This window comes from Dama dama, chromosome 1 (assembly GCF_033118175.1).
Source record: "Dama dama isolate Ldn47 chromosome 1, ASM3311817v1, whole genome shotgun sequence".
NCBI classification, from domain to species: domain Eukaryota; kingdom Metazoa; phylum Chordata; class Mammalia; order Artiodactyla; family Cervidae; genus Dama; species Dama dama.
In genome coordinates, this window is record NC_083681.1 from 85,097,758 (window position 1) to 85,169,846 (window position 72,089).

Consider the following 72,089-nt stretch of genomic DNA (forward strand, 5'->3'; position numbering starts at 1 on the left):
TGTCTCCACACCCCGGGACCCCTGTTCCATCACAATCCTGGTCACTGTGTCACAGGCCCTTCACCCTCCCGTTTGCGCTGGCCTGAGACGGTGCTGGCTTCACTGTGAAGGGAGGGCGAATGTCCCATCCCCCGTGGACACCACGCCTGCACTTGCAGGACACTTTCCCGTCTCCCAGGCACACACGTGTGGTCACCTACCCGCTCTCCCTCGGCTGCGAGCTCCAGCTGTGTGGTTCCCAAGTGCAGATTGGGGAGCGCTCGGCAGTAGGGCCACCCAGCCTCGAGGCCTCGGACAGCAGCCCAGGGAGCAAGCGGGGTGCACCTGCACGCCCCGAAGGCCTCTGCTCCGCGGGGCACTTTCTCGTCCGCGTCTGCCGTGCCCTCTGCGTCCTCGGGCCACTCAGGTGAGCGTGTGGGGAGCCTGCCGGCGAGGGCAGGTTCCGCCCCCGCGGGCCCCGGGGACACACGGGGGAGGCCCCGTGTGATCGCACGCACGTCTGCGGGTGGGCACACAGACAGCCCGGATATAGTTCTCAGGTGAATGAACGGATGGAGCAATGCAGGGCCGGCGAACCCAGCACACAGCCGTTCCTGTCATCCTGCTCACCCAGCCCCCTGAGTGGTCAGCAGGCTTCACAAGCGCCAGGCTCCTAGACCTTTGCTCAGGCCGGCAAACTCACCAGCCCCCTGAAAGGCTCACCGGGTCCCCTGGATACTCACCAGCCCCCTGAAAGGCTCACTGGGTTCCTCAGATACTCACCAGCCCCCTGAAAGGCTCACTGGATCCCCACTCACCAGCCCCCTGAAAGGCTCACCAGGTCCCTCAGATACTCGCTGGCCCCTTGAAATGCTCACTGGGTCCCCCAAACTCGCTGGCCCCCTGAGACACTCACTGAATCCCCAAACTCACCAGCCCCCTGAAATGCTCACTGGGTCCCTCAGATTCTCACCGGCCCCCTGAAAGGCTCACTGGGTACCCCAAACTCGCTGGCCCCCTGAGACACTCACTGAATCCCCAAACTCACCAGCCCCCTGAAAAGCTCACCGGGTCTGCCAGACACTCGCCAGCCCCCTGAAACATTCACTGGGTCCCCTAAAATCACCAGCCCCCTGAAAGGCTCACGGGGTCTGCCAGACACTCGCTGGCCCCCTGAAACATTCACTGGGTCCCCTAAAATCACCAGCTCCCTGAAAGGCTCACCGGGTCTGCCAGACACTCGCCAGCCCCCTGAAACATTCACTGGGTCCCCTAAAATCACCAGCCCCATGAAAGGCTCACCGGGTCCGCCAGACACTCGCCGGCCCCCTGAAACATTCACTGGGTCCCCTAAAATCACCAGCCCCCTGAAAGGCTCATGGGGTCCGCCAGACACTCGCTGGCCCCCTGAAACATTCACTGGGTCCCCTAAAATCACCAGCTCCCTGAAAGGCTCACTGCATCCCCCAAACTCGCCAGCCCCCTGAAACCTTCACTGGGTCCAGCAAGCACTTCTGGGCTCCCAACGTGCTCATCCACTCCGACCGGTCCGTGGCCCTCTCCGCTCAAGGTCAGGACAGGAGACCTGGGCCATCAGCTGTCCTCGCCCAGTGGCCCCGGCCCGCACAGCGTCAGCGCCGGCTCAGGACTCGTGATGGGCTTGTCACCGCGCCCCGCGAGCCGCAGTCCGGGGGCTCCGTCGGGCTCCGTCGGGCTCCGCGCTCCCGCCCGGAGGGACTCTCCTTCCTCGTGGAGACCCCGGGTGGACGCCTCCCTTCCCCCGGGAGTTCCCGGCCCTCCAGCCCCTGCCGCAGCGCAGTCCACTGCCCAGGGCCCGGGGCCCGAGCGCGCAGACCTGCCGGGACCCCCGCCTCACCTCGGGAGTCTGCCCGTGTGTCTCCCCGGGGGACGCCGCGTGCGCGCTGCACTCCCTGACCGCGGAGTCCAGCGGGGACTCCCGGCTGCTCGCTCGCTGAGCTCGTTCTGCCCGCGGGAGCTGCAGGCGTTTCCTCAAAGGCCGGCTGGATGCCGGGAACACCCAGTCCCCGAGGGGGAGGGGACCGCCTCCCAGACCTGCCCCGCCTCAACCCCTGCATCGCCCGGCTCCAGACCCCTTGCGCGGACAGCGCTGCCTGGCCGGGTTGGGGGGCCCGGGTCCTCCCGATAGACAGTCTGCAGGGCCCAGCCCTGCCCAGGGGCCGTCGCGGGGACATCCCGACTGACCGTGGGTCCAGCCTCCAGGCGGTGGGATGCCAGCGCGGCCCGGGTATGACCACGGGGGCCCCGAAGGCCGTGAGCTGGGCTGGGGCGACCTGACCACCTGGCTGAGCGCTGGCCACGGTCCAGCATGTGGTTGCTGGCGCCCAGGACCGGCGCAAACAGGACTGTCAGCCCAGGGCTCCGTTGCATCATCCAGGCCTCCAAGCCTTTGATCCCTCCGGGTCACGCTGGTCGGCAGGTGGCCAAGTCCTCCACCAAAGTGTCCGGCCCTTGTGCCCCGAATGGCCCTTGACCCAGCCGTGACTCTGGTCTGTGGTCTCCACCGGTGAAGGTGGATCCCCAGGGCATGTCCTCGCTTGCAGACCCGCTGACCTGAGCTGACCAGGGACCCGGGGGTCAGTCCCTCGCCCTCTGCGAGCGCCGTCTGCTCCTCCCAGTGAAGCGCCTTGTCCCCCCCGCCTCCCTTCCCCCCATTGTGGCTGGAGGTCAAGGGATCAGAGCCGGGCCATGAGTTCCAGCTCATTGCCAGGGAACCCTCCTGGTGGCCAGGCTTTGCAGGTAAAGAATCTGCCTGCCATGCCCGAGAGCGGGTTCGAGCCCTGGGTGGGGAAGGTACCCTGGAAGAGGAAATGTCACTCCACTCCAGTGTTCGTGCCTGGAGGGCTACAGTCCGTGGGGTCACAGAGAGACAGCACAGGCTGGCTGAGGGAAACAGCCTCAGGTGGCCCTTCTCCCCTCACTCCTGAGTCCCTGTTGCAGGTGCTGCTTGTTCCCTCTGGCGGCTCGCCTTCCCGCGTTCCTGAGCTCGGTTCCCCGCCGGCTCCCTCCTGGCCCCATCCCTCCCTCCGGGCAGGGCTTCCAGCCGCCCCGACTCCTCTCCCTCCAAGCCAGGTCCCCTCCCCGCCCCGCGGTCACCCTCCTCAGTCACAGCACCTGGATTTCTCCAGATCTCCAGAAGCCCTGCTTTCTGCTGGAAAAGAATTTGCAGACACAGAGCATTTCAGAAGGGAGAGAGTTGATTAAGAACCAGGAGCAGAGATCCTGTGAGCACCGTGAGCGAAGCAGGCTGACTACCTGTCAGAGCAGGGGGAGTCGACAGTCCTCACGGGCCAGCAGCCAGTTTTTATACTCTCTGCGTCCTTAGTCGCTCAGTCGTGTCCAACTGTTTGCGACCCCATGGACCGTAGCCTGCCAGGCTCCTCTGTCCATGGGATTCTCCAGGCAAGAACACTGGAGTGGGTTGCCATGCCCTTCTCCAGGGGATCTTCCCAACCCAGGGATCGAACCCAGGGATCCTGCATTGCAGGCAGATTCTTTGCCATCTTAGCCACCAGGGAAGCCCTCAGAACAGAACATTCCTGCTGGAAGGCTGGCTTTAGGTGATTGGTTGGGGCACTATAGGGGTTTAGTGGAGTGGGCATCTTTGGTAATTTGGGGTCTGGAAGCTTGTTAGCAAAAATCAGGAGGCTTTAGGGAACCGGTAGAAAGGGGCTGGGGCTTCCCAGGTGGCGCTAGTGGTAAAAACCCTCCTGCCAATGCAGGAGATTTAAGAGACCCAGTTTTGATCCCTGGAGGTCAGGAAGATCCCCTGGAGGAGGGCATGGCAACCCACTCCAAGATTCTTGCCTGGAGAATCCCATGGACAGAGGAGCCTGGCAGGCTACAGTCCACGGGGTCGCAAAGAGTCGGACTTAACAGGACGTGACCAAGGGGCTCAGTCAGTTTCAGAGGTGACCTTGGTTCTGGGCTCTGCTTCTGTGGCCTTGGGGCAGGACGGCACACTTCTCTCAGGTTCCAGACGGGGGACATTGCACCCTGGACAGCTGAGCATGAAGCAAGGGGATGTCCCTCCTCAACTTGGTGGGTGGTGAGGGGTCTGAGACAGGAGGAGGGACCAGAGACCCCAAAGGAAGGCGTCCCCTTGGCATCACTGGCTCTGCACACGGACAGAGGGCCCCAGAGGATGCCAGGGCTTCAGGGGCTGGACAGGCAGGGCGCCGACCCCCACTGGAGCCCCCGTGGGGGACTGTCCTGGTTACAGTCACACGTGCGGCCAGTGACCTCTGGACATAACAATAAGCCTGTGCCTTTTTATAGCCAGGCCTTTTCCAGACATTGCTGCAGCAGCTGCTGCTCCCGTGCCTGACCCCACCCCTCACCTTCTTCCTCCAGGTGCAGCTCAGAGGCCTCCTCCTCCTCCTCATAGCCCCCGGCCACCTCTCGTAGCCGCGTGGTCATGTCCGACTCTTTATGACCCCGTGGACCGCAGCACGCCAGGCTTCCCTGTCCATCACCATCTCCCGGAGTCCACCCAAACTCATGTCCATTGAGTCAGTGATGCCATCCAACCATCCCATCCTCTGTCGTCTCCTTCTCCTCCTGCCCTCAGTCTTTCCCAGCATCAGGGTCTTTTCCAGTGAGTCAGCTCTTCGCATCAGGTGGTCAGAGTATTGGAGCTTCAGCTTCAGCATCAGTCCTTCCAATGGATATTCAGGGTTGATTTCCTTTAGGACTGACTGGTTGGATCTCCCTGGTTGGATCTCCTTGGTGCCTCCCAAGGCACCAGTCCTCCGGGCTTCTCTGTGAGATTTCCCAGGCAAGGATATTGGAGTGGGTTGCCATTTCCTCAACTAGGGGAATCTTCCCAACTGAGAGATTGCAATGCAGGCGGATTCTTTACCACTGAGCCACCAGTGACATCCAGTCACCTGGTGTCCCCTACACTTCCTCTGAAAACTGTGGGTTGCTTCTGTCTCCATGGGTGTGCTGCTCTGATGATTCATATGAATGAAATCAAGGACATGTGACCCTGCTGTCTGCTCCTGTGACCTCAGGGTCCATGCACGTGGGGCCAGGTGCCAGGGCTTTATCTTTCTGACTGATGTTCCTTCAGGGAATGGGAGAGCCATTTATAGGCTCAAATAAAAGTGATGGCCTGTGAATTCTGCTTTGACGGAGCAACCCCAGGGAGGATGAGCAAACAGTGGACGCCCTCACCCAGTCCCAGCCCCGCGTGCCCCTCTGGCAGCCCCCAGCCTTCCCCCAGCTGGAGTCCCCTCTTCCTTCACCAGCCTGTGGGGGGAGGGGCGTGTGGTCCCCAGACAGTGGAGCCAAACCCTATAACATCTCACCTGAGTTAAAAGATTGGAGCTTCAGCATCAGTCCTTCCAATGGATATTTAGGGTTGATTTCCTTTAGGATTGACGGGTTTGATCTCCTTGAAGTCCAAGGGGCTCTCAAGAGTCTTCCCCAACACCACAGTTCAAAAGCATTAATTCTTCGGCGCTCAGCTTTCTTTATAGTCCAACTCTCACATCCATACATGACCACTGGAAAAACCATAGCCTTGACTAGACGGACCTTTGTCGGCAAAGTGATGTCTCTGCTTTTTAATATGTTGTCTGGGTTTTTCACAGTTTTTCTTCCAAGGAGCAGTGTCTTTTAATTTCTATATATGAGGAAATGCAAAGATTGGGATCATGAAATCAGTTCCTGAAAATATCTTAACTATCCAAAGACCTGTTCCACCAGTTTCCCTGGGGCACAGAGTGCCTCACTCTGCACCCTGAATTTCCCTCGGGGGTGTTGAAAGTCAGCAGCTTCAGCAGCACAGAGTTAAATCTCCATGGAGGCAGATTGAAGAAGGACTTCATAGGGCCTGGACCCCATCTCAGGCCTGTCCATGTTGACCATGCTCGGCCACCTCTCCAGTGGACTCTGAACTCCGTGTTTAGTGTCTGTGGAAACGACGACAGAAGGATAAGACCCTCTCCGGAGAGGGGAGTCTTGAAGAGAGTATCCAGGTTACTTATCACCTAAGAGAACACAGACACTCATCACCCCTTCCTCCAGACAGGCCATAAATTTTTCTGTACCTGTCGGAGTGTAACCTCGTGCTTATTGATTATTGGCTAATTGTTTAACTGTCTGAGCACATGGCACATGAGTGATGGGGTTATTGGGATTGTATTTACCCTCCCTTAGTTTATGTAAGTCTCAAGGAATTTGCGGTGGTGGGTTCGGACACGTACACATGGGGTATAAAAGATTTTCACAAATGCTGGACAGGGTCCTTGGCTAAGAGGAGACTCTGCCTTGGGCCCGCCAGTGTAATAAACTGCACTCCACTATCTGCATTGCCCTTCTGAGTGAGTTTGTTTCCCCGAAAGCGTGGCTATAACATTTGGTGCATTGGCCAGGAAACTCCTCACTTTGAGGAGACAGGTCTCATTTGAGGCCACCCCGAGGCTTTGTAGCTTGAATCTCCTAGAGGGGGGAAGGCGCCTCGCCCCTCTGGAAGGATTCTGGTTTTCAACGCCCAGACCTTTCACGTCAGCAGGTAGTGGACGGCAGCAGGGGAACTGAGCGCTCAGGTGAGGAGGGACCCACCCGGCAGGGTGGAAGAGGGGCCTGATCGCCCCCCTGGGAGGGACTATAAGGAGCGGGGACCCACAGGAGCCTGGAAGAGGCAGGTGGCGATTGCTTGGTACACAGGTCGGCGAGCGTGCTAGGGTTTAGGAAGGAAATTTGTGATGGTCATTTAGGAGGTGTGTCCATGCCGTCTTGGGGAAAATTATTACCAAGCGATCGCCAGGGGATTTTTAGGATAAGAAACTGGTCCTTGTATGCTCGTATTCTGCCCTCCCCCAGGAGGTGTCCTATCTGCTGTGAAATTCTTGACCCCCTCGGAATTGTTAGGCTAGAAGGAGGGGGATACAGAAGTGAGTATGAATTGGCTTTTCCAGAGATGGCCTGGGACATGGGATATTTAACCCATCTGTGTTTTCATCCACACCTGATCAAGCCCAAAAGGCAGACGGACTTTAAGGGAGAAACAGTCTCGGACCATGTGATGTTCTGGTTCGGCTGTGCTGACCGGCAGGTGAAGACTTGCTGATCCCCCTTCTCCCTCTGGGATCTGGCAGGTAAGGCTCTTCTCACCCCAGTTAGGAAGGAGGCAGAATGGCAATTTAAGTGTCACTGAGTGGAAATATCAGAAGTACATAGGGTACTGAGAACTTCGTAGACAGAACGAAAAGGAAAAGTAGAAGAAGGTCTGAGAAGGTAAGCAAGATGGAGGGAAGTGAATCTAAGGCAACTGTATTGGAGTGCATGATTAAAAATTTAAAGAAGGGATTAGGAGGAGACTATGGGGTGAAGATGAAGCCTAACTGCCTCCACATACTCTGTGAGGTCGAATGGACCCCAATGAGAGCAGGATGGCCACCAGAGAACACCGTGAACTCAAAAATAGTGGAAGCAGTCTATACAGTAGTCACAGGAGAGCCAGGGCACCTGGATCTATATCCATCTATTGACTCATGGCTAGGGTTAGCTTGAGACCCTCCTACTTGGACAAGGTTCTGTATCCAGAAGGGAAAGGGAAAAATATTAAGGGCACAAAAATTGACTGATGATAAAAAAGGAAATTCTACAGGATTTGGACGGGGATGACCTGACCCCACCCCCATGCTGGATAATGACACGCCTGCCTCCCAGTGCTTCACCAGGACCGGAGGCCGCCTTAATGCCTGATCCAGGGCCAGGTGAAGTTTCTGCAACAGCCACTACTCCTCCGCCAGCTTTCCCGGAGTTCGTAGAGCCGCTGTTTGGGCAGGCTCCGATCCAAGTGACAGAAGCCTCTGGCCAACACTTCCAGGATCCGGCTCCAACCTATCTGTCCAAGCTATACCCGCCTCTCCCGGTGAGTACTGACAAGAGGGGGAGGGAGACGTTGGAATTAAGCAGAGACCGCGCTCTGCCAGAGAGCTGGAGGGAACGAAAGAGAACAGACAAGAGACTTACAGTGCAACTCGGGCCCTCCAGAAAACCTCATCTGCCCCAGGGACAGGACAGCCCTTCAGCCAGTCCCAACAGAGGCCCCGGGTCCCGTTACAGCCAAACCAGTGTGCCCCAGCTTTTGGCCACTGGAAGAATGAATGCCCTAAGGCAAGGAAGGAAGAGGAAGCTCCCTCAGTTGTGGGGCTTGCTGACTTGGAAATTAAATAGGGCTGCTCGGGCTCAGAGATATCAGGTCCCCGAGAGCCCATGGTAACCTTAAAAGTGGGGACCAAGACATTGACTTCATGGTGGATACAGGAGCAGAACTGTCGGTAGTAACAAAACCTGTGGCACCTCTGTCCACAAAGACTACCGCTGTAACTGGGGTATCGGGAGAAGAGATGATTAAATCATTTTGCCAGCCCAGAAAATGTCAGATGGGAGGGGGGGGGGGGCATCAAGTGATTCATGAATTCCTCTACATTCCTGAGTGCCCAGGACCCCTGTTGGGAAGAGACTTGCTCTCCAAACTAGGAGCACAAGTGACTTTCTCCCCTGAGGAGAGGCCCACCTTCTGGACGGACTCTAGGACTTATTTGCCCTCTCTCTCATCTCCAAGATGAGTGAAGGTTGCATGAGCCTCCGAAGGAAGAACTGGGTGGGCCGGAAGAACATGAGAGAGAGCTAACTCAATTATTCCCTGAGGTCTGGGCGGAAGACAACCCCTGCTCCCCCCAGACTGGATAATATCAAGCCCCAGTGATAATAGAGCTCCAACCAGGCACCATCCCGGTTACAAAGCACCAGTACCCGCTACCAATAGAGGCCTGGGCCGGCATACTGCCCCACATCAATAGATTTGAAACAAGCAGGCATTCTAGTAGAGTGCCAGTTGGCTTGGAATATGCCAATCCTGCCAGTCAAAAGGGAAGGAGGACAGGACTATAGGCCTGTACAAGATCTCAGGCTAGTCAACCAGGCTACTGTGACTTTACATCCCATTGTTCCAAACCCCTGTACCTTACTTAGCCTCCTCCCACTGAGGACTAAAGTTTACACTGGCCTAGATCTCAAGGGTGCCTTCTTCTGCATACGCCTCGCCCCAGCATCACAGCCCATCTTTGCCTTTGAATGGGAAGATCCAGTTGGGAGCACCGAACAACAGCTCATCCGGACTCCCCCACAAGGGTTTAAGAACGCCCCAGCCATCTTTGGGGAAGCCTTGGCTTCTGACCTGGACTCATTCCATCCAGAAGAGTATGGATGTCGGCTCCTACAATACGGGGATGACCTGCTGCTGGCTGCCTGAGACCAAGGAAAAATGCTGGAAAGGGACAAATGCACTGCTCCAGCTGTTGATGGAAGCAGGGTATCCGGTGTCGAAGAAGAAGGCACAGATCTACAAAGAGGAGGTAAGGTATCTGGGGTTTCTTTTAAAGGAGGGCTCAAGGTTCCAGATCCTAATTTGGTCCTATATACTGATGGCACTAGCCTGATAAAACAAGGACAATGGCTGTCAGGTTAGCCAGAGCGGAAGGGGCCATCAAGACTGAAAAGGGATGGTGGGAATTGCCAAGTGGCAACTTATTGCTACTGGAGGAGCTGGCATACACTCTGGTAAGCCAAACACACCAGGTGGCCCACCTAGGCCATGCTGCCGGCTCACAGGTTAATGCTGCCTCTCCGATATTCAGACAAAAACCTCCAGGTATTCAGCTGAAAGGCATGCTGCCCGTTGAACACCTGGGAGTGGACTTCACTGAAATGAAACCTCACCGACAATACCATTATCTGCTGGTCATGGTATGTACATTCTCGAGATGCATAGAAGCTTTTCCTACCTGGACTGAAAGAGCACCAGAAGTAGCCCGGTGCCTGCTTGGGGAAATAGTTCCCATATTTGGACTTCCTACAAGCATTAGTTCAGGCAATGGCCCGGCTTTTGTAGCTGATTTAGTACAACAAGTAAGCAAAACTTTGGAAACTGCACACTGCATATAGGCCCAGAGTTCTGAGATGGTGGAATGAACCAACCGGACACTTGAAGAGACTCTCCAAGTGGATCATAGAGACTGACTGCTCCTGGGTAGACTTACTTCTGACGGCTCTGCTCAGACTCAGGGTGACCCCACAGTCCCAAGGCTATTCTCCATATGAAATTATGTATGGGAGGCCCCCTCCCATAATAAAACAGGTGTCAAGAAATTTGCCTCAGGTGAGGGGGGATAGGATTTCACAGCAGATGGAACTGGGTAAGGTAATAAATAGGGTAACTAAATTTGTACAAGAAAGTGTGCCGTTCCCCCTTGGGGAACAGATTCATGAGTTTATGCTTGGTAACCAAGTATGGGTCAAAGATTGGAAACATGATTCGCTAGCCCTTTGGTGAAAGGGCCCTTATGTTATTCTAACTACCCCTACTGCAGTTAAAGTTGCAGGTATTGTCCCTTGGATCCATCATACGAGGGTGAAGAGAACATACCACGCAGACCCAGAAAACGCTGAGTGGACTGTACAGAGGGACCCCGCTGACCCTCGAGAGACTAAGACCATCCTTGAGAAGAAGGAAGAGAAGATCCTGGATGAGCCCCTTCAGGATGAAGCCGCACAATCAACTCCTGCTGCTTGGCCTCATCAACGTGATTTTGAACTGAACTTCTGTTTCAACTCAGGACAATGTTTTCATCTCATGGGCACGTTCCTATGCAGACTTCCACAACACCTCCAACTGCTGGGTATGTGGGACTATGCCTCTGTCTGTGATGGATGGACTTCCTTGGTGGGTGTCACCGCTCTGCCAAGGAGATTTTAAACCACTCGGCTCTTTTCTGGGATGACAAAAAGAGACTTTCTTCTCTCTTGTCAATGATAAGCTCTCCTTTCTCTCTTGGTGTAAGACCTACAGTTGAGAGACTCAGGTCATGGGGTTACATTTGATATAAATGCCAGTGTAACAAAAGCCTAACCTACAACAAGCCCCGGTAAATCTACCTTATTTACATGCTAGGTGGACAAGATCTGTGTTTCGATGGTATGAGTATATTGCTGCCTTGTTTGTACCCTCCATAGGGACAACAGATACTATGATTAAAGTAGAGGCCTTGACTAATTTCACAAAACAGGCCCTCCTAGATAGAACAAAAGCCATCCAAGCCTTAAATGAAGAGCACATCCAAATGAGAAAAGTGGTAATTCATAATAGAATGGCTTTGGACATGCTCACAGCTGCTCAAGGAGGGACCTGTGCTATAATTCAGGTTGAATGTTGTGTATACACTCCTGACTTATCTGGCAATGTATCGACTGCTTTAGATGACATGAAAAACCAGGTAAAAGTAATGTCAAATGAAAACATTCCTTTCTGGACTTTGGTCCTATCTTGGGTGAAGGGCGATAAGTGGAAAACTATATTTACCACTGTTATAGTTGCCTTGAGAGTTCTGCTTTGTTGGCCCTGAATTTTACAATGCCTTGTGAATTTTGTAACCCAGAGGTTGATAGCATTCTCTCATGTGGGTGACCGGAGGGCTAGGATACAATATATTGCAGTAAATGATGCTCATTATGGAAACTAGGAGCATCAAGAAGGGGGAATGAAGAAGGAATTCATAGGGCCAGGACTCCATCTCAGGCCTGTCCATGCTGACCATGCTCGGCCACCTCTCCAGTGGACTCTGAACTGTGTTTAGTGTCTATGGAAATGACAACAGAAGGATAAGACCCCCTCCGGACAGGGGCATCTTGAAGATCCTATCCAGGTTACTCATCGCCTAAGAAAACACAGACCCTGATCACCTCTATCTCCGGACAGGCCATAAATTTTTCTGTATCTATTGGAGTGTAACCTCGGGCTTATTGATTATTGGCTAATTGTTTAACTGTCTGAGCACATGGCACATGAGTGATGGGGTTATTGGGATTGTATTTACCCTCCCTCAGTTTATGTGAGTCTCAAGGAATTTGGGGTGGTGGGTTTGGACAAGTACACATCGGGTATAAAAGATTTTCACAAATGCTGGTCGGGGCCCTTGGCTAAGAGGAGACTCTGCCTTGGGCCCGCCGGTGTAATAAACCGCAGTCCGCTATCTGCATTGTCCCTCTGAGTGAGTCTGTTTCCCGGAGAACGTGGCTACAAGATGGCAAATGCCCTTATTGATGTTCATGTGATTAGTCAGTCATGTCCGGCTGTTTGCGACCCCGTGGATTGTATCCCATGCATGTGTGGATGGATGGTGGCTGGAGGGTGGGATGGTGGATGGATGGATGGCTGGATAAACAGCATGGGGTCCATGCACACAGTGGAGTATGACGCAGCCATGAAAAGGCGTGACGCTCTGACACAGGCTACAGCATGGGTGGACCTTGAACACACCAGGCGGACACAGAAGCAGACGCAGACGGACTCACTGTCTTAGTCTGCTTGGGCTGCCGTAGCAAAATAGAAGGCTGGGCGCGTGAGCAACACAAATGCATTTCCTACATTTGTGGAGGCCGGAAGCCTGAGATGAGGGTGTCAGGATGGGCAGGTTCTGGTGAAAATCCGTTCCTGGTGGGGGGCGGGGTCTTCACGGTGTCCTCAGGTGGAGGAAGGGCTGAGGGGGCTCCTTGGGGGTCTCTGTCATAAGAACCGGGATCCTGTTCATGGGGTCTCCACTCATGACCTCATCACTTACCATCCCCCCAACACCCGCGCCGGTCACAGCATCACCTAGACGTCTTGATTTCAACATGTGAATTTCAGGGGACACAAACATCCAGCCCAGAATAACCACAAAGTGTATGATTCCATTTACAGGAAACCTTCGGGCAAACCCAGAGACAGGAAGTGCTGCCAGGCGCTGGGGGAGGGAAGGGCAATGGGAAGCCACAGTTCACAGGCTGGCCCAAAAAGCCTGCACCTTCCCACGCTGCAGAATAAGATAGTTCTGACTCCGAGTTGGAACTGTTTCTTTGCCTTGCTGTCTGACTTCCTTTTGTTATTATAATCACACCTAATGGCCCCCCTCTGAGAATCCCGCCCCTCTGCCAGACTGATAAGCTACAGCGCCTTTGTTCAGAGCCCCGTTCCGCTCTGGACTGCGGAAAGGGAGAAATTAACACATCGGCCTGCCTGAGGCTCACCGTTCCAGGATATTTGGAAGATTAATGGCGGTTTTTTTAGTTGGTTTCCTCTCGTCCCCCATGTCTGATTCCTGAAAGGACCTGGCATCCAGACCCCGACACGATGTTTATTTGGAGACATTCATTGGCCATCTTGTTGGTCTTCTGGCCCTAAGAATACAGCCGTGTACTTGTCTCAACACCTCCTGTCCTGCGGCAAGCACAGGGCGTTTGGATTCCTGCAGGGCCACAACCGAAAGGGCCCGGGCTCTTTGCCCTCAGCTGATCTTAATCTGCAGCCTAATCAGCTGCAAAGAGAGGGAGCTTGTTAACACACCCCTCCCAGGGCATGGGCTCACGTGGGCTGACCCCGCCCAGGGGAGGGGCCCGTCTGGGCGGAGCTCAGCACACAGGGGTCATCGCAGAGCACCCGCAGCCTGTCTCCTGACCGGAGCGGACCCTGAGCCCCTCAGAGCAAGACCTGGACTGACAGACAGCCGCTCCCGGAAGGTCCGTGACCCTGGACTTCGCTCTGTGCTTCCTCCCAACAGCAGGACTTGCAGAGGCTTCTGCTGCTCCGGGCACCGTCTCCACCCACCACCCTTCCTTTCCTGGACTCCTGGGCTCCTCTCACTAGCAGGTCTGTTCGAAACTGCCTCTCACTTGAGGGCCAGATAAAATGATTAGAAAACCAGCCAGAGCTGCAGCCCCACGTCCATCCTGACCCTCAGGACTGCGCTCCCGTTCCTTGCACTTGGCCGGCAAAACAAGGCCCATTTTCTGCCACTGTGAGCCCCTGATGGGTGAGGATTGGCTGACCCAGGGTTAGGATTAGGGAAGGCCAGCCCTTCCCAGGTGTGCCGGGATTGAGGTCTTTATAAACAACCCCTTCCAGGCAGTGGGGCTTCTCCTGTGGCTCAGAGGGTAAGGAGTCTGCCTGCAATGCAGGAGATGGGGGTTCCGTTCTTGGATCGGGAAGATCCCCTGGAGGAGGGCATAGCAACCCACTCCAGTATTCTTGCCTGGAGAATCCCATGGACGGAGGAGCCTGGCGGGCTGCGGTCCGTGCAGTTGCAGAGCCTTAGCGTGGACATGGGTAACAGAGCTTTTGGAGTTGCTGTTACAAAAAGCGGCCACTAGGCCTGAGCATTTCTTCAGGGCCCAGACTTTTTTTCCCCCCTCTCTCTGTGCATTCATTATTTTCTATTGGAGTAGAGTTGGTTTCTGAAACCATATTTATTTCAGATGTACAGGAACTTGATTCGGTGATACTCAGACGTTTATCTCTTCTTTCTTTGGGTTCTTGTTCTATCTAGGTGATGACAGTGTGTATTCCTCGTGAGCTTCAATAAGTCCCTTTTGATCATCACTTTGAGCCACAGGAATGTGTATATTCATATCGTGTATGTGGGCTTCCTGGGTGGTGCTAGCAGTAAAGAGCCTGCCTGCCAATGCAGAAGATGCAAGAGACGCGGCTTCGATCCCTGGGTCAGGAAGATCCTCTGGAGGAGGGGATGACAGCCCACCCCAGTGTTCTTGCCTGGAAAGCCCCCATGGATGGAGGAGGCTGGTGGGCTACAGTCCATGCTGTCTCAGAGTCGGACATGACTGAGCGACTAAGCACGCCCCAATATGTATGTGTTATTAGCAAATGCTTAATTTATCCCTCATCCGTAACATCTTCTCGATAATCTTAAGTTGGTTTTCTAAGTTTGTGAGTGTTTTTAACTTGGTGAGATACTTCATTTGCATTAGGTGGCTCAGATGGTAAAGCGTCTGCCTGCAATGTGGGAGACCCAGCTTCAATCCCTGGTTGGGAAGATCCCCTGGAGAAGGACATGGCAACCACTCCAGTATTCTTGACTGGAAAATCCCATGGATGGAGGAGCCTGGTGGGCTACAGTCTATGGGATCGCAAAGAGTTGGACATGACTGAGTGACTTCACCACTCACTGCACTATAATTCTCAATGATATCTCATGACGTTTGTCTTTCTCTCTCTGACCTGCGCTTAGTATGAAGATGTCTGTCCATTCATGATGCTGTTGGTGGCATTATACCAAAGTGGGCTTCTGATTGCTAAGTGTGTGCTGAGTTGCTTCAGCCGTGTCTGACTCTTTGTGACCCCATGGACTGCAGCCCGCCAGGCTCCTCTGTCCCTGGGGTTCTCCAGATGAGAATACTGAAGCAGGTTGCCATTTCCTCCTCCAGGGGATCGTCCCGCCACAGGGACTTCTGATGCTCCTGTCTCTAATAGAGATGATGAGCATCTTGTTATGTGCCTTGTGGGAATCTCTATGCCTTCTTGGAAGACATATCTGTTTCTATCTTGGGCCCTTTTATTTCTTGGGTTGCTTGTTTTGTTTTTTTGACATTGAGCTGCACAAACTCTTTCTATGTTTTGGACACAAATTCCTTGTGGGTATGTTTGATTGCACATATATATTCTCATTCTGTGAGTTGTCTTTTTCTTTTGTTGAGGGTTTCCTCTTCCATGCAAATGTTTCAGGTAGATTCGGTCCTGTTTTGTTACTTTAGGTTGATGTTTCATCATTCTAAGATCTGGAGCCCAAAAGAATTTCCTGTGATGAATGTCAAAGTGTGTCCTGTGTATATTTTCCTCAAGAATGTCACAGTCTCCATCTTCCCATTTAGATCTTGTATTTTTGTGTATGGTGTTGGGGAATATTCTAATTTCATTCTCGTTTCCATTGTTCGAGGAACCCACGCACTGTTCTTCAGAGGGGCTGTCTCCAACTTCCATTCCCAGCATCAGAGGAGGAGGGTTCCCGTTTCTCCAAGCGTCTACAGCGCTTGATGCTTGTAAAGGGCTTGACAGTGGCCATCCTGACTGGCTTGAGGTGACACCTCGTTGCAGGGTTGACGGGCACTTCCCTAATATTTAGCGATGTTGCCGTCATTGCATGTGATTTTTTTTTTTCCTTTAAGGGTGTGAGTTAAAGGTACCTGTTGAACTTGGCTCTGTGACCGTCTGCTAAGTTTTGAATTCTTGTTTGTTGACCCTCCCTGGGGGTCATCTTCTGGAGGGCAGGTGTTTACTTACAACCCCACGGACCTTGTGAATATTAAGTGCCTGGAAAGACTGAAGGAGGGAGAAGAAGGGGACGACAGAGGATGAGATGGTTGGATGGCATCATTGATTCGATGGAGTTGAGTTTGGGCAAACTCCGGGAGTCGGTGAAGGATGGGGAAGCCTGGCGTGCTCTAGTCTGTGGGGTCACAGAGTCGGACAAGACCTAGGACTGAACTGACCTGAACACAGCTTTTAGAGTTGTTGTTACAAAAAATGACCACGGGATGGCAGCATTGCTTTTGCTTCAAACTTCACTTGTCCGTTTCTGTGCATTCCTTGTTTTATTTCCGAGTAGGGTTGATTTCCACTGTCACGGGTACAGGGGCTTGGTTCAGTGATACACCGACGTCTGTCAATTCTTTCTTGGGTTCGTTTTCCCCAGATAGAGGATTACAGGGTCTCCAGGAGGCTGCCCTTTGCTATCCAACAGTTTTTTCCCGATTTTCTGTTTGATGTATATTGATGTCTTTTCCTTGCAAACTCTTCATTTATCCCACATCCATAACTTTATTTTTTTTAATAATCATAAGTTGGTTTTCTAAGTTTGTGAGTCTGTTTCTACTGCGTAGTAGCCTACATTTGCATTAATTTTAAGAAGATAGCTGTCAGTGACACCTTCTGATACTTGTCTTTCTCTCCGGGCCTATGGTAATCACTCTTTCCACCCACGCCGTTGTTACTGGCGTTATTCCGTTCTGATTGAGGCAGGGCTGGGTAGCATTGCCATGTACAGGTACACCACTCTGTCTGCGTTTTCCTGTCGATGGATATCCTGGTTGAATTTGTTGCAGGGGAAGGAAAAAAAAAAAAGGGCTTCCCTGGTGGCTTAGCTGGTAGAGAATCTGCCTGCCAATGCAGGAGACATGGATTCAATCCCTGATTGGGGAAGATCCCCTGGAGGAGGGCATGGAAACCCACTCGTGTTCTTGCCTGGAGAATCCCACGGATTCTGGCGGGCTGCAGTCCATGGGGTCACAAAGTGCTGGACACGACTGAAGTGACTGAGAATGCATGCAAAGGAAAAAAAAAAAAAAGAGTGAGTTTTTAATTTTTTCCCTTTTTTGAGAAGAAAGGAGATAAAGCCGTGAGCAGGTGTGAACATTCCTTTTTTTTTTTTTTTTTACTTTTAACTGCTCATAACTCTGAATGTCTGTAACTAAATCTGCTCTTCTGCCCCCTAACCCTGCAGGAGCTACAATAAACATTTTTTCCTTGGACTCCATGCTAAATACATCCTCTGTCTGGTGTTTATACTTACAACACCCTTCCCCTTGTACTTACAAGGCCGCAGAGACATCGAACTGCCAGAGTCCGTTCCTGGGTGATTGACTTCAGTCTATGACTGTCTTTGAAAAAATGCATGAGGAAGAAAGCGAGATCCTATCGCCTTTGTTCCTCATCACTGTCTCCTGACTGTGAGTCCTTGCCGTATATAAACCCCTAGACTCCTCATGGGTGGGGTGTGGGGCATAGTTCTTGAGGCATGACCCTACTGTGTTCCCCTCTCTGCTGGCTTGAGAATAAAAGCCACCTTGGTATTTCCTTCAAACTCTGTCTCTGTAATTTTTATTTGGCTGCCCTAGGAGGAGAAAGCCAAGATTTTGGCCAGCAACCATTCTAGCTTGGCCATTGGTCAGTCGAGCTGCCCTGAAGACAAGTGTTCATGGGTAACTGTGAATTCTGATTTTTTCTGGATTGGAGCACAAACGTGGGATTGAGGTTAGGGCCATGTGGTTTCTGGATGTTTATCTGATAAGGAACCTCCTTGCTGGTTTTGATAGTTCCTGCAGCCATTTACACCCCCACCAAGAGTGTAGGAGAGTTCCCTTTTGCCTCCATCGTCTGCAGCCCGTATTCTCTGTAGATGTTTTAGACGGTGCCATGCTGACCTGTGGGAGGGGATTTTTCATGGGAGCTTTGATTTGCGTGGATTTAGTACATAGCGGCATGCTGTAGTCCACGGGATTGCAAAGAGTAGGACATGACTGAGCGACTGAACTACATAGTCAGCTGCAGGAATTTTCCTGGTACTTTTTGATACTGTGCAGAGTGACTACAGTTTACTTCTTGAAACTGTTTTCTTGAAAGGTGGCCCTGTTTGAATTCATGTCTGATGATTTACCCCGGGACATGACTGGACAGGAGAGGTCATTTACAGTCCCGCAGGCCTTGTGAATACGAACAGCCCAACAGCACTAGGTTTAAAGTCGTTTTTCTGGAAGATGGCCCTAAGGAAACAGCATTGCTTCCTGCCCCACTCTGGTCCACAGGCATTGAGTCTCATGGAAAACTCTGTTCATGGATTGTCAGCTAGAGTGGACTGTGCCAGAAGAAACACCCAAGGCTTGAATCTCTTCTCCTTCCCCCTTACCCAGTGTCCCCAGGATACATCCCAGTTTTTTGGAACACCACTCTCAGAGGGTGCTGTCATCTGTAGGCGGGGTGACCCTAAGGATGGAGGCTGGAAGTAGGAACCCCAGCCTAGGGGACATAGACTGGCCAGGGGACCTTGCAAACATGTTCCAGCCCAGAGGTTCCACCAATTCTTGGGTGATGTAGGCTTGGTTTCTCTGCAGGAGGTTCCACCTGCATCTGGAGATTGGGGGCTCATGCAGAGGGCAGGAGGCACCCCAGGTCCATCATGGGGCCACATTTCCTGCCACATTCTCCCAGCTCTTCTGCATTGAGCCCCTCCAGTCTTGGGTTCCCTCCAGCTTGAGTCCCTCCAGCTCAGGTTCCAGGGATGTGACACCATCCAGGTATCTGTGGCCTGAGGGCAAGAGTCAGCCTTTCTGATTCCTGTTTTGTACTTTCATCCCCCAATTTGAATTGCAGTATGTAGTTGAATGATAAGGATGTGGGTGTTTTCTTTTCTTTTTTTTTTTTTTGGATCGACAGCAACTTGATTCACTTGTGCGTAGATATATATATCTTCTCTTCCAGGTTCTTTTCTGGTATAGGATGGTACAGAGTGTTGAATAGGATTCCTGTGTTACTCAGTGGGTCCTGGTGGACACTTTTTTTTTTTTTTTTTAATAATATTAGCCTCCCTATGTTAGACTGAATCAGTTCATTACTCCCTGTCCCACATCCGGTCCCATCACTTCATGGCAAATAGATAGGGAAACAGTGGAAACAGTGGCTGACTTTATTTTCCTGGGCTCCAAAATCACTGCAGATGGTGATTGCAGCCATGAAATTAAAAGACACTTCCTCCTTGGAAGGAAAGTTCTGACCAACCTAGACAGCATATTAAAAAGCAGAGACATTACTTTGCCAACAAAGGTCCGTCTAGTCAAGGTTATGGTTTTTCCAGTGGTCATGTATGGATGTGAGAGTTGGACTGTAAAGAAAGCTGAGCACCGAAGAACTGATGCTTTTGAACTGTGGTGTTGGAGAAAACTCTTGAGAGTCCCTTGGACTGCAAGGAGATCCATCCAGTCCATCCTAAAGGAGATCAGTCCTGAGTGTTCATTGTAAGGACTGAGACTGAAGCTGAAACTCCAATACTTTGGCCACCTCATGCAAAGAGCTGACTCATTTGAAAAAACCGTGATGCTGGGAAAGATTCAGGGCAGGAGGAGAAGGGGACGACAGAGGATGAGCTGGTTGGATGGCATCACTGACTCAGTGGACCTGAGTTTGCGTAAACTCCGGGAGTTGGTGATGGACAGGGAGGCCTGGTGTGCTGCGGTTCATGGGGTCGCAAAGAGTTGGACACAACTGAGCGACTGAACTGAACTGTCCCAGAGTTTTTGTTTTTTTCTGGGGACCATTGATTCTTTTCTGAGTCTGTGAGACTGTTTCTTTTTGGTAAAGAAGTTCATCTGTATCCACTTTTAGATCCCAGCTACAAGTGATATCTTATATTAATATCCCTCCCTGTCCCCCTCACCTCACTTGCTATGATCATGCCTAGTTTCTTCCCTGAGGCCTGCCAGGGCATTCTTTCCTGCTTGTTATGGCTGAGTGATGGTTCATCGTGTCTATGTACCCCATCTTCTTTATTCCTTGTGGACGTCTTTTTTTGCAAATGTTTTTTTCCCCATTCTGAAGACTGTCTTTCTCTTTCATTTAGGGTTCCTTTGCTGTACAAACACTTTTAAGGTTAATTCAGCCCTGTTTTCTTTCTTTTTTAAAAAATATAAGTTTATTTATTTTAATTGGAGGCTAATTACTGTACAATATTGTATTGGTTTTGCCATACATTGACATGAATCTGCCCTGGGTGTAAATGTGTTCCCCATCCTGAAACCCCCTCCCACCTCACTCCCCATCCCATCCCTCAGGGTCATCCCAGTGCACTGGCTTTGAGTGCCCTCTCTCATGCATCGAACCTGGACTGGCGATCCATTTCACATATGATAATAGACATGTTTAAATGCCATTCTCCCAAATCATCCCACCCTCACCTTCTCCCACAGAGTCAAAAAGACTGTTCTATACATCTCTGTCTCTTTTGCTGTCCCGCATACAGGGTTATCATTACCATCTTTCTAAATTCCATATATATGCGTTAGTATACTGTATTGGTGCTTTTCTTTCTGGCTTACTTCACTCTGTATGATACGCTCTAGTTTCATCCACCTCATTAGAACTGATTCAAATATATCCTTTTTAATGGCAGAGTAATGTTGTATATATGTACCACAGCTTTCTTATCCATTCATCTGCCAATGGACATCTAGGTTGCTTCCATGTCCTGGCTATTATAAACAGTGCTGCAGTGAACATTGGGGTACATGTGTCTCTTTCAGTTCTGGTTTCCTTGGTGTGTATACCCAAGAGTGGGATTGCTGGGTCATATGGCAGTTCTATTTCCAGTTTTTTAAGGATTCTCCACACTGTTCTCCATGGTGGCTGTACTAGTTTGCATTCCCACCAACAGTGTAAGAGGGTTCCCTTTTCCCCACACCCTCTCCAGCTTTTATTGCCTGTGGACTTTTGGATAGTAGCCATTCTGACTCGTGTGAAATGATACCTCATTGTGGTTTTGATTTGCATTTCCCTGATAATGAGTGATGCTGATCATCTTTTCATGTGTTAGTTAGCCATCTGTTTGTCTTCTTTGGAGAAATGTATGTTTAGTTCTTTGGCCTATTTTTTGATTGGGTCATTTATTTTTCTGGAATTGAGCTGCAGGAGTTGCTTGCATATTTTTGAGATTAATTCTTTGTCTGTTGCTTCATTTGCTATTATTTCCTCCCATTCTGAAGGCTGTCTTTTCACCTTGCTTATAGTTTCCTTCGTTGGGCAAAAGCTTTTAATTTTAATTAGGTCCCATTTGTTTGCTTTTGTTTTTATTTCCAGTATTCTGGGAGGTGGGTCATGGAAGATCCTGCTGTGATTTATGCTGGAGAGTGTTTTGCCTATGTTTTCCTTTAGGAGTTTTATAGTTTCTGGTCTTATGTTTGGATCTTTAATCCATTTTGAGTTTATTTTTGTGTATGGTGTTAGAAAGTGTTCTAATTTCATTCTTTTACAAGTAGTTGACCAGTTTTCCCAGCACCACTTGTTAAAGAGATTGTCTTTTCTCCATTGTATATTCTTGCCTCCTTTGTCAAAGATAAGGTGTCCATAGGTGCGTGGATTTATCTCTGGGCTTTCTATTTTGTTCCATTGATCTATATGTCTGCCTTTGTGCCAGTACCATACTGTCTTGATGACTGTGGCTTTGTAGTAGAGCCTGAAGTCAGGCAGGTTGATTCCTCCAGTTCCATTCTTCTTTCTCAAGATTGCTTTGGCTATTCAAGCTTTTTTTGTATTTCCATACAAATTGTGAAATTATTTGCTCTAGTTCTTTGAAAAATACCCTTGGTATTTTGATACCATTGGTAGCTTGATAGGGATTGTATTGAATCTATAGATTCCTTTGGGTAGTATACTGATTTTCACTATATTGATTCTTCTGATCCATGAACATGGTATATTTCTCCATCTATTTGTGTCCTCTTTGATTTCCTTCACCAGCATTTTATAGTTTTCTATATATAGGTCTTTTGTTTCTTTAGGTAGATATTTTCCTAAGTATTTTATTCTTTTTGTTGCAAAGGTGAATGGAATTATTTCCTTAATTTCTCTTTCTGTTTTCTCATTGTTAGTGTACAGGAATGCAAGGGATTTCTGTGTGTTGATTTCATATCATGCAACTTTACTATATTCATTGATTAGCTCTAGTAATTTCTTGTGGGGTCTTTAGGGTTTTCTATGTAGAGTATCATGTCATCTGCAAACATGAGAGTTTTACTTCTTTTCCAATCTGGATTCCTTTTATTTCTTTTTCTGCTCTGATTGCTGTGGCCAAAACTTCCAAAACGATGTTAAATAGTAGTGGTGAGAGTGGGCACCCTTGTCTTTTTCCTGACTTTAGGGGAAATGCTTTCAATTTTTCACCATTGAGGATAATGTTTGCGGTGGGTTTGTCGTATATAGCTTTTATTATGTTGAGGTATGTTCCTTCTATTCCTGCTTTCTGGAGGGTTTTTATCATAAATAGATGCTGAATTTTGTCAAAGGCTTTCTCTGCATCTATTGAGATAATCATGTGGTTTTTATTTTTCAGTTTGTTAATGTGGTGTATTACATTGATTGATTTGCAGATATTGAAGAATCCTTGCATCCCTGAGATAAAGCCCACTTGGTCATGATGTATGATCTTTTAATATGTTGTTGGATTCTGTTTGCTAGAATTTTGTTAAGGATTTTTGCATCTATGTTCATCAGTGATATTGGCCTGTAGTTTTCTTTTTTTGTGGCATCTTTGTCTGGTTTTGGAATTAGGGTGATGGCGGCCTCATAGAATGAGTTTGGAAGTTTACCTTCTTCTGCAATTTTCTGGAAGAGTTTCAGTAAGATAGGTGTTCAGTCAGTTCAGTTCAGTCACTCAGTCGTGTCCAACTCTTTGCGACCCCATGAATCACAGCATGCCAGGCCTCCTTGTCCATCACAAACTTCCGGAGTTTACTCAAACTCATGCCCATCGAGTCAGTGATGCCATCCAACCAGCTCATCCTCTGTCGTCCCCTTCTCCTCCTGCCCGAAGTCCCTCCCAGCATCAGGGTCTTTTCCAACGAGTCAACTCTTTGCATGAGGTGGCCAAAGTATTGGAGTTTCAGCTTCAGCATCAATCCTTCCAATGAACACTCAGGACTTATGTCCTTCAGGATGGACTGAATGGATCTCCTAGAAGTCCAAGGGACTCTCAAGAGTCTTCTCCAACACCACAGTTCAAAAGCATCAATTCTTCGGTGCTCAGCTTTCTTTACAGTCCAACTCTCACATCCATACATGACCACTGGAAAAACCATAGTCTTGACTAGACGGACCTCTGTTGGCAAAGTAATGTCTCTGCTTTTTAATATGCTGTCTAGGTTGGTCATAACTTTCCTTCCAAGGAATAAGCGTCTTTTCATTTCATGGCTGCAATCACCATCTACAGTGATTTTGGAACCCCCCAAAATAAAGTCTGACACTGTTTCCACTGTCTCCCCATCTATTACCCATGAGGTGATGGGACCGGATGCCATGATCTTAGTTTTCTGAATGTTAAGCTTTAAGCCAACTTTTTCACTCTCCTCTTTCACTTTCATCAAGAGGCTTTTTAGTTCATCTTCACTTTCTGCCATAAGGGTGGTGTCATCTGCATATCTGAGGTTACTGCTATTTCTCCCAGAAATCTTGATTCCAGCTTGTGCTTCTTCCAGCCCAGGGTTTCTCATGATGTACTCTGCATATAAGTTAAATAAGCGGGGTGACAATATACAGCCTTGATGAACTCCTTTTCCTATTTGGAACCAGTCTGTTATTCCATGTCCAATTCTAACTGTTGTTAGCTCTTCTCTAAATTTTTGGTAGAATTCAGCTGTGAAGCCATCTGGTTCTGGGCTTTTGTTTGATGGAAGATTTCTGATTATAGTTTCGATTTCTTTGCTTGTGATGGGCTTGTTAAGATCTTCTGTTTCTTCCTGGTTCAGTTTTGGAAAGTTATACTTTTCTGAGAATTTGTCAATTTCTTCCAAGTTGTCCATTTTATTGGCATATAGCTGCTGGTAGTAGTCTCTTATGGTCCTTTATATTTCAGTGTTGTCTGTTGTGATCTCTCCATTTTCATTTCTAATTTTGTTCATTTGGTTTTTCTCCCTTTGTTTCTTGATGAGTCTGGCTAACGGTTTGTCAGTTTTATTTATCTTTTCAAAAAACCAACTTTTAGCTTTGTTGATATTTGCTATCGTCTCTTTTGTTTCTTTTGCATTTATTTCTGCCCTAATTTTTAAGAGTTCTTTCCTTCTACTAACCATGGGGTTCTTCATTTCTTCCTTCTCTAGTTGCTTTAGGTGTAGATTTAGGTTATTTATTTGACTTTTTTCTTGTTTCTTGAGGTAAGCCTGTATTGCTATGAACCTTCCCCTTAGCACTGCTTTTACAGTGTCCCATAGGTTTTGCGTTGTTGTGTTTTCATTTTCATTCATTTGTATGCATATTTTGATTTCTTTTTAGATTTCTTCTATGATTTGTTGGTTATTCAGAAGCGTATTATTTAGCCTACATATATTTGAGTTATTAATAGTTTTTTTTTTTCTTTTCCCTATAATTGAGATCTAATCTTACTGCACTGTGGTCAGAAAAGATGACTGGAATGATTTCAATTTTTTTTTTAATTTACCAAGGCTAGATTTATGGCCCAGAATGTGATCTATTCTGGAGAAGGTTCCATGTGCACTTGAGAAAAAGGTGAAATTGATTGTTTTGTGGTGAAATGTCCTATGCATATCAATTATGTCTAGCTGGTCCATTGTGTCACTTAAAGTTTGTGTTTCCTTGTTAATTTTCTGTTTAGTTGATCTGTCCATAGGTGTGAATGGAGTATTAAAGTCTCCCGCTATTATTGTGTTATTGTTAATTTCCCCTTTCATACTCGTTAGCATTTGCCTTACATGTTGCGGTGCTCGTATGTTGGGTGCATATATATTTATAATTGTTATATCTTCTTCTTGGATTGATCCTTTGATCATTATGTAGTGTCCTTCTTTGTCTCTTTTCACAGCCTTTATTTTAAAGTCTATTCTATCTGATATGAGTATTGCGACTCCTGCTTTCTTTTGGTCTCCGTTTGCATGAAATATTTTTTTCCAGCCCTTCACTTTCAGTCTGTATGTGTCCCTTGTTTTGAGATGGGTCTCCTGTAGACAGCATATATAGGGGTCTTGCATTTGTATCCATTCAGCCAGTCTTGTCTTTTGGTTGGGGCATTCAACCCATTTACATTTAAGGTAATTATTGATAGGTATGGTCCCATTGCCATTTACTTTGTTGTTTTGGGTTCACGTTTATACAACCTTTCTGTGTTTCCTGTCTAGAGAAGATCCTTTAGCATTTGTTGGAGAGCTGGTTTGGTGGTGCTGAATTCTCTCAGCTTTTGCTTATCTGTAAAGCTTTTGAATTCTCCTTCATGTCTGAATGAGATCCTTGCTGGGTATAGTAATCTAGGTTGTAGGTTATTCTCTTTCATTACCTTAAGTATGTCCTGCCATTCCCTTCTGGCCTGAAGAGTTTCTATTGAAAGATGAGCTGTTATCCTTATGGGAATCCCCTTGTGTGTTATTTGTTGTTTCTCCCTTGCTGCTTTCAATATTTGTTCCTTGTGTTTGATCTTTGTTAATTTGGTTAATATGTGTCTTGGGGTGTTTTGCCTTGGGTTTATCCTGTTTGGGACTCTCTGGGTTTCTTGGACTTGTGTGACTATTTCCTTCCCCATTTTGGGGAAGTTTTCAGCTATTATCTCCTCGAGTATTTTCTCATGGCCTTTCTTTTTGTCTTCTTCTTCTGGGACTCTTATGATTCGAATGTTGGGGCGTTTCACATTGTCCCAGAGGTCCCTGAGGTTGTCCTCATTTCTTTTGATTCTTTTTTCTTTGTTCCTCTCTGCTTCATTTATTTCCACCATTTTATCTTCTACCTCACTTATCCTATCTTCTGCCTCCGTTATTCTACTGTTGGTTCCCTCCAGAGTGTTTTTGATCTCATTTATTATATTATTAATTTTTAATTGACTCTTTTTTATTTCTTCTAGGTCTTTATTAAACATTTCTTGTATCTTCTCAATCCTTGTCTCCAGGCTATTTATCTGTAACTCCATTTTGTTTTCAAGATTTTGGATCATTTTTATTATCATTATTCTAAATTCTTTTTCAGGTAGATTCCCTATCTCCTCCTCTTTTGTTTGGCTTGGTGGGGATTTTTCATGTTCATCTACCTGCTGGGTATTTCTCTGCCTTTTCATCTTATTTAGGTTGCTGTGTTTGGGGTGGCCTTTCTCTATTCTGGTAGTCTGTGGTTCCTTTTTATTGTGGAGGTTTCTCCCAGTGGGTGGGGTTGGATGATTGGCTTGTCGAGGTTTGCTGATTAGGGAAGCTTGCGTCGATGTTCTGGTAGGGGGAGCTGGATTTCTTCTCTCTGGAGTACAATGGAGTGTCCAGTAGTGAGTTTTGAGATGGGTCTATGGGTTTGGTGTGGCTCTGGGCAGCCTGTATATTGACGCTCAGGGCTATGTTCCTGCATTGCTGGGGAATTTGTGTGGTATGTCTTGCTCTGGAACTTATTGGCTCTTGGGTGGTGGTTGGTTTCAGTGTAGGTATGGAGGCTTTTGGATGATATCTTATTAATTAATGTTTCCTATAGTCAGGAGTTTTCTGGTGTTCTCAGGTTTTGGGCTTAAGCCTCCTGCCTCTGGATTTCAGTCTTATTCTTCCATTAGCCTTAAGACTTCTCCATCCATACAACACTGATAATAAAACTTCTAGGTTAATGGTGAAAAGATTATACACAGTGAGGGACACGCAGAGAGGTTCACAGAGTTACATGAAGAAGAGGAGAGGGAGGAACGAGACAGAGGTGAGCAGGAGTAAAGGGGAGATTCAAGAGGAGAGAGATAGATCTACACAGTACTCTGTTCCCTAAGTGTTCTCCATAGCCCAGAACACCCACAGAGATTCACAGAATTAGGTTGAGAAGAGAAGGGGGAAGGAAGAAATAGAGGTGATCTGGGGGAGACAAAGGAGAGTCAAAAGGGGGAGAGAGTGATCAAACCAGTAATCACACTCCTGAGTAAAAATGGGTACTGAAGATTGGATTCTTAAATGTCCAAAACTGATATCGAATACTGAAAAACAAAGATTAAAATTCTAGAGTAGAGGTTAGACTCTTAAAAATACAATAATAATAAAAAAAAAAAAACCCTCAAGAAATTTAAGAAATATATATAAAGTTTGTTTTTAAAATAGGGTCCTGTTTTTTTTTTTTTTTGCAAGGTTATAGTGGGTTATAAAAATGAAAATTAAGGAGTAATGACTTTAATAAAAAAGAAAAAACATTTAATTAAAAAAACAATAATAGTAAAAGTATATCTAGGAATTTCTCTGGAGCTGTTGCAGGCAGTGTGGGTTCGGTTCAGTTTCAGATAGCTCCTTGTTCCAGCTTGCACTTCTCGTATCTATAGTCCCCTTCCGGTGTAGCCAGTGTTAACTACAGGGATTTTAATCTGTTGCACCGGTCCCTTCTGAAGCGGTTCCCTGTGTTTCTTTGGCTTCTGTTTGCAGGTCTCTTCAGTGTCTAATTTCCGCCCTGACACAAGTGGGCGGAGGTGGTCTCTTGTTTAGGTTCGCTTGTTCAGTCGTGCTGTGGGGAGGGAGGGGCGCTGCAGACAAATGTCACTGGCGTGTGTGGGGAACACTCGCAGCGTTCTGGCCACACGGGGTTTTGCCCCCGCTCACGGCGTGAATGCTTTCCCCGTCTACACTGCTCAGGCTCCTGGTTGCTCTCCAGGGAGCGGGCCCCGAGTTGCATGCACTGCCCAGGCCCAAGCCGCTCAGGATCAGGTTCTCGGGTACTCCACGAAGGCGCAGACTCGGTTGGGCCTGCGTTTTGTGCCTTCCCCGTCTGAGCAGCTCAGGGAACCGGGAGCTTGACGAGCGCACTCTCCCCAGGTGCAGCGCGACCTCTCCCCTCCACGGTCCCAGCCTCAGTTTCCGGGCGCGCCGGTCCGGTGCGCCTTGTGTCTCTTCTGGGGTTGCTGATCTCTGGCTGCGACCCTCTTGGCGGATGTCAACCATCCAGAGTCTCAGGAAGTCTTTGGTTAGAAACTGGAAGCCAGTTTGCAGTTTGGTAGGGGATGCTGTCTCTGGGGCCGAGTTTGCCCCTTTCCGGCTCTGCCTGGAGCCCCTCTTCCCGCTGCCTCCGGCAGGGGATGGGCCGGTCCACAGCCCGGCTAGCTCTTCTCTGGTATTGCTCAGTCCTTTGTTCTGTGAATGGGCTGGCTGTGCCTTACGTTGGGGCTTTTCGCAGGTTAATTCTCTCTCTGTCTCTTGCTATCCCACAGTTTAAGTTGCTATCTCACGTTAGCTCCCTCAGATGGCCCTCAGGGCATTCAGGCCCGGTCCTTACCCTAAGCAATGCTGCCCGCTTCTCTCTGTTCAGCCCCTCTTTGCTGGTGGCGGATGCGAGCGTCTGGGATACTTTTCTGCTGCGAGTTGCTTTTAGGCATATAATCTGTGGGTTTTATTTATTTTTCCTCCCGGTTAGGATGCCCTCCAAGATTCGAAAACTTACCCCAGACCCGCCGGTGAGAGGGTTTCCTGTTGTTTGGAGACTTTCTCTATTAAGTCTCCCTTCCCTGGATGGATCTCTGTCCCTAACTCTTTTGTCGGTCTTTTTATCTCTTGTCCTACTTCCTTTGAAAGACAATGGGCTGCTTTCTGGGTGCCTGATGTCCCCTGCTGGTGATCAGAAGTTGTTTTGTGTAGTTTGCTCTGCGTTCAAGTGTCCTTTTGATGAATTTGTGGGGGAGAAAGTGGTCTCCCCATCCTATTCCTCTGCCATCTTAGCTCCCTCCCAAGCGCTCAGCCTTCTTTATGGTCCAGCTCTCACATCCGTACATGCCTACAGGACAAACCACAGCTTTGACCATATGGACCTGGCTGGTTTACACATTAGGGGCTGCCGACCATGGCCATGGTGCCCTGACCAAGGGAATGTGTGACCCCAGGTAGGGAGGTCTGGGGACTGAGTCTCACCCCATCTGCGTGGGCCAGAATCATGTGCAGACCATACACTCGAAGTTAAGAAAAAGGGAAGAACACATGTGAGCTTCACTTGACTTGTGCTTAGGAATCAATGCTTCACAGTATCATTTTATACAGATCTCTGCCTATTTCCTCTTTACCCCTGAGCGGCTCCCCATCCCTGGGGCTCCTGGAGACTCCTCAGGTGAGCTACCTGGTAATTATTCCAATTCACCAGCACGAGCATGGGGAGAAGGGAGCAGGTTTATCTGGGCAATTGATTGCAGGGCACATGGACCAGCAAAGAGCCAATGAGCAGCAGGTGAGGTTGCAGCTGTGATCTCCTTCCAGTAGACGTCCATACTCACTCAGCAGAGACCAGACCTGGCCCTCCTCTTCCAGCCCAGCTTCTGGTGTGTTCTCACAGAATCTCAGTGGGATAAGAGAAGACCCAGAATGCCAGCACCATGGCAGTGTGTTCAACATTATTATGATGGCTGTAAAAACAGTTAATATCACACAGAACTGAAGGGAATGTGGGAGAGCAGGAGGGGGAACCTGGGTCCCAGTGAGACCCTCTCAGCAGAGCTGGGCCTGGGTCATGTTTGGAGGGTGTGACCGAGAGTTTGCTGGACAGGACGCCACATTAAAGGGCCTCCTGCAGTGCAGGTTTCAGGGCTACATAGCAGCTGAGTGCAGAGCATGGTGGCTGAGCTGACGGCTGTGGATCCTGCAGGCTGAACGCTGAGCCCTGAACGTTGAAAGGTTGTCTGGAGTCACAGGACGTGCTTGCTCTCTCTGCTGAGATGATCTTAATGGGGACCCAGGCTCCCCCTCCTACTGTCTAGAAGCGATCAGACAGCAGCCACTCTCCACAGTAAGCCCTGAGGAAACTCTGGAAGGAGAAAAATACCTGCTCTAGCAGCCATCAGGCTTCAGCTACTCCCCACTGTGAGCCCTGAGGAAACTCAGGAAAGAGAAGACAGGATACTGGCCCCAGATGGTGAGGTGTGTATCAAAGGGGATGATTTCAGTGAGATGACTCTTGCACCTTCCCATACATTAAAAATGCTAAATACCTTACCTTTAGATGTTGCCTGCATTTTTGAAGTCCTAAAAGATTCTTGCTGAATAAAATTTAACTTTCAACATCTAGATTATAAACATTTTTATGTCTACACATATGAAATAGACACTTTCCAAAGAGCAACAAAAGAAGAGAAATCTCAACATTCACCACACTGGCACCAATGGTGAACACTCCCCAAAAGATGCAACTGATGGAGCGATTAGAACAATCATCACCCCTTTCCCCATAAGATTGTGGAATATACACTGAGACTGGGGAATTATACAGGGAAGAACAAAATCTGACACCATGTCCAAAAAATATTTTTTTTCCAAATTATATCTTTTATTTTAACCTTTGCTTCCTGTTGGTCTGGTTGCTACAGGGATGCTGTCCATACATAATGGCCTGCCTCAGAAAACTGCACCCCTCTGCCTCTGTCCATGACCTGTCCACCTGTGGATGGCTACAGCAGGGAGAAAGTAACACATCTCTTCCCGAGACTGGCCATTCCAGGAGATGTTTGCCAGATTAATGGCCTTTTTACTGTATTTCCTCACCTCCAAGCTCTGTGTTCTATGAAAGACACTGGCATCCAGACCCTGACAAGATGGTTTCTTGGAGATATTAGTCTGCTATCTTCTCAGTCTGCTGGCTTTCCAAGTAAAGTCATATTCCTTGCCTCAGCACCTCGCCTCTGGTTTATCGCCCTGTTGTGAGGCATGCAGAGTGAGCTTGGACTTGGTAACAATTCCACATGCCTTGCAGTCAAAAAATGAAAACAAAATGGAAGCAATATTGTAACAAATTCAATAAAGACACTGAAAATGAACCATATAAAAAGATCTGAAACAAAAAACCAAAAGGAACTCAGCGGTTGTCTGAAATATTTAGAAAGGAGTTAGTGCCCCTCTTGCCCGTACCCCCTGAAGCCACACGGGACAGTTAGGCCATGTCCATTCAGGACACCCTCTCCAGACCCCAGCTGGAGGTGCTCTGCCCCCAGTGCCCACCTGGGTCTCAGGAGTAGAAGAGACACAGCCTAGGGGGTCTCCTCTGTGGTCCAGGGGAGCGTCACACCAGCCACCCTGTCTCCCTGCCCATAATAAATAAGGAGGGTTGTCAGCACCTGGGCAAGTGATGCTGTGGGCACCTGGACTGCCTCATCCTTGTGAGATTTGGTGTGAAGACAACACAGAAGGAGAACCAGCCAAGAGGGATCCCGGGAGCAGTGAACCCCTCTTCACAGGGACCCTGTGAGGCCCAAGACTCACTCTGCCCACCCTGTTCTGACTATTGGGAACTGGCCTTTGTCATTCTCTGGGCAGGAGGTGGGAAGGACATCCCGGTCTCTCTTCCACCTCCTGAGACCCAGGTGGGCAGTGGGGCAGCAGCACCTCCACCCGGGGTCCAGAGAGGGTGTCCTGAACGCACAGGGCCTAACCGGTCAGTGAGGCCGGCCCTCGTCCACAGTGCACTGACCTGCTGCAGGGTCTCGGGTTCCCTGGCATCCAGCTCCCCCATCGCCAACCCCAGATTGGTGCCTTGGGAGCCCCTCACTTGCGGGCACCCAGCAGGTGAAAGCTGCATGCCCAGTGAGAAGGAGGAGACGCTGATGGGGCAGGGGTCCAGCATGGAGTGTCCAAGGCCCCTCTGCTCCCCAGGAACACCCAGCCCCGCCTGCCGTGGCCTTTCTCCTCTTCAGTACGTGTCTTTGTGGCTGATGTTGCCAAACACCTTCCTCCGGAAGAGAAGGCTCCATGACCGTGGAAGGGGTGGAGGTGAGGAGGTGCTGTATCCCTAAACCCAGAGAGCTTCAGAACTAACTCCCCTGAGCCCTGAACGTACTGCCTGTTACATCTGTACCAACTGAGGCCAAGATCCAGGCAGATTCTCTGAGGAAACACTTTTCTGTCCAACAAGAGAGGACTTGTTAACCCACAGCTGAACCCCGAGACGTGGGACGTGCTGTAACTGGAGACTGCAGGGAAGGTGTTTGAGAGGCTTCTTCCTGGGCGGCTCCCCGAGGTCCCTGGAGTTACTGGGCCCAGAGGCGGAGCACTCGCGCTTCTCTCCTCACTGCAGGCCAGACGGTGCCCCCAACCACACATCCCTACTCCTCCACCTCCCTGAGTTCAACAGAAACCCCCCGGTCACGAGGCCAAAGTGCAGTCTTCTTGGTGAGCAGAGCAGAGGCTGGTGGGAAGAAGGGTGGAGGCTGAAAGATTCTTTGTAGAAGAAAAACACGGACGTGTGTTCCCGTGTGTGGTGGCCGGATGCTGCAGTAATTGGTGTTCCCCACACGTTTATGGGTGGGTTTTAGTTTCTGTATTTTCTAAATTTCTTTTTTTTTTTTTAAACAGCTGCATATTATGAGAAAATTTTTGCAATCAACCATGAGCACTTGCAAAATAAGATCTTTTGTTTTTTCTTTTCCTAAAATGTCGCAGTTTTTTATGGTGACAGATGAACCGCCTCTTACTTTTAAGTATTCATTTAACTGGCTGCGCTGGGTCTTAGCTGTGGCATGCAGGGCCTTCAGTTGCAGCATGTGGGATCTAGTGCCCTGACCTGGGTTTGAACGTGGCCCCCTTTGTTGGGAGCTCAGAGTCCTAGGCTCTGGATCAGCAGAGAATGCTGCGATCTCCTACTTAAAGCAAGGTTATTTATTTATTTCGGCTTGCTGGGTCTTCGCTGCTGTGCGGGCTTGTCTCTGGCTGTCGGGCGTGGGGGCTGCTCTCTCGTTTCTGCGCTGAACGTCTCCCTGTGGCGGCTGCTCTGGTTGGGAAGCAGAGACTCTAGGCTCTTGGGCTGCATTAGTTGTGAACGGACTTAGTTGCTCCACAGCACGTGGGGTCTTCCCAGATCAGGGACTGAACCCGTGTCTCCTGCATTGGCAGGTGGATTCTTAACCACAGCACCACCAAGGGAGTCATTCCCCTCCCTGCTTCCTGCGAACATCCCATTTAAAAAAAGACTATAAATAATCTGTTTAGTAAGTTTTCAGGAGTCTGAGCTCTGAGGTGAGTGTATGTGGTGTCATTCTCCAAAGGCATCTTGGCTTCAGATACTGGCTGGGCTCATGAGTCCAGTAAGCAGGGCAGGTCTGGTGGCTGAAGACAGGCTTGGCCTCTGGAGCTCTGCCCTCACCGACTCACCCAGGGTCCCCGAGCCCCGGCAGCCAAGCAGAGCCGCGCGCAGGTGGGGCTGGTACAGCTCTGGGGCCGCCGTGGTCAGGGTGGAGCGTGGGGCGGAGGCAGCTGGCTGTCCGTCCCGTGACTGCTGGTGTCCTGTGTGACCGTGCAGGGCAGTCACGGTGTCAGGTGGGGCCTGGCCGCTGTCCTGGGGACAGGATGGGACCTCAGAGAGCTCGCATCCCCACTCCCCATCTCCCAGCTCCGCTTCAGATCATGGCTTGTGGCTGCTGGCCGCTCCCTGGGCTGGGAGGCTGTGTAAAGCACCAGCCTCCTTGCTCAAGGTCAGCTGAGACCCCCAGCTCTGGGGTCACACACCATCTGTGCCACCATCCAGGTCATCCCACTTCTGTGAGGGAGGGCCTGTGTGGGGCTGTGGGTGATGGGGGATTTGGGGGTGTTGTGGGCTGGCCCCAGGAGTCAGCTTTTTGAGGGGAGGGGAGCGGAGGGGAGGGAGAAGGTTTGACCTGCTCAGCCTTCCAGGGGATTCCAGGCCAAGCTCTGGTGGAAGGTGCAGCTGAGAAGCCCCTGCAGGTTTCTGGATCCCACCATTTTTCAGTTGAAGCCCCTCTGCCTGCACCAGCCCTAACTCTCCCTCCCGTGGCCCCGGCCTGAAAGCAAAGAAGATGGGGAGTTTACGTGGCTTCCCTTCCTGTAGGGAAACGAAGCCACAGACAAACGTGTTCCTTTAAGAAAGCATAGAAACCGGAAAATAATAGTGAGTGGTTATCACTGACGCGGTTCATGTAGAGACGCTTCACAAGCCTGGCACATGGAGGGAACTGAGGGCCGTTGCCCCGAGTCCTGGAGTTCGCACCCTCCGCCCTTGCCCCGTGGCCCACTCTCCCCTTGGTGTCTTCTGGTGGCCGGGCGGAATTCAGCCTCCTGAGCCCCTTCTGGAAGGACCAGGCCAGGGCAGAGGTCATTCACAGAGGGGAGGGTGTGGTCGACCTTAAGAACCCCATTGCCCCACTCTGTGTCGGAGCTCAGTTCCGGGTCTGAGCAAGCGTGGCTTCCTGGTGCTGTCCCCACCCTCACTCACCCAGGGTGGGGGGGCTTGTGTCCACCTTCTCCCCTCGTGCAGCCTGGTCAGCCCAGGACCCGTGCTGTGTGTGCATCTGCCCTGCTCACAGCGCACCCCGGGGCCCATCAGACTTCACTCATGACAGGGAAGTGTAAGGATGAACTTTTCCATGGTTAAGAATTTCAGGGTCGCGACAGCGTTGACCAGAGCTCACGGGCACAGGTACGAGGCCCATGCAGAGAGAAGCCGCTGTGTGGGCCTCAAGGACCCTCCGTCGGGGGTGGGATTGGGGCGGACAGGGATTTCCTGCAAATCCCGCTCCAGGCTCTGTTCTCTGCAGAGTGACGACTGTGGGCACTGTCTGTCTGTGGAGGGGCCCTGGGGCTGCCCAGCTCAGCAGGAACGGCAGGGGTGGGAAGGGAGGTCGGCCTCCCTTAGGACCCCTGACCTCACACTCCCTCATCAGGGCAGCCCAGTGCCTAAACAGCCCCTTCCTCATCTAGCTCTGAGGACCTGGAAGGTGTGGGGGCTGGAGGACATGCAGGAAACAAATTCTGTAAAGCAATTATCCTTCTATTAAAAAAAAAAAAAGAGGATTGAATAAAAAAACACAAAGGACAGCAAAGGTGGGGCTTGCATTCTCAGCCAGCCTCTGCCAGATTCCACCTGTGCTTCCGCATCAGACCAAAATGCTGGTGCTCCCACCTCGTATCACAGATGAATAGAGAGAGAATAGAGAGAATAGAGACACAGAGAGGTTGAGTATCTTGCCCCAGCTCACCGAGCTGCTGGGGGCAGGGCTGAGAACTGGACCCCTGTGGTCGCATCTGGAGTCCAGATGCTGTGATGACCCCGAGGGGGCGGCAGAGACCAGATGGCCCATGCTGAGTCAGGCGCGCGCACACACACACGTGCACGTGGCCTTCACCTTTGTGGCTACAGAAGTCAGAGGGAACCAGAGGGCCACCAGGAGAGGCCAAAGGAGAGTCGAGGTCTATAAGGAGGAGAGGCCCCACTTCCCAGGAGGCTGGGGAATCCCTTCCCTGGTGACTCTGACTCCACTCTGTATTCCTCTCCCTGGACCCAGGATTGACTGTCCAGTGACCTAACTGACTTGGCTCCAGAATGATGCCTTCCCAGGGGTTCAGCTATGACTGGACCCCACTGCTGTCAGTGATAAGGGGGGAATGAGTACATAGTCTGGGCTTCAGATTTTTTTGGAGACAAAATTTATTAGAAGAGGAGTACTAAAAAACCACGAAGGCAATTGGCATGAACATCTCCAGAACACTTAAGAAACCCTCTGCTGTTTATCTACCTCCTCTCCTGTCATGAAAGTGGAAGGTCTATTTAACAAGTAATTCTGTGCTTATCACACTCTTTCTTTAAATTATTTATCATATATTTATTTATTCGGCTCTGCTGTGTCTTAGTTGCAGCCTGTGGGAGCTAGTTCCCCAATCAGGTATTGAACGTGGCTCTCTGCATTGGAGCCTTGACCCCTGGACCACCTGGGAAGTCTCTCCTCATACTCCTGGGGACATTAACGGGTCACAGGCCTCCTGTGAGGCCCCCTTAGAGCTGAGGCATGGGGTGGCTGCAGTAATCCTCCTGTGGCTAAGGTGTGGTTTGTTGGTCATGACTCACTCACACTCCCTGCAAACATAGGGCTACTCCCCTGTGTGTGTCCTCTGGTGTGTGATGAGGCTGAAGTTCTTACTGAAGCTTCGCCCACACTCCCTACAAACATAGGGCTTCTCCCCTGTGTGTGTCCTCTGGTGTCTGATGAGGACGGACTTCCGACTGAAAGTTTGCCTACACTCCCCGCAAACATAGGGCTTCTCCCCTGTGTGTGTCCTCTGGTGTCTGATGAGGACGGACTTCTGACTGAAGCTTCGCCCACACTCCCCGCAAACATAGGGCTTCTCCCCTGTGTGTGTCCTCTGGTGTGTGATGAGGCTGGACTTGTGTGTGAAGCTTCGCCCACACTCCCCGCAAACATAGGGCTTCTCCCCTGTGTGTGTCCTCTGGTGTATTATGAGGACGGACTTCTGACTGAAGCTTCGCCCACACTCCCCACAAACATAGGGCTTCTCCCCTGTGTGTGTCCTCTGGTGTATGATGAAATCTGACTTCTGAGTGAAACTTCGCCCACACTCCCCGCAAACATAGGGCTTCTCCCCTGTGTGTGTCCTCTGGTGTCTGATGAGGACGGACTTCTTACTGAAGCTTCGCCCACACTCCCCGCAAACATAGGGCTTCTCCCCTGTGTGTGTCTTCTGGTGGGTGATAAGGACGGACTTGTGACTGAAGCTTCGCCCACACTCCCCGCAAACATAGGGCTTCTCCCCTGTGTGTGTCCTCTGATGTGAGATGAGATGGGGCTTCTGACTGAAGCTTCGCCCACACTCCCCACAAACATAGGGCTTCTCCCCTGTGTGTGTCCTCTGGTGTCTGATGAAATCTGACTTCTGACTGAAGTTTCGCCCACACTCCCCGCAAAAATAGGGCTCCTCCCCTGTGTGTGTCCTCTCGTGTGTGCTGAGACTTGACCTGTCCTTGGAGCCTTGCCCACACTCTCCGTACGTGACCCTCATATTCCCTGAGACCCCTGCCCCCGTGAGCAATGTGCCTGTGTCCTCTGGATTCAGTTTCTGGCTTGTGCTGGGCTCGTCTTTCATTCTGTCATGCACCCCAGAACCCCCCATTTGTCCTCCGGGTGAGTAGGCAGAGACCCTTGAAATCCTCTTCAGCCTTACGCTTTTCAGCAAAGGTTGGGGCCTGTCCTTGGCCTCCTGACCGTCAGGTTTGTCGCTCGGGCTGTGTGGATCTGAATATCGCTGATTTAGATTGCCTGGGCAGGGATCCTCTGGTTGGAGGAGGTCTCTTTCAGATGGCCTCAGGAGGGTCTGAGAGGGGTGAGTGCGTTGGGTGTGTTGGCTGAGGAATTTCTGACTGGAGAAGGCCAGAGAGCAGGAGGCACATGGGTAGATCTTGGGCTTCGGTTCTGCTGAAAGAGGAAGCTTTTGGTCAGGTAGCTGGTTTGCCATGGTCAGGCCTGCCTCACTAATTATCTAAGTGTTGACAGTGCACGATTTGTCTCCCATCCAGTGTGTCTTTATAGTCCACGTTTCCACTCCACTCTTATTCTCTGCATCTAGAGAAATCCAGGAAGTTGGTGTCAGGGGCCTTTTCTACATATCACCCAGATAGGGACCTTACAGCAGCATCAGAGGCAGCATCTCTCCTGATAGCGGTGGATCTGCATGGACTTTCCTTGCGTGTAAGTATCTGAAAAGTCACATCACAGTGGCCACAGGTATTTACCCTACTGAGGGATAAGACTTGATGACTTAGGTGGAATCTCCTGAGTGGCTCCCTGTGAGAAGAAAGGGTCTATTAAATTAGGGGCGCCTGGCCTGGAGCTGTCTGCATATGGGAGGCAGCACAGGGGTTGGTTACAGCAGGTGTGGGTAAATCTGACTTTGTGGCTCCTTGTTCAAAGAGCAGCCTTTGTGCCGATCTCTGCAGGAAGTGGGTTTGAGACTGGATGAGACCGAGCGGCCCAGGTCTCACTGACTACAGGTCTCTGACTCCTGCTGCCCAAACAGGTTCACAAATTGCTCCTCTCTCCGTTTCCCATAAATCATAAAATGACGGCATATCCTTTCTCAAGCCTCACTAGTATTCATACCTCATTTATTTCATTCAGGCTTAGTCCATTTAACATGCACTAGGAAGCCCTGTTTAAAAATACATCTCCAGCCAGATTCTTCACACCCTCACTCCCAAGCATCTTCGGCCAGCCCACTCAGCCCTCATGTCTAGCAATGAACTGACCTCTGAGGGGGCTCCCCGCTCATGTCTCGTCCCCAAAATGAACCAAAGCATCGTCTTAGCACAGAGAACATGCCGCTTGTAGCAGAAAGCCGCGCGGTTGTTCTGTGTCACCCAGGAGGACCCCTGGGGCCTGCACGTGGACACAGGCCCTGAGGATTCCGTGTCCCGTCCAGCCTCCTTCTCTCCCTCTGTGCTTCCTCCCGCGACCCCTGGCATAGCCTCTCTTCCCAGCCCTGGGTCTGAGGCACTAGCTGCTCCCCTGCTTGGAATCCTTCCCCACGGGTGTTATCTCTGCACAGACCCTGCCGCACCGTCCTGCACCACACCCCACCCTCTGCTCACGCTGACCCGAGGCACGTTCCCTGGGCTAGTTTCCCTCAGAGCACCAGTCCCTGTCTGCTACGAAGCCCCTGCTGCCCCAGGGCAGTGGTTCTGTCTGTTTCGGTGCATGGAGCCCCGTCTGGCACAGAGTGTGAACTCACATGACAACAAACTGGAACAGTAACTGAATGCACATCACTGCACATGTGTGCACCCCAATGTTCATCGCAGCACTGTTTATAATAGCCAGGACATGGAAGCAACCTAGATGCCCATCAGCAGACGAATGGATATGGAAGCTGTGGTACATATACACCATGGAATATTAGTCAGACATTAAAAAGAATTCATCTGAATCAGTTCTCTTGGGATGGATGAAACTGGAGCCCATTATACAGAGTGAAGTAAGCCAGAAAGATAAATGCCATTACAGCATACTAACACATATATATGGAATTTAGAGAGATGGTAATGATAACCCTATATGCAAAGCAGAAAAAGAGACACAGATGTACAGAACAGAATTTTGGACTCTGTGGGAGAAGGAGAGGGTGGGATGTTTCAAAAGAACAGCATCGAAACATGTGTATTATCTAGGGTGAAACAGATCACCAGCCCAGGTTGGATGCATCAGGAGACAAGTGCTCGGGCCTGGTGCACTAGGAAGACCCAGAGGGAACGGGTAGAGAGTGAGGTGGGAGGGGGGATCGGGATGGAGAATACATGTAAATCCAATGCTAATTCATGTCAATGTATGACAAAAACCACTACAACATTGTAAACTAATTAGCCTCCAACTAATAAAAGTAAATGAAATAAATAAATAAATGTAAAAAATACTAATGAGTAAGGAATTCCATTTACTTTCTTTGAATTGGCAGATATCAATCATAAATTTCCTAGTGTGACTCTTTAAATATCTTTGTCCTATAAATATTTTAAAATAAAATGTCTATCTTTTAGTGAAAAAAAAAAAAAAGAAAAGAAATGGGAGGGAATAAGGAAGAAAGAGGTAAAGGGCAGAGAGCTGGTAGGTGCTAGAAAACCTGCTTTTTACTTCTAAGCCTTTCAGCAGAAGGTGATGTTACATATTTTTTTGCACGAAATATGAAAAATTACAACTAGCATTTTTACCATAAAATTTTTTTCCTTACAATCATATGACAAGAATAAAATTCTGAGGCATTTTAATTGCAACTCTACTGACTTTGGACTGGATTGTCCTCTGCTTCGAAATCGGACCACGGAGGCTCCCAGGATGGGGTCGGGTGCTGGAAGAGGGCTGACACTCACCTCTCCCGGTCGCGAGCTCACTCTTCCCACTGCTGTCCCGCTTGATGCCAAGGTCCTGACCATACTCGTCCCCGTACCAGACCAGCAGCTCACAGCCCGGCCTGACCACCTGGCAGGTTCGGTAGAAGATCTGCCCGTGATACTGGAAGGCCACCAGGTTCTGCTCCTCGTCGTCCCGGGCACAGTTCACATACCTGGGGGCGAGGCCGGGAAGGGGAAAGAAACCTCAGGTGATGAGTGCCCTCCACTCTCCGACCATGCCCAGCTCCTTGCCTTCCGCCTCTGAGGCCGCCCCTCATGTGGACCTTCTGTTCACACCTTCGACCAGGCCATGTGAATTCCCATGCTTTTCTCTCCTTACCTAAGTAGCCATTTTCCGGAGCCCAGTCAAGACTCATCTCCCCCTGGACTGTCCGTGAGGCTGGTGACCTCCAGCTCCTCTAAACTCTGAATTAAGTTCTCTTCCATCCACAGGACTTGGTGCTCCTTGGCTAACACGCAGCCCTCAGCACTCACCCCAGCCTGCCTTCTCTCCCGAGGGTTTCTCCCATCTCCCCACGTGCATCCAGGGTCTTATTCGCTTGCCCACCCCCTCCCACAGAAACTTGGAGAGAGCTCTGATATAGCTTGAGACACGGAACAGTAATAGTGTGTTCACTGTTTGCCTGCCCTGATGATAGGAGAGGCCCTCAGAGAATGGCCCCACTCAGGGCCATCCTGCCCCCCATTCCTTGTGAGGCCTCAGGGCCCACTTCTCACTGCAACCAAGCCTGAGGAGGTTGTTGCCCACATAGAGTCAAGGTCTCCTGTATATAGGTTATCCTGGCCCTGTGCAGTTACTCAAAGAGAAAAAAATAAGGTTACTGTTCCTAAAATCAATTGGCTAATATCTGTTTGCAGTATGTTCTCCAAAAGGACATGGGTTGTGAGATCTGCTTCAGTAACGAAGTTCACTGTCTATCTGAACCATAAAATGTGTGGTAAGTGTCCATTAAGTGAGTTAAAGTGTCCCTGGTGAATCTAGACTCCTCAAGTTGTTTTCAAGTCCACCAGTTTTGTTCAGCATATAGACTTATATCTTGATGGCACATGCCATATTTTTATTTCCTTCTTTCGAGGGTCTTTTGAAATGAAAGAGCATGAAATGGAGGGAAAAGAAGAAATAAGATGTGAAAGCTGTTGAGGGAGCCGGGTTGAGAAGGAAAGGGGCGTGGGATGGAGGGAGTCTCAGTGTCTACACACTGCAGACTCACTGCACTCACCTCATCCAGTTGGCCCAAGACGTGTCCTTTCCATCCACATACTCGTAGGAGTTCCTCCCTTTGGTGATCTGAGTGTCAGAGAAAGAGTTACAAGCTTTCCTCTTTCTTTTATTTTTTCTTGGTAGGAAGATATAGAAGAGCTATTTCCCTGTGTAGTCATTGGTGCTTTTCAGACTGCATGGATTCACCTGCCAGTCAGACCACACGGTAAGCTCCTTACTCATCATTCCAAGTCTGAGTCTCTTGGTTCATTGAAGGCAAGGGCTCCACAAGGGAGGAGTCACTTCTGTGTGTCTGTACTACTGTATTCCCACCTCTGCTCTGACCTTTAGATAGAAATCCTGAGTGTCTGTACACTGTGTTCACACCTCTCCTTTGACATTTAGATAGAGGTCCTGAGTGTCTCTACACTGTGGTCCCACCTCTCCTCTGACCTTTGGATAGAAGTCCTGTGTGTCTGTACACTGTGGTCCCACCTCTCCTCTGACCTTTGGATAGAAGTCCTGTGTGTCTGTACACTGTGTTCCCACCTCTCCTCTGATCTTTAGATAGAGGTCCTGAGTGTCTGTACACTGTGGTCCCACCTCTCCTCTGACCTTTAGAGGGAAGTCCTGTGTTCACGCCCAGGGCACACAGTACCCAGGGCTGACTGTGTCATTGCTGACTGTCTTATCACCATCTGCGTCCTTGCATGTAGACATGAAGTACCCCCCACCACACACAAGCGATTAGAGCCCAGAGGACACGGAAACGGGTGCTTCTCACCAGCCAGGCGTATCCACTGTTGGCGGCCTCTTCATCGTCTGTAATCTGGCCCTCGTAGGGGCCAAAGTGCAGGCCCAGCGGCAGATCGGACGCCTCGTTCCACACTCCAAGCCCAGCATCAGGGATGCCCGACAGTCTGATGCCCAGCCCAGGGGGCAGAGTGAGGGCTGAGCGGTTGGCATGCCCCTTTTCCACTGCACAGTCCTTTACAAAGGTTGGGGGCCCATGGGCAGCACAGCTGTCGATGAAGAAGTTCTGACACTCCTCACAATCTGGAGGTGAGAACAGGGATGAGAGGAGGTATCGTGATGTTGCTGGTTGTAACGACCTCCTCGAAAGACCTGGGGCACTCATGGTGTTAGGGGAAGCACACTGGTTGAGACCGCCCACCCTGGTCAGGCACCATAGTAAGCATTTGCATGAGTTGTTTTATGACAGGAGATCCTGATAAGGAATACGGAACTAATAAGCCACCACCAACCGGAAGAGTCGGGAAAGGTCAAAAGGAGACACCGCATGTCTGTCCACTTCCCAGAATCCCTCTCGCTAGCATCCACCTTGGCGGAGGGATGCGTCAGCCACCAGAAAGACTCTGAATTAAAATGCTTCGCCATAGACCACCTGGAAAATAATCCCATCACCTTAAAACCTGAGACTGTGAGCCACGAGGCAGAGCAGTTCTCCTGGGTTCCCTTACCTACTGCTTTCCGCCCAGGTGCCCTTTCCCAATAAAATCTCTTGCTTTGTCAGCATGTGTCTCCTTGGACAATTCATTTCCGAGTGTTAGACAAGAGCCCAGTTTTGGGCCCTGGAAGGGGTCCCCCTTCTTGCAACAAATGGTGACTCTGGTGGGACTCTTCTTCGCTGAGACTGACATCCTGACCACTCGGGGTACTCAGGGGTCAGCTTGTCTGCCAATGGGCCAGACCCAGCGGCTGCAACTGGGACCTTTTTGTCCCTGGTCTTCTCCTGATGCGGACAACTGGCCAGAGTGCTCTGACCGGTAAGGAACAAGAGACTTTGTTGACCTCTCCCCTTCCCTCTCTCTTTCCTCTCCCTAGCCCTTCCTATCCTTCCCGTTTTTCTAGTCCCCCGGTCCTGGACGCAGGAATCTGGGTGAAGGGCCTCAGCTTGAGCTGAGGATTGGAGACCTATCACCTCCTCTTGGCAGAGAACTCGAATTTTCTGGTCTGGTTTCTGGTAGGGCCGGGTTCCAGTCCTCCATTTTCTGGAAGCCCAGGGAAAAGTCCCGCAACGCCTGGGTGTCTGTGGGTGGCAGGAGATGTCTGTAAGGCCACCCCTTTTGTCCCCCTTTCCCGCCTCCTCCTCCTTCTTCTTTCAACCTGGCTTCCTTTCCTCCTTTTGAAATCTTTGAAGACATCTGAAGTTTTGTGTCTCTATGGAAGGTTTTCTGAGAGACTGTATTCTTGTATTTAAGGGAGTGTCTGATGAGGACTGCCAGGTTTATATGTGTGTGTTTTAACTCTGTTCTGTGTTGTGATTTGTGATGTCCATTTTGCTTTGTCTGGTCACCATTTAGACCTGCTGCCATTTTGTTAGAACTTGATTTTCTTTCCCTGTGCCTTGAGACCAGGGCTCTCAGGAACACTTATCTAGACCATCTCTAACCCCTGAGACTGAGAAAAAAAGGAAGAAAGCCTTTAAAAGTGTTATTTATTTCAACTTTTTTATAAACTAGTAAATTTTATATTGTAATATCTAATTCATGACCAAACTTAGAAAATGAAGCCAAATCTTGCGCTGTGTCTGTCTAAATATGTTTTGGTATGTCTTTGTCTCTGGGTAATATTTTTCAGGTTAATTTGTAAATTAGCTCTATTTAATTGGCTTAAAAAAAGGTAAGTGCTTACAAATCAAATAATTCTAAATTAAACAATAAATTCCAGGTTTAGGTGAACTGGGAAATATTCAGTACTAAATACCTGATATTAATGTTTGTTTGTTGACCTATCTAATATAGACATGTCTTAGAGTAATTAACATCAAGTAGAATATTTTCATTGTACCTAGTTTTAATATAAGTTAAATATTATACCTGTTACAAGTTTGTCAACAAGGAAATTACCTCGAGTGAAAACACTTCTAAAAAATGTAAATGAGGTATGAGTTTGTATATAAACTCTGTTAAGAATAATTATTCTTTAAAAATATCTGTCTACAATAGTCTCCCCAGATTGGCGTAACTTGAATTTCTAAGAGTTGTGCTAAACTAAGTATTGGAAGTCTATTAAATAATTATGTCATTTCCAAATGAAATAAGGTTTTGAAACATTTACTACTAAACACTGATTTCCTTTTACAGAAAAACTAGAGAGATTTGGGACTATAAATGAATAATGTTTGATGCCATCCTAAAATGTTTTAAGAAAGCAAGGGTTTTAGAAATTATCACTGGTATTTATGCTCACCAATCTATAAAATGCTAATATAAAAGTTAGCTCTTTTTTGCTAAAGGAAAGCAGGAAGTGTGCTTTCAGTAAAAAAGTATGAAAAAATACTAAAAAGAATTATGCATGATCAGAATTTTCTAAAATTGGATTACAATTAGTTAGATAAATGGATTTTGTTGGGAATGACAGGGTCATAAGAAAACTGGTTAGAGCCACTTAGGTCCAAGATGGCGGAGCTGACTTTCACTAGACCTTGAGCCTTGGTATTTGCGCCCATTGTGACATATCAACAAGCTAAATGATACACCCATCAACACTGACTAAATCTGACCAAATGTTCTAAACGCTTTTAATTGATCTTTTCAATAAAACTTCCTAAATCGAATTCTTTTGAAGTTCCTTTGACCTCTAGCTAACTTTGGGGTGCTTCAGAGGGCCCCTGAAACATCCCAAAGAGAGATATTAAACTGTGTTTATTTGGTTGGTTAAATTACATGAAAAAGATTATCAAATGAGTAATAAATCTGCTCATGTTATAATGTATGATAAAATTACTAATACAGATATCCTAGAAATTATATGGAGTTCTTAACATTTTGATATGTCTTGGTGTTCTAATTAGAAACCTGACGACTTCACAAAAGTTAACAAAGGACTGAATGAACCAGCGAATATGCTTATAACTTATGGTTTCTATCTAAAAAAATTACAGGTTTGAATCTTGTGTTTTCCAGGAGTAAGGAAAACCTTCCTCTCAAACTAATTATGAAAATAATTTGGTAAAATTATACGTTATGAACAAAACAATTATATTTTCTCTCTATCTGACTCCTCCAGAAATTTGAAACTCTTAGGTTTCCAGTAAGTTAATCAAATGAGCTAGGAAGATTATCTCACTAACAGGTAGAAAAATCTCAAGGAATTTTTGAGACCTTAAAAAGGGAAGAGTTCACCTAGATTTGTTAGACAAAATCTGTGATAAGCCTTTGGTGTGAGTTTCCCAGCCCTGTTTTATAGTAAAAGTTCAGTCTGAGATTCTATAAATGTTTCAGCAAAATAAAAAGTCTATAAACAATTATGGTTATATAAATCATTAGAACAAAATTAGTGAGAACAGACCTGTTTTGCAAACAAACTAGCCTTAATTTGGTTATATTTGATAAAAATGAGGGTAACTTTAGAAAAAAAAAAAAGATATTTCAAAAAATGTTAAATCTCAGTTAATGGAGGTCTGCATGTAGTAAGACTCATTTCTTAGATAGTTCTTTGCTGTTATGTGATATTAATGTAAAATTTAATTGAATTCTTAAAGAACACCCTAAGTTTGTTTCTGAAGCTTATCTCAGTAATCTATCTTTGGATGAAGATCAGATGCCTCATGACCTGCAACCAGAACTAGAAAAAGACATAATTTAGGAGACTGCCTCCAACCTGGATAGAAGGGCTTTTTATCAGGTACTCTTAACTAGCTCATGCACAATGAAACTGAAGGAAAATTAACTCTTAGATTAATTCCCACTTCCAAAGGCCCCTACACTGGATTGGTCTATAGAAAAGACAGCCGACCTGATCTCACCTTCAAATGATGCTCAAACAGGAAAAACTACACTACACCAGGATGAAAAGACAACTACAGCAGAGGTAGGCAGCTTGCCCAAGATGCTGGATCTGCTTCGTATGATCATTTATAATGTTTTCTTGACTTCTTAGACCTTTGCATATAAATCAAATGCTTTTCTTTCATAGGCCTGATCCTATGCTAGTTTTAGAAATCAATCCAATTGTTGGGTTTGTGGCCAATTACCTGTATCTAATTCTGGGTTACCTTGGTAAATTTCTCTACTATAAGACTCTAACTGGTTGGCCCTGTAAAAATTTACTTTAAAAAAAAATTATAGTCATATTCAGGTCACTGTGATGCTACTAGACGGGATCCCCTCACTGGGCTAATTAATAATGCCTGCTCTGACTCTGGCCACAAATTTGAGCTTTTTTCTATTACTCAGGCTTAATCAGAGCAACAAGAAAAGTTTCAGCAAAAAAAAAAAAAATCTCCCACAGTTATGAGAACGATTTATATAGATAACACCAGGCTATGGTAATTTAGGTTTAAAGTCTCCTCTGTGTTGGAAACAATTAAATCATACTAAGGATAATCAGTCTAGTAACACTAAAAAACTGGGCTATGTGCCTTATAGACGGTGGTGCCAATGTATAATTTCCCTGAAAGATAAAGATTTGTACAGAGTAGACTAAGTCAGACGACCTGAGTTATACTGGGCTATGTGCCTTTAGATGGTGGTGCCAATGGATAATTTCCGTGCAAGATAAAGATTCGTGCAGAGTAGACTAAGTCAGACGGCCTGGGATATACTGGGCTACATCTAATGGAAGCTCTTAAGTCTTACTTGTGACTTTACTAATACTGCTGGCTATGCTCTTTGTATTTCACCTGTTTTACAAAACTGCTGTTTCTTACACTGCCAAATGTGTGACTGAAGCCTCTGACAAAATAATATGTAGTTCCCTATGAGATCGATGATGATAACAGTGCAACTCTAGATATGAAAAAAAGCAACAAGAGGGAATGTCTTCCTGGACCAAGAGGCTAGTAAGACAGGTGGTCCAGAGAATTTTGGATACTGTTTAATGGCCTAGTCCAGTAACAGCACATTGAGTGGCCTGTCAACAAAATCTTTGCCAAACCTGAAAATGGACATTCTCAGCACCATGGGATAAAATGGTCATGAAATGCCCCCCTCAAAATCATGGTCAAGTTTATGAGCAAAAAGGGGCTCTGTCAACTGAAGATTGACACTTGCCATCTACATCTACAGAGATTAAATCACGGCCTGTGCAACTGCTGACTTTCAACAGCCCTGAAAGAAGTTCAGGGTGAAAATCAGGAATGAGGCACTCGGTGCGCTGAAAAAAACTGGCAGAACAGGCCTTCAGATAGTTAGATATTTTCCAGAGATTTTATGAGTCCCAATTCTTGCATCTTCTCATACCTAGAGAAACACTGACGTCAGTAATGGTGCCATCTGCTTTGGCTATTAAGGAAAATTTTACAACTAAAAGTCAAAATAGAGTACTCAGCTATGGTTCAGACATCCTGGAAAATAACCAGGTGTTACTATGGGTGTAATTTCAGATTAGACGTTATGTTGCTAAACACTTGAGTTTTCTGAGTCGTGTCAGGCTTAGATGCCACCATTCTCAAAACAATGTCTGCTGGATGCTAATAACTTCTACCTTACTTTTTATAAAACTAGACAACTGGCCACCTGGCTAAAAGTCTCCCTGAAGTGCCAGGACTAGACTGGGTTTCAGGCCTATTCTTAAAAAAAATAGATTTATTTTGTCTATTAAAATTCCAGTTATCCCTCCTCCAGCTACTACTAATTGGGTCTGTTACAACAAAATGGCAGACGAAAAGATTGAGATTTTAATCATACAAGGCTCAGATCTAGGACTTAGAACTCAGGAATACTTCCAAGTCAGTGTCTCTTCTCCAAGCTGAGGCGGTCCTATGCCCCATTTTGACAAAAACTTATCACAGTCATAGTTGCCCTGTTCCCTAAATTAAAACTGAGCAGGACTCTGTGGGTGGAGACTCTGGAGTACAGATCTGCTGTGTGTTTCCCATTTCTTATCTGTAAGATATAGGCTTCATTCAGCCTCCTTGACCTTCCCTGAGTTCCAAAGGGTGGATTCAAACGATTGCAAATCAGGGAAGGGAGAGAATACCGAAACAGGAGAAACAATCAAATGGTGGTACAGCCTTGAGACAGGGTCCTGGTTCCTACTCAAAGAAATATGCATAACAATGTCTTTTGAGTTCTTCTACAGAGCTGGAGCCACCACCCAGGTGGAAGATGGTAACTTCAGACTAAACACAAGATTCCTGGAGCACAGCTCTGTTCCTTCACCACCAGCCAAGCAAAAGAAAAAAAAAAAAAAAAGTCACATACCCTGCAGCCCTCACTGCAAATGTTGCCTCCTATTTCTGGGGACCAGTGATGACCATCCTGTAAGGTCTCCTGTTTGGCCCCTGTCTATTTCATTTCTGAGAGGCGCCAACAGTTTCAAACTAAATTGCTGTTATTATAAGAGTAAAAGCTGGTTTCAGATATAGAACACCCCAGCTTAGATCAGGGAGAGAGACTTCTGCTCTGCTAGGCAGGCCTATGCCCAGGCACAGCAGGAAAAATTTACAGAAGAAAGAGACCTCCGCCCCAATTCCCAAGAAGCATCTTGAGTATAAAGTCTCTCAGGGGGGAGTTGTTAGGGGAAGCACACTGATTGAAACCGCCACCCTGGCCAGGCACCATAGTAACCATTTGCATGAGTTGTTTTATGACAGGAGATCCTGATAAGGAATACAGAACTAATAAGCCACCACCAACCGGAAGAGTTCGGGAAAGGTCAAAAGGAGACACCGCATGTCTGTCCACTTCCCAGAATCCCTCTCGCTAGCATCCATCCTGGCTGAGAGATTCGTGCGCCACCAGGAAAGACTCTGAATTAGAATGATTCACCAAAGACCACCCGGAAAATAATCCCATCACCATAAAACCTGAGACTGTGAGCCACAAGGCAGAGCAGTTCTCCTGGGTTCTCTTACCTACTACTCTCCACCTGGGTGCCCTTCCCAATAAAATCTCTTGCTTTGTCAGCATGTGTCTCCTTGGACGATTCATTTCCGAGTGTTAGACAAGAGCCCAGTTTCAGGCCCTGGAAGGGGTCCCCCTTCCTGCAACAATGGCATTTGGCCTCGATCCTGCACCCCAAGTCATAGAGGAAGGGGATGACCGGGGGACCAGATGGTGAGGTGAGGTTAGTGGACCAAGGCCTCGTAGCCCCTTCTCCTTGAGTGGGCCAGCGGGGTCACTCACAGAGGTAGTCGTCATCCTGGGGCTCGCTGACCTCTTGGTACACGTGGCCCTTTCTTTCCCGCAGACTGTACCTCCTCACTCCAGTCTCCTTTCTTCTGAGTTCTAAGATGGAGAACAGAAGCTAAGCAAGGCTGATGGGTTCTGGGGAGTTAGCCCCTGTTTTATCAGAAAGTGTGAGTTCTCCTACCTGTCCATCTAAACACTTTGTTAAAACTTTCTTACATGTATTTTTCAAACTTTTACTTTTGTAATTTTATGTTTTCATGTTACATTATTTATTTCTTGGTCACACTGCATGGCTTGTGGGATCTTAGTTCACCGACCAGGAATGGAACCCACACCTCCTGCAGTGGAAGTGTGGAGCCTTAAACACTTCACCCCCAGGGAGTCCCTTCTCTATACTTTCTTTCTTCTCCCTTTAACTACAGGTTCAGGAGACTGAGGCTCCACTGACCACAGATGCCCAGTTCAGTGATAGCATCCTGCACTTCCTGTCAGTAGGTTTAACTTCCAAACCTTCCTACTTAGGAAATAGTTCACCGACACATCTACTCAGAAAACATATGTTAAGGGCACATGACATGTAAGGGCACATGAGCAGAGATCTGGGCATAAACACTAACAAAGCACGGATCCCATCATCACAGCTGGATTTATTGAACTACTTGTAGATGTCAGACTTTTGCATTTAATGTAAGACTTTCAAGCATCGTATGAGTTATGTATCCGTATCTTCACTTTACAGATAGCAATCGGGACCTCAGAAAATGTATAAGATTTTCCCAAGGCCCCAGTGCTAACTTCATGTCTCAGATCAGTCCAGCTTAAACCCATGCCTACCCAAAGTCCGTGCCACACACCTAGGCCATACTTATTAGTTTTTCTACAGGGATTAGAGGAACTAATTAGAGGAACTCCCCCAAATTTCTCTTACCGACTTTTTGTCTGGGGTGCTGTCCAGGGGTCCTTGCTTTTCTGTGATGGGGCACTGGTTTCTGAGCCTGCTTGGAGCCAGTTGTCTTCAGCGATTTTGCTGCTCCCGGCAATTCCTTCAAACTAGATTCCTTACTTAATGGTGCCCTGGACATTCTCTTCCATGTGAGTAAGAGACAACATGCAGTTCTTTAGTTGTTTAGGACTTTATGAAGTGTTTTCACATGCATGATTTTAGTTAATACTTTGACAATTCTTAGAAATACCTGATTTGAAGGGGGGTGGGTCTGAACACTGGAGTGTAACAAAAGGACCTAGGTGGATAGTGAATCAAAGCTAGAATTCATATCTTAAGGTTCTTCCCCTTCAACTTTCTGCATAAAAGTGAGAGCAAGGGAGGAAGAATAGCTGGAGGTCAGGGAAAGAAGAGGGTGAGTGCTCGTAGAGAGAATCGGGGGTGTTCTATTAATTAGTGGCCCTTTGATGGATGAGGAAGTATGGAAAATTACAGAGGGGACAAAACACATCTGGAAAATAAGGTGACAAAGCAGTGAGATTAAGAAGAGAAAAGACGATCGGCAGAAACACATTTAGACAATATAGAAAATGAGATGAGAGTTGCAGGTTGCCATGTCCTAGAGACAATGTTTGGAATTAAAGTAGCTGGTCTCATCAGTTCTCCTTGAACAAGGCTGTATGACTAGCTGGTTCTACTCATTTTCCTGATCCATTCATTGGTATACAGGCTAATTCTTAATATTATAGTGGACATGAAATTTAATAACCTTCAACAAATTGTTGTGTGAGCTATTTAATACAGTAAGAACGTGAGCGTACATCCCTGGCATCAATTTATTCCCTAAACTGCATCTATAATTGAAGTCTAGCTCACAGACACTATCTTCAGCATTCTTTGACCTTCCTACTCCTAGGTGAATGCTCAAATGTGGAGTCACTCATTCACAAAACATTCAGGGTCCCTCAGGGCTTTGAGCTGGGCCTGGACTTCTGAGAATGAATGGGTGTGGGCTAGGATCTCAAAGCTCACAACACAGGGGCAGGCTTAACACATGATTCCAAACAGGAGAGTCGCCTGTTAGAGCTCAGAGGAGGAGCTGTTACTCCTCCTGCAAGAAGGAGCATTTGAAATGATGCCCAGATGATGAGTTTCTACTCAAAAGTGGGTAATCTATGTGACGTCCTTCTGTTATTTTCTTATTTGTTGCTTTTCAGTCATAACCCTGAGGCTTCTCAGGGTGGCGAGTTGCTTCCTCTTATTGGAGTGGGAGGCTCTGAGGTAGGGATCCTGTCTCCTTCTTCATCTTGGACCATCCACTCTACAAACTGCCCAGCATGTCCTTAAGCTTCCCTTAGTCAGATGTCTTAGCATATCCCTCCCTAGCACAGCACAAAAGAACTGAGGTTGAAAACATCTCTCAGATGAATGATATAAAGATGTATGAATAAGCTTCATAGAACTATGGAAGCTTTAATCAGTTTGTAAGGGGTTTAGAGAAAGTGCATTGTTTTAGATTGCACTGCCAGTGATACTGTGATCTCAGGCATATAATCAAATGTTTTTTACCTCATTTTTGGATCTATAATGGTGATAGATATATACCTACATATAGGAACTGTAGGATTGATTTAAGGTTTAGGTAAGTTTATTCACATAACATGCTCAAAGTCTGAAACATTATGTAAATAATGTAGGAACAGAACTGCCTACTACTGTTGTTGTTCTTACTAACTGTAAAGATGGTGATGATGTCAGACAGTGTGCTAAAGATCCAGGGCAGGAAGGCAGCCGTCTCCAGGATCTCTGTGTTTTCTCCTATTCTCACCTGTGACTGGATCCATGAGGAGGACATTTTGGCAACAGGATTTGGGAAATACTCACCTTCTGGTGTTTACTGTGGTCCACTCTGAAGGCCATCGAAGAAGGTTTACCTAAAAAATGGTGAGAATCAGTGTTTTGGTTGGTAAATGTTTCCAAACTCTGGGTATTCTAACTAAGGAGACATAAATCTAAGACAGAGAGTGACAAAGACAATGATTAGCAAAGGAGGAATGGAAGATGATTTCTGTATCATCAACTTCTATGCTTCCACTGGGAGCATTACATAATTTTCTTAAAATTAAAAAAAAAAAAAATGAAACTTTATCTGTGCCTTATCTGATGTTCATAAAGTAATAAATTTAGTAGCCTTTTATGACAAAACTACTCATCAATGTAGAAATACGAGGAAGTGACTGCAATATAATAAAGGTCATATATTGAAAGTCTACCTCTAACATCCTAGTCATCAGTGAAAAGCTGAAAACTTCTATGATCAAGAAAAAAAGGCAAGGATGCCTGATATCTACATTTCTGTTCACCATAATATTAGAACTCCTAGCCAGGGCTTTAGGTTAGAAACGGAAACAAAAGGCTTCCATTTGGAAAGAAAGAAGTAAAATTATGTCTGTTCACAGGGGCATGGTTTTATGTGCAGAAATATCTTTAAATCCACACACACAAAAATCCTGCACAGAAAGTTGCACGGTACAAAATCAACATTCAAATATCTTTCCGTGCATGAAGAATGACCATTCCAGAAAGGAAAGAAAGAAAACAGTCCTATTTATTTTTTATTTTTTTAAAGCTATACTGAACAGCTAAATTAAAAAACAATATATTTATTTTTATTTATTTGTTTGTGCCAGGTCTTTGTTGCGGCATGTGGGATCTAATTCCCTGACTAGGGACTGAACCCATGTTCTCTGCACTGGGAGTGTGGAGTCTTAGCCACTGGAAAAACAATCTTATTTATAATAACATTGAAAAGAATGAAGTAATTAGCAATAAACTTAAGGAGATGAAAGACTTATATGTTGAAAACTACAAAGTATTGCTGAAAGGAATCAGACATAAATAAATAGATATGTGTCTCAAGTTTATGGATTGGGAGGCTTAATATTATTAAGCTGTTCATACTACCCAAAGCAATTTAAAGATTCAATGCAATTCCTATTAAAATCCCAATGGAATTTTTTTCAGATATAGAAAATCCATCCAACAGTTAACACGGAATCTCAGAGCACACCAAATAGGCAAAGCAATCTTAGAAAGAACAGCAAAGCTGGAGGCCTCTGATTTCAGAACATACTACAAAGGTACAGGAAGCAAAAGAGTGTAGATTTGGCAATAAATGTGTGCTTAGTCGCTCAGTCTTCTTGACTTTTTGTGACCTTTTGGACTGTAACCCACCAGGCTCCTCTGTCCAGGGGATTTCTCAGGCAAGAACACTGGACAGGGTTGCCATTTCCTTCTGCAGGGGATCTTCTTAACCCATGGAGTGAACCCACATCTCCTGTGTCTCCTGCACTGAAGGCAGATTCTTCACCTGCTGAGCCACTGAGGAAGCTGGCTGGCATAAAGACAGATATGTCAATCAATGGAACAGAATAGAGAGCCAGAAATAAACTCTTGGATACATGGTCTAATGATCTTCATCTCGGGTGTCAAGATAATGTGGAAAGTTTAATCCCTGTAATGAATGGTGCTGGGGAAACAAAATAACCATATACAAAATAATGAACATCTTACGTCTTGAAGAAAAATCAACTCAGAATGGATGAAAGACCTAAATGCAAGACTTGATAAGACTCTTAGAAGAAAACAAGGGTGAAGCTTCAGAACACTGAATCAGCAATGATTTCTTAGATATGGTATCAAGTGCACAATATTAGTAACAAAGTACAAATAGACAAATGAGATTAATCTTAAAACCTCTGTGCAGCAAAGGACACTAAACAGAGTTGAAAAGGTCACCTACAGGATGGTAGAAAATATTTGTAAACTATGCATCTGATATGGGGTTACTAAGCATACACCAGTATGAAGGCTACCTATAAGCCCCGAAGAGAACCTGATTGACCATGATGGCACCTTGATATCAAATTTCCATGGTCCAGCATTGGAAGAAAACAAATTTCTCTGGTTTAAGGAATGCAGTCTGCTTTGTTATGGCAGTCTGAGCTGACTAACAGTGAGAGAAGGAATTGAATAGACATTTCTCCAGAGAAAATACACAAATGGCCAACAAACATATGAAAAGATGCTCAATATTACTAATCAATAGGGAAACACAAATTGAAACCTGCGATGGGCAATATGTATAAGAAGACAATAGCAAGCTTGGTAAGGATACGGATAAATTGGAACCCTTATACACTATTGTTGGCAATGTAAAATGTTGCAAGCTTTCTAGAAAACAGTATGGAGTTTCCACAGAAAATTAGAACTGCTGTATGATCTAGGAATCCCATCAAAAGTGTATTTCCATAAAAAGTTGAAAGCAAGTTATTGAATAAATAGTGGGCACATGAATGGTCATTGCCTCATTATTTCCAATAGGCAAGATGTGTAAGCAACCTAAATGTTCATTGGTGGATAAAAGATAAAGACTATATGTAAGATATATATTATACCTCTTATATCCACATACACACAACAGAATGTTTTGAAGCCTTAAAAAATATTTCTGTCACATGCTACATCATGGATGGGCCTTGATGATATTTTACTAAGTGACATGAACCAATCAAAAACGAGAAATATTGCCCGATTCCACTTCTATGAGGTATCTAAATTAATCAAATCCATGGAAACAGAAAATAAAATCGTGGTTGCCAAGGGCTGTGAGGAGGAAGGATTGGAGAATTGTTACTCAGTGGGTTAGGGCTTCAGTCACGCAAAATGTATCATTTCTACAGATTTGTTGTACATCAATGTGTATATATATCCCCTGTGGCTCAGTGGTAAAAAATCCACCTGCAATGCAGGAGATGCAACAGATGCAGGCCCAGTTCCTGGGTTGGGAAGATCACCTGGAGCAGGAGATGGCAACCCACTCCAGGATTCTTGCCTAGAGAATCCCACGGACAGAGGAGCCTGGTGGGCTACAGTCTATGGGTAGGCAGAGTCAGACATGACTGAGCGATTAGCACTATGGCCACTAACACTAACATGCACATAGTTAGCAACAGTGTGTCATACACTCAGAAATTGGTAAAACGGTAAATAAAGACGGGCAGGCGTATGGTGAACCGAGGCGTATGTATTCCCTGTGAAGAATCTCTCCTTATGTCAAAACCTTTGCAGACAACCAAATGTTTGCTTTTCATGTCCCTTTCACTAGTTTTAATAACCTCAGGGAACAGAGGGACTTCCCTGGTGCACAGTGGATGAGAATCTGCCTGCCAATGCAGAGGACACAGGTTTGATGGCTGGGCCAGGAAGATTCCACTTTCTGCGGGGCAGCTAAGCATGTGTGTCACAAACTACAGAGCCTGCACGTGCTCTGCAACAAGAAGACACTCACCGCAACCAGAGAAAGCCCATGGACAGCAGCAAAGACCCAGTGCAGCCAAAACTAAATAAATAATTTTGAAAAATCTGGGAGAACAGAAATCCATAGATGGAGAATCATAGAACTATCTAAATTGTTTCCTCCAGTCTAGGCAGATTAACTCTTCTAAACTCTTTGAGCAGCAGAAGAGGAAGTGAGCTGCTCACTTCTATTTTATAATAAGTGCACTTCATTTTATTTACCTGATGCCATCTCTGGTCAGTGAAATGTGGGAAAGATCATGGAGAATAAATAGTTCTCTCCAACCCTTTCCCAGAATCAAAATATAGAATTAGTTTTACCTTAGGGTAAGAAGATCACAGGTTTTGTTTTATATACATACATAAATAATGTATCTTGACATAATATGTTAATCATTTCTTCTTCGAAGAGATTTAATCCAATAACCAATGAGATTAGTATTAATCAGTTTGGTGAATTTATTTCTAAGGTTTCTTTAACTGCCTTTCACTAAGAATGTTTAGCAAAAATAATTCTTTGTAAAAAGAATGATAAATTTTAACCATAAAACTTTTGAGAATTACACTGGAAAACCTATACATTCATCTTCATTCAGGCTAATGTCAATATTCAGCCACAACCACTTCGGAATGCTGAAAATTATGTTTTCCCTACTACTGGCTGAGATGTAGTTGAGACCTAAGCCCAGGTTGGTTTCAGGAAGACACCTCCAAATCCTCCTGGCCTCTCACCTTGCTGCCTTGGTGTCCATTCTTCATCAGAATCCTCAGGGTCATCTACCTGGGGCTTGATGACCTGCCTGCGGTGATGCATGAAATCTGGACGGGTGGCTCTGAAACCTGGAAAGAAGCAAAACATTTGTTCTAAGAAGGAGAAACAAAGCATAGAAGCAATGGGAAGTGTCACAAAGTCAAGGAAATCTGTAGGCTGGGCTGGGGGAATCTAGAATAAGGCAAGAGGTGAGCTCTGCACTGCAGGGTCAACCTCCCTTTGGTACAAAACTGTAAACATTTCCTTAGTCTCCACACCAAAGGGACCTGTGAGCAGATGGAGCCACCTAAGAGCGGGCCAAGTGAACACTGAGGATGAAGACCTGTTTCATGTTTCCCAGGCTCAGGCACCCAGCACTTCCTGGTACCTATAGCAATCAGCGCTTCATAGTTTCTTTTCACATTCCTATATCGGATTTTTTCCCATTCTCCCATCTCTTCCCATTCTTCCTTGGAGAAGTATACGGAGATGTCTTTGAAAGCATCTTTGGCCTAAGGAAAATAATAGATTTCATCAGTGATTTACTAATCTAAATCAGACCTTAGAGCTGGGCCTTCTCCTCCACCTTTTGTGCAGGGAGTAGCCTGAAGCTACTGGATGGTCTGTGTGAGACAGGGATGAAGACTTTCCTTCCCGACTGTGTCCTGCTTACCTGAACAAACGCTGAGCATTTTCCTAACTCTCCCTGGACACAGAGCAGTTGACGAAGCTAGTGTCCTGTTTTGTCCCACTCCACCCCACCATCTCAGACAGGACCAGGCATTCCCATCCTGTGTACGGTCACAGGGAAGTTCACTCAGCTGGCCAGGCAAGCAGTCTGTGGTGCTTCAGGGACCAGCGCCATGTCCTTCCTATAGAGCTGGCTTAGAGCCCAGGTTTGCTGCCTCCACCTCTCACCGTGGGCTTCCGCTCTGTTCTCCTGGCATCTCCCTCAGTGCTCTCCTCTGGAGACCTGTTCGGCCTCATGGCCATTGGAGTGCTCAAGGCCAAGGTGCCTGTGGAAGAAGAAGGTGCTGAGATAGCCCAGACCAGTGTCCAGAGCCTGGTCTGTCTGCCTTGGGTGGAGTGTCCAGGGCAGGAAGGTGAGGGGAAAGTCAGGGTGAGGGTATTGGTGGGATGGACGGATCCTGACTAGATATGACAGATCAGCCTAATGTGAACTAGATTTGGTTTCTTTGGTTCCCCTACAATTCAGCCCCTCTGAGGGAATGCACTCGGATGGATGTGTCTGTGGGTGACGGAGGGATTCTTGAGGAGACCCGGAAACCCGTAACTGCTGGACTGGGGTCAGGCTGAAATCAGGGCTCTGTTCCAGTGCAGCAGAGGGAATGTTTCTCCAAGAAGGGTTTTGAGGATCTCCTCCTGACCACTCAGAAAAATCTGGGCATAACGCAGCTTCTACGTCTAAGGGAGAAGTCGCTCGTCTTGAGGAGATCTGGGTCCCACGAGCTGAAGTAACTGGGGTCCTCAGACAGACGGGACTGGGGATCTTTTGTCTGATGTAGAATGTGCAGGGTGAGAAAACTTGGGATCTTTGAGGCTGAGGAAATCGGGGGTTTCTTATTAAGGGACTTTAAGTCTCCGACAGGCAGTACAGTTAGGGTCTTGAGGAGGAAGAGTTTTAAGAGCTCGCAGGCGGAGGGATTCAGGGTCTCCGAGGTTTAGGAAATTTGGTGTCTCTGCGGTGGTATTTTAAGGGTGCCTCAGGCTGAGGGGAACTGGGGTTAATCTAGGTATTTGAGGGTCGCAGCACTAGGGGATTCGGTGTTTCTCTGGGTGAAGGGACTTGTAATCCCTGAAGGTGACGAGACCAAGCCCCCTTCAGATTAGGACTCAGGTTGCTCAAAGTTGACAGGATTTCGGGCCTCCCACCCTGGAATTTGAAGCTATCAGGCTAAGGGTTTATGAGGGCTGCGCAGGGCGCGTTCCCGTCAGCCTCCCCGCTGTCCTGCCGCGCTGCCCACCCTGTCCCCAGGAGAGCTAGAGTTTCAGCGAAGTCCAGTCCTTCGGCGCTGAGGTGAAGTGAAGGGCCAGCAGCCTGCCTGTACCCTGTCAGGCACAAGCGACCAATCGGCCTTGTGACTGAGGCAGTCTGGCCAATAGGCGGCCGGAGGGTGGGGAGCACAATGGAGGCCCCGCCCCACCTCTCGGGGATTGGCTGCTCTGTGGGCGTGTCTGTCAAGCCTCCTGGGCGCATGCGCATTGTGGCTGGTTTCTTTGTTTTCATGCATGGCCGCTTAGGCCTGGATCATCAAGTCGGCGGGTTGTCCTCAGGCTGAATGTTTCTTTCCAGTGCACTCAACTGGTATATCGGCTCCACCAGACTGTAACCGTGCTCCCGGAGTGTATCCTAGGCCCCCCTGTGCCCTACCTTGTCAAATCCAGTTTTGGCAAGAACTCTTATGTGTTGATTACTGCATTATTCAAGGGAAACGGTGTAATTAGCTACATTCTGATGAGACACAAGATAAACGCAGTATGATCAAAGATTTAAACACAACGCGTGGAATAAGGATGTTAGAAAAAACTTGGAGGATTTTTAACCTGAAAGTGGAAGTGGCACTGATGAGCCATCTGTATATGTAACGTAGGTATGAAAAGCCTTCAGAAATGAGGTATAAGTAAAATCTCAAAGCCCTGCAAGTGTTTTCTGGAAGCCGAGGCATCGATCTGGAGGACTGTGGATCCACTGAGCTGAGTTTGCCTGACACCTACTGGCTTCACAAGATAAAATAGGGACACTGTTTCTGGCCCTTAGGTAGCTTTGCTCACAGAAAAATAATGTGATTTCCATGTATTGGAAGCAAAGTGACCGACTGTAAAATTAGTGTCAAGTGGTGGTTGGGAGTCTGGATGGAGAAATGTTACCAGAAAAGTGAGTTTACCTCTTGGTGGGTGTAGACCCAGAAGGTGCAACACAGCCAAAGCTCATGGGAAGGAAAAGTGTATTACTTGCAGAACCATGGAGAACACCATGGAGCTTTCCAGAGCAGGGTCTTTGTAAACCACAAAGTTGGGTAAGCTTTAATCTATGAGTACAGGCATGTTCCAGCTTCTGTGTTGACTCAGATGGTAAACAATCTCTGCATAGCAGAAGACCCGGGTTCAACCCCTAAATGAGGAAGATCCCAAGAGGGGGGCGGGGCAGTCCACTCCAGTATTCTTGCCTGGAGAATCCCATGGACAGAGGAGGCTGGTGGTCCATGGGGTTGCAAAGAGTCAGACATGAGTGAGTGACTAACACTTTAACTTCAAAGGCATGTTCATTAAGGCTCTTGGGCTGTGGAAGACTCTAAGCTTCAGTTGATTGAAGTCTTGAGAGTCAGAACCAGTCACCATCAGCATCCCTTACATTCCAGCTTGTCTGGTATACATATAGATATCTATTCTTGATATAGATATAGATATCTATTCTTCATATTCTTTCCCCTTATCGGTTCAATTCAGTCACTCAGTCGTGTCTGACCCTGCAGCCCTATAGACTGTAGCACGCCAGGCCTCCCTGTCTATCAGTAACTCCCGGAGTTTACCGAAAGTCATGTCCATTGAGTCGGTGATGCCATCCATCCATCTCATCCTCTGTTGTCCCCTTCTCCTCATGCCCTCAATCTTTCTCAGCATCAGGGTACTTTGAAATGAGTCAGCACTTCACATCAGGTGGCCAAAGCATTGGAGTTTCAGCTTCAACATCAGTCTTTCCAATGAACACTCAGGTTTGATCTCATTTAGAATGGACTGGTTGGATCCCCTTGCAGTCCAAGGGACTCTCGAGTCTTCTCCAACACCACAGTTCAAAAGCATCCATTCTTCAGCACTCAGTTTTCTTTAGAGTCCAACTATCCCATCCATACATGACCACTGGAAAAACCATAGCCTAGACTAGACAGACCTTTGTTAGCAAAGTAACATCTCTGCTTTTTAATATACTGTCTAGGTTGGTAATAACTTTTCTTCCAAGGAGTAAGTGTCTTTTAATTTCATGGCTGCAGTCACCATCTGCAGTGATTTTGGAACCCCCCAAAATAAAGTCAGCCACTGTTTCCCCATCTATTTGCCATGAAGTGATGGGATCAGATTCCATGATCTTAGTTTTCTGAATGTTGAGCTTTAAGCCAACATTTTCATTCTCTTCTTTCACTTTCATCAGGAGGCTCTTCAGTTCTTCTTCACTTTCTTCCATAAGGGTTGTGCCATTGCATTGCTGATATTTCTCCCGGCAATCTTGAATTTAGCTTGTGCTTCATCCAGCGCGGTATTTCTCATGATGTACTCTGCATAGAAGTTAAATAAGCAGGGTGACAATATATAGCCTTGATATGCTCCTTTCCCAATTTGGAACCAGTCTGCTGTTCCATGTCCGGTTCTGACTGTTGCTTCTTGACCTGCATACAGATTTCTCCAGAGGCAGATCAGGTGGTCTGGTATTCCCATCTTTTGGGAATTTTCCACAGATTATTGTGACCCACACAGTCAAAGGCTTTCGCATAGACTATAAAGCAGAAATAGATTTTTTTCTGGAACTCTCTTGCTTTTTCAATGATCCAGTGGATGTTGGCAATTTGATCTTTGGGTTCTCTGCCTTTTCTAAAACCAGCTTGAAGATCTGGACGTTCACAGTTTACGTATTCTTCAAGCCTGGCTTGGAGAATTTTGAGCATTATTTTGCTAGTGTATGAGATGAGTGCAATTGTGCAGTAGGTTGAGCATTCTTTGGCATTGCCTTTCTTTGGGATTGGAATGAAACCTGACCTTTTCCAGTCCTGTGGCCACTGCTGAGTTTTCCAAATTTGCTGGCATATTGAGTGCAGCACTTTCAGAGCATCATCTTTTAGGATCTGAAATAGCTCAACTGGAATTCCATCACCTCTGCTAGCTTTGTTTGTAGTGATGTCTGCTAAGGCCCACTTGACTTCACATTCCAGGATGTCTGGCTCCAGATGAGTGATCACACCATTGTGATTATCTGGTTCATGAAGATCTTTTTTGTACAGTTCTTCTGTGTTTTCTTGCCACCCCTTCTTAATATCTTCTGCTTCTGTTAGGTCCATACCATTTATGTCCTTTGCTGAGCCCATCTTTGTGTGAAATGTTCTCATAAGCATAAGTTTTAAGGTCGCTATTGCAGGGAATGGCCACAAGGCGTCAGGACTTTTTCATGTCCAGTTGTGACTACCTTGAAAGGGAAAACTTTCAAGTTTTAACTCAAGACTGTAATTCAATATGGAATGTACCTGAAGAAACACCCAAAAGCTTGTGTGTTCTTTCTGAACATTCTTATTTATTTATTTTAATAATTTTTTTTATTTACTGGCGGTGCCATGTGGCATGTGGGATTTTTAGTTCCCCGACCAAGTGTCGAACCGTTGCCCCCTGCATTTGAAGCACAGAATCTTCACCACTGGACTGCAGGGAAGTCCCCCTAAGCATTATTTTTTTTAAAGTAACCTTTATTTCATATTGTAGTAACATTGATATACCGTGTGTTGTTGGTGGCAGGTGAACCGAATGTATTTTCTTTTTGGTTGTTGTTCAGTTGCAGAGTCAGGTCTTTTTGTAGGAGTGTTCCCTTTTCTACAGGCCCTGTTTTACTGGTAAGACATCTATTTGTATATACATAAGTGTACATGAATGTAAATATCTAGGTACATAGATATGTAAATGTCCAGTTAGAGATATAAATGTCTAGGTACGAAGACATACAAATGTTTATGTACATAGAAATATACATTCTAGGTACATAGATGTATAAATACCTAGGTTCATAGAGGCATAAATATCTATAAACATAGACATATAAATATATATGTACATATAGACATAACTATCTATGCAAAACAGAAAGAGACACAGATGTACAGAACAGACTTTTTGACTCTGTGGGAGAAGGCGAGGGTGGGATGTTTCGAGAGAACAGCATCGAAACATGTATATAATCTAGGGTGAAACAGATCACCAGCCCAGGTTGGATGCATGAGACAAGTGCTCAGGCCTGGTGCACTGGGAAGTCCCAGAGGGATCGGGTAGAGTGGGAGGCGGGAGGGGGTATCGGGATGGGGAATACATGTAAATCCATGGCTGATTCATGTCAATGTATGACAAAAACCATTAAAATATTGTAAAGTTATAGCCTCCACTAATAAAAATAAATGAAAAAAAAAAAAAGAATTCAATTTGTTGTAAACCATGGGCCCCACCCAAACCCAATTAATCAGAAAATTTTGAATTGGGGCCCTGAAATTCATGTTTTCTAAGCAAGATTTTCAGTTGATGGTGATGCACATGAAATTTGGGAACCTCAGTGGCTGTTTTTTAAAATCCCCTTGGAAACGGAACCCTCTTACACTGTTGGTGGGAAAGCAAACTAGTATAGCCGCTATGGAGAACAGTGTGGAGATTTCTTAAGAGACTGGAATTAGAACTGTCATATGACCCAAGAATCCCACTTCTGGGCATATACACCGTGGAAACCAGATCTGAAAGAGACACATGCACCCCAGTGTTCATCACAGCACTGTTTATAATAGTCAGGACATGGAAGCAACCTAGATGCCCATCAGCAGACGAATGGATAAGGAAGCTGTGGTACATATACACCATGGAATATCACTCAGCCATTAAAAACAATTCATTTGAATCAGTTCTAATGAGATGGATGAAACTGGAGCCCATCATACAGAGTGAAGTAAGCCAGAAAGATAAAGACCAATATAGTATACTAACACATATATATGGAATTTAGAAAGATGGTAACGATAACCCTATATGCAAAACAGAAAAAGAGACACAGATGTACAGAACAGACTTTTTGACTCTGTGGGAGAAGGCGAGGGTGGGATGTTTTGAGAGAACAGCATCGAAACATCTATATTATCTAGGGTGAAAGACATCAGCAGCCCAGGCTGGATGCATGAGACAAGTACTCGGGCCTGGTGCACTGGGAAGACCCAGAGGAATTGGGTGGAGAGGGAGGTGGGAGCGGGGATCAGGATGGGGAAAACATGTAAATCCATGGCTGATTCATGTCAATGTGTGACAAAAACAATTACTATATTATAAAGTAATTAGCCTCCAAGTAATAAAAATAAATGGACAAAAAAAGAAATATACATTCTAGGTACATAGATGTATAAATACCTAGGTTCATAGAGACATAAATATTTATATACATAGACATATAAATACCTATGTACTTATAGACATGACTATGTATATGCAGATATAAATATCTATTATAGATACATATAGACACAGATATCTATATACATAGACATGTAAATATCTGTATACACGGAGGATGGTTACACAGTGGACAATGAAGGAGACCACCTTATAGACAAAATAAGTGATACAGATAGTAGCATTTATAAGAGCATACTAGGAGAGAGAAACATGAACAATTTCAAACAAAGAGAACACAGCTAAGCAAGATGCATGTGACTAGTTCTAATCTGAGGGCACTAAACCAACAAGTCCACAGGGGGTCAGTAGATGATGGCAAAGTCTGGAAGGGTGAGATAGTGAAAACTAGTTAAATGTTTCATCTTTGTTTACAAAGTATACCTCATACATTTTTGGATTCATACTTGTTACCTCCTTAAGTATGTATGACCTATATATCCTCATGTGCCCACATCCAAACTGTTTCAACTCAAATCAAGCATAACTCCAACCTGTTGCATCTCTAGTTAGTCAACTGTTGCAATTTCATGAAAAAGACACATTGTGATTCTTTTGTATAGACCAGTAATGGTTAGGATTTCTGTCTAATTTTTTTTTTTTTTTTTTAGGGTCCTTAGAGATCATTTAAAATTTCAACACTTCTCCCTGCTTCACCTTATTCTGATTCAATTGACATTGGAAAAGTTATGGAAAGAGTGTTTAATATAATCTGAACTGACCAGGTATCTATTGTTTGGTGTACATAAAGATCTGAGAAGTAGGCTTCGATGGATGTAAAAATAAATATTGTGGATATAGAACATAATTAGAAATTGCGAGAGTCATTTGACCAGAGAGCAATCACAATGGATCCACTTCATCTCCCACACCCATGAGGACAAGTTTATCTTGGTGATAATATCAGCAACTGAAGAGTTAAAGTGTTATCACTGTGAAAAATGATTATGAAAAGAAATCTATGGAATGTTTTCATAGATAGGATGCAACTTTCCAAGAGGCTTTAAATTTCAGGTGAATGTTTTATTATTTGGAACTTGAGTGGATTACAGACTCTGTAAGTTTTATAGACTGTTCAAAATTACATTCTATTCCATCCCGGAATGAATCCATTACCTTTTGGTTCATGCACTTGTGACACATTTCCTCAGCTTAGAGACAATCTGTGTTGGAGAGTGTTCTAAACCAATGTGTGCGTACCAGCTGCAGGTCTGACAAGAAACATTCACTCTCATGTTGTTGTAGTTGCTGCTCAGTGGCTAAGTTGTGTCTGACTCTTTGTGACCCCATGGACTGCAGCACGCCAGGAATCCCTGCCCATCACCAACTCCCGAAGCTTGCTCAAATTCATGACAGCTGAGTCAGTGATGCCATGCAACCATCTCTTCCTCTGTCATCCCCTTCTCCATTTGCCTTCAACCTTTCCCAGCATCAGGGTCTTTTCCAGTGGGTCGGCTCTTCACATCAGGGGGCCAAAGGATTGGAGCTTTGGTTTCAGCGTCAGTCCTTCCTATGAATGTTCAGGACTGATTTCCTTTAGGATTGACTGGTTTGATCTCCTCGCAGACCCAGGGACTCTCAAGAGTCTTCTCTAGCACCACAGTCCAAAAGCATTAGTTCTTCAGTGCTCTGCCTTCTTTGTGGTCCTACCCTCACATCCGTACATGACTACTGCAAAAACCAGTAGCGTTTACTCTCACATATGGGATATCAAATTTGTTTTTACATATTGCCTGCTATATTTAGGCTCTTGGTTCATACTTCATGTACCCATGTAGTGTTCTATTGAAATCCAGTTTGAACCAGAGCTTTGTTTGAAGAACGTTTTGCCCACCAGCAGCGTTCTATTCTCACCAGCACCTCTTACCTTGCTGTGACATCTCAAAACTCAGAAACTCTTATATGTGATATGAATATCAATTTCATTTTAGCAGAGTTTAAACAGAGAAGTGACAAAATCAGGGTGCCTATTTTATCAGGTTTCTCCAGGCAGAAAATTGAATCTTGATGTGGTTCAGTTGCTCAGTCATGTCCAAGTCTTTGCAACCCCATAGGCTGCAGCATGCTGGGCTTCCCTGTCCTTCACCATTTACCAGAGTTTGCTCAAACTCCTGTTCTTATGTTGGTGATGCTATCCAACCATCTCGTCCTCTGTCATCCCCTTCTCCTCCTGCCCTCAGTCTTTGAAACTGAAACTGTTAGAAGGCAGAGTTCATACAGCTTATGGGCTCCTTGACTCAATTTTTTCTTGCAAGTATTTTCTTAGCTTTTTTTCAAGTGTGACCTTTCATTCATATAATAGCAAATAACAGAATTAGAAGAAACCAATTTGAAACAACAGATCGTTTCTCTCCTGACAATCTGAACACAAAGGAACCATTGGGAACTGCAAAGATGTGGGGGTCAAGCTTTTAAGAATATTTTAGGTTGGCAAATACTAACTAGTATGATTTCCATTTCAACAGTTCTTATTCTGATACAGAATATCCTTTTCTAGAAGGCTTCCAGTGTGGCTGCCTCCTGCTGGAAGCATGGGAGAAGGAATCAGGGCACTGTCTGTCTGTCTTTACAAGACACTGGACTCAACTCTAAGAAATCCCTGGATCTTCCCTGGATCCTGACCACCACATGGCCAAAGATACTGGTGACAGTTTTGTTTTGCCTGTTAAAGTGTTTAATGACAAAGATTCTTTTCGTTTCCTGATGTGGGTAACATGTGAGGCCCGGTAATGATTTTTTCTTTAAGAAACTTACTTGCTAGTTCCCATCTGAGGGTGAGGCCCCTGTCCAATGATGAGAGACCTGTGCCTCCAGGGAGAGCAACTTTACGCTAGTTTAAACCTGACCAAGTTCTGTCTGCATGGTAGATTTAGACCTCTCTGTCTTGTCTGGGATTTTCCCTGGTGGCTTAGATGGTAAAGAATCTGCATGCAGTGCCGGAGAACTGGGTTCATCTCTGGATCGGGAAGATCCCCTGGAGAAGGGAATGACGACTGAATCCAGTATTCTTGCCTGCAGAATCCCATGGACAGAGGAGGCTGGAGGGCTGCAGTCCATGTGGTCACAAACAGTCAGACATGTCTGAACGATGAACACTTTGACTTTTCAATCGTGTCTGCACTGATTATGTTTAGACAAGACTGCTTGCTTTCTGCAATGAGAATATTGACACCTGACCATGTTCTGTGTGCACGAAGACGTGGAGACCTGGGTGCGGACTGGGCCCGGCCTCCATCCTGGAAAACTCCGTGCCTGTGTCTGAATGTCAGTGCTCAGAGGTCTGGGGCCTGGAGCTGAGGTGGGCCTCTCTGGGTAATGTGCCCTCCTCTGAGTGGGGTTCCATGGCCCTCCCGGGGGTCAGTGCTGCAGTAGGGCTCTTAGTCTTTCCTCCTACCAGGCTCACCTGCCCTGAGGATCATGGAGACTCCTCAGGTGGGCTACTTGGTAATTATTCCAGTTTTTCAGTGCATTCAGTTTGAGTAGGGAGGCAGGTTCACCTGGCTAATTGATTCCAGGGTACAAGGATCAGGCAAAAATCCAACGGGCAGCAGGTGAGGTTGCTATGTGATCGCCTTCCCATCGGCCGTCCCTGCTCAGCAGACACCAGACCTGCCCCTGTCTTCTAGCCGCAGTCCTGGTGTATTTTCTTAACACCTCAGTGGGAAAATAAAGAACAGAGCCCGCTGGAACCAAGGCAGTGTGTTCAACATTATCGTGACACTTCTAAAAACAGTTAGTATCAGAGAGAACCAAGGGGCAGGAGAAGAGGCCTTCTCTGGGACGAGAGAAGTTTCCAGGAACCCAGGAGGATCCAGGAACCCACTCGTTTCCGCCTTTGGGGCCCAGCCATCAGGGACCTGGTGTCCTAACCAAGAGTCATGCGGCCCCAGATGGAGGTTTCAGGGACTGTGTGGGTCTCACCCCATCCACACGGGTCTGGATTCTGTCCCCAGAGTCCCCGTGTCTGCTCTTCACCTCTGTGTGTCTTGCCCCTTGGAGATTCCCAACATATGAATTGAGGGTGTTTCCCTGATTCACCTGTGGTCTTTCTTCTCTTCATCTTGGGACATTCACGTGAGGTCAGGCACCTTTGAATGGATTGCTGCTCTGTGTTCTGCTGGGTGAAAATCTTTGGCGGTGTCATATTAACATCATAGTGTATCACAGACCTAATCTCTAGGGTCGCCACTGTCTGGGGTCCCCTAGATGGATTTTTCTGTGATTTAATTTTTAGTTTCTATTGGAGTCAGGTTGATTTCCATTGTTTTATTAGTTTTAGCTGTACAGGAACTTAGTTTGATTTTACATAGAAGTGAATCTATTCTTTTTCCATGTTTTCCCTCATATAGATTATTGCAGTCTCTTTAGTAGAGTTCCCTGTTCTTTTTACTAGGTCCTATTTGCTTATCAGTTTGTTAGATCTTAGTGTGTATATAAATCCTAAACTCTTTATCCCTTCTTTCCTTCTTTTGATAATCATAATTTGATTTTCGCAGGCTGTGAAGTCCTTTTTGTATATTAATCATTGGTATGAATTTATAGACTATGCCTGTAAGAGATATCTCATGATATACATATTTTTACAATATTTTTAAAAATATTCTTTTATAGTTTATCATTGGACACTGAATATTATTGTCTGCTATGCAGCAGTGCCTTCTTTAACCATTCTACTGACAAAAGCTACATCTGCTGACCCCAGCCTCCCACTCCATCCCTCCACCGCCCCCTCCTCCTCGGAGAGCACCAGTCTGTTCCCTCTGTCCCTGAGTCCATTTCTGTTTCATATGTGTCTGTGCTCAGGTGTTCAGTTGTGTCTGATTCTTTGTGACCCCATGGACTGTAGCCCACCAGAGTCTTCTGTCCATGGGATTCTCCAAGCAAGAATTCACCGCTGGGTGAGTGCAGGTTTGTGGTCACTCTGACCTGTCTCAGACCTCTCAGAGGCCATCCACCGGGTGAGTGCAGGCTTGTGGTCACTCTGGTCTGTCACAGACCTCTCAGAGGCTGTCCTCTGGGTGAGTGCAGGCTTGTGGTCACTCTGGTCTGTCACAGACCTGTCAGAGGCCATCTGCTGGGTGAGTGCAGGCTTGTGGTCACTCTGACCTGTCTCAGACCTCTCAGAGGCCATCCACTGGGTGAGTGCAGGCTCATAGTCACTCTGGTCTGTCACAGACCTCTCAGAAGCCATCCGCTGGGTGAATACACGCTTGTGGTCACTCTGCTCTGTCACAGACCTCTCAGAGGCCATCCACTGGGTGAGTGCAGGTTTGTGGTCACTCTGGTCTGTCACAGACCTATCAGAGGCTGTCTGCTGGGTGAATGTATGATTTTGGTCACTCTTCTCTGTCACAGACCTATCAGAGGCCATCCGCTGGGTGAGTGCATGCTTGTGGTCACTCTGCTCTGTCACAGACCTCTCAGAAGCCATCCATTGGGTGAGTGCAGGCTCGTGGTCACTCTGATCTGTCACAGACCTGTCAGAATCTGTGCACTGGGTGAATTCATGCTTGTGTCACTCTGGTCTGTCACAGACCTGTCAGAGGCCATCTGCTGTGTGAATGCATGCTTGTGGTCACTCTGGTCTGTCACAGACCTCTCAGAGGCTGCCAGCTGGGTGAATGCACGACTGTGGTCACTCTGGTCTGTCACAGACCTCTCAGAGGCTGTCTGCTGTGAGTACAGGCTCATGGTTGCTTTAGTCTGTCACAGACCTCTCAGATGCCATATGCTGGGTGAATGTGGGCTCCTGGTCACTCTGGTCTGTCACAGACCTGTCAGAAGCTGTCCCCTGGGTGAATTCATGCTTGTGTCACTCTGGTCTGTCACAGACCTGTCAGAAGCCATTCGCTAGGTGAGTGCATGCTTATGGTCACTCTGGTCCATCACAGACCTATCAGAAGCCATCCACTGGGTAAGTGCAGGCTCGTGGTCACTCTGGTCTGTCACAGACTTATCAGAGGCCATCTGCTGGGTGAATGCATGATTGTGGTCACTCTGGTCTGTCACAGACCTCTCAGAGGCTGTCTGCTGTGAGTACAGGCTCATGGTTGCTTTAGTCTGTCACTGACCTCTCAGAAGCCATCTGCAGGGTGAATGTGGGCTCCTGGTCACTCTGGTGCACAGTTTCCACAGGGCTGTCGAGAGGCACTGTGTGGCTGTCCCATCTGGGGGCCACTTATTGCACTCTTGCTGCCCCAAGCTACGTCTGGAGAAGGCTAATCCCAATGAGAAGCTACTTTCAGACTTCAGCTCACATGCCAGGAACTAGTCTTCCAGCCTAAGCAGGTCACTTGGGGTTTCCTGTGTTAGTGCTCACAGCTCACACCCCCTAGAGAGTGGGCCAGATCTGGGGACACATGTCCTCTGCTGCTAAAAGTGACATTAGACTGTGTTCCCAGGGATGGACCACAAGGGGTGATGGGAGAACGTCCGCCCTACCTGCTTGGAGGCACTGTGCCCCCAGCACCTGCCTTCTCCCCAATCAGGTACGGAATGTGGGAGAGCAGGAGGGGGAACCTGGGTCCCCAGTGAGACCCTCTCAGCAGAGCTGGGCCTGGGTCAGGCTTGGAGGGTATGACCGAGAGTTTGCTGGACAGGACGGCACATTTAGAGGGCCTCCTGCAGTGTAGGTTTCAGGGCTAAATAGCAGCTAAGTGCAGAGCATGTTGGCTCAGCTGACGGCTGTGGATCCTGCAGGCTGAACGCTGAGCCCTGAACGTTGGAAGGTTGTCTGGAGTCACAGGACCTGCTTGCTCTCTCTGCTGAGATGATCTCAATGGGGACCCAGGTTCCCCCTCTTACTCTCTAGAAGCTATCAAACTGAAGCCACTCCTCATGGTGAGCTCTGAGGAACCTCAGGAAAGAAAAGAATACCTGCTTTCCAGCAGCCACCAGACTGCAGCCACTCCCAACTGTGATCCCCGAGGAAACTCAGGAAGGAGAAGACAGGTTACTGGTCCCAGGTGGTAAGGTGTGTATCAAAGGGGATGATTTCAGTGAGATGGCTGGTGCATCTTCCTACACATAGAAAAGTGCTAAGTTCCTTAACTTTAGATGTGGCCCCCTGGTTTTGAAGTCCTAAAAGATTTGTACTGTATAAAACAACTCTCAACACCTGTATTATAATATTATTATGTCTATACGTATGAAGTAGAGACTTTCCAAAGGACAACAAAGACAAATCTCAACATTCAGCACACTGGTACTAGTGGTGGGCACTCCCCAAAAGATGCAACTAGTGGAGCAATTAGAACACTCATCACCCCTTTTCCGGTAAGATTGTGGAATGGACGCTGAGAGTGGGGAATTGTTACGGGGAAGAACAAAATCTGACTCCATGTTGAATGTTTTCCTTTAACCTTTGCTTCCTGTTGGTCTGTTTGCTACAGGGATGCTGTCCATACATAATGGCCTGCCTCAGGACACCCTGCCCCTCTGCCTCTGTCCAGGACCTGTCCACCTGTGGATGGCTACCGGAGGGAGAACGTAACACATATCCCTCCAAGGCTGGCCATTCCAGGAGATATTTATCAGATTAATGGCCTTTTTACTTTATTTCCTCACCTCCCAGCTCTGTGTTCTATGAAAGACACTGGCATCCAGACCCTGACAAGATGGTTTCTTGGAGATATTAGTCTGCTATCTTCTCAATATGCCAGCTTTCCAAGTAAAGTCATCTTCCTTGCCTCAGCACCTCGCCTATGATTAATCGGCCTGTTGTGAGGCATGCAGAGCGAGCTTGGACTTGGTAACAACCCCACATGCATTGTAGTCAAAAAATCAAAACATAAAATGGAAGCAATATTGTTACAATTTTAATAAAGACTCTGAAAATGGGCCATAGAAAAAGATCTGAAACCAAAAACCAAAAGGAACTCAGCGGTTGTCTGAAATATTTAGAAATGAGTTCGTGCCCCTCTTGCCCATACCCCCTGAAGGCACACTGGACATTTAGGCCCTGTCCATTCAGGACACCCTCTCCAGACCCCAGCTGGAGGTGCTTTGCCCCCAATGCCAACCTGGGTCTCAGGAGGTTGCAGCGACACACCCTGGGGGGTCTCTTCTCTGGTTCAGGGGAGCGTCACACCAGCCATGCTGTCTCCCTGCCCATAATAAATGAGGGTTGTCGGCACCTGGGTGAGTGATGCTGTGGGCACCTGGACTGACTCGTCCTTGCGAGATTTGGTGTGAAGTCAATGCAGAAGGGGAACCAACCAAGAGGGATCCAGGGAGCAGTGAACCCCTATCACAGGGACCCTGTGAGAACCAAGACTCACTCTGCCCACCCTGTTCTGACGTTTGGGAACTGGCCTTTGTCATTCTCTTGGCAGGAAGTGGGAAGGACAACCCGGTCTCTCTTCCACCTCCTGAGACCCAGGTGGGCCCTGGGGGCAGCAGCACCTCCACCTGGGTCCAGAGAGGGTGTCCTGAACGCACAGGGCCTAACCGGTCAGTGAGGCCCGCCCTCGTCCACAGTGCACTGACCTGCTGCAGGGTCTCGGGTTCCCTGGCATCCAGCTCCCCCA

The 72,089-nt window shown here is 47.2% G+C and overlaps 1 pseudogene; it reads right to left on the minus strand.

The window, feature by feature from the left end:
- Positions 1 to 5,263: 5,263 nt before the first annotated feature.
- Positions 5,264 to 57,351, minus strand: LOC133042737 (histone-lysine N-methyltransferase PRDM9-like; annotated as a pseudogene).
- Positions 57,352 to 72,089: the final 14,738 nt, after the last annotated feature.